Source organism: Nicotiana sylvestris, chromosome 9 (genome assembly GCF_000393655.2).
Source record: "Nicotiana sylvestris chromosome 9, ASM39365v2, whole genome shotgun sequence".
Classification (NCBI taxonomy): Eukaryota; Viridiplantae; Streptophyta; class Magnoliopsida; order Solanales; family Solanaceae; genus Nicotiana; species Nicotiana sylvestris.
Window position 1 is genome coordinate 64,569,533 of NC_091065.1, and position 72,027 is coordinate 64,641,559.

Below are 72,027 nucleotides of genomic sequence, written 5' to 3' on the forward strand. Positions count from 1 at the left end.
TTCGCGAACCATAACATCACAACCCAATGCGATCGCGTCCTCACCTCTGCGATCGCATAGAACAAAGCTTACCTCCGCCCAAATAAGCCTATGAGATCGCGAACACCTCTACGTGATCACGAAGAACAAAAAGGCCTGCATTAGAATACCAGAAACCTGCTATCTCCTCAAGTCCAAAAATGCCCCGTTGAGCATCCAAAACATACCGGAGGCCCTCGGGGACCTCAACCAAACATGCCAACATATCCCATAACATCATTCAAACTTGGTCGAGCCTTCGAATCACTCAAAACAACAATAAAACACCAAATCAACCTCGGATTCAAGCCTAAGAACTTCTAAATTTCCAAATTCACAAACAATGCTGAAACCTATCAAACCTTGTCCGAATGACCTGGAATTTTGCACACACTTCACAAATGACACTAAGAGCCTACTCCAACTTATGGAATTCCATTCCGACCCCGATATCAAGATTTCCACTGCCGACCGGAAACTCCAAATTTCCAATTTCCCCAATTCAAGTCTAAATCTACCACGAACTTCCAAATCATATTCCGGACGCGATCCCAAGTCAAAATCACTTAACGGAGCTAACCAAATCATAAAAATCCAAATCCGAGATCGAATACTAAAAAGTCAAAACTTGGTCAAACCTTTCAAATTTAAAGCTTCAAGCTGAGAATTGTTCTTCCAAATCTATTCCGATTATCCTGAAAATCAAAACCGACGATTTACATAAGTCTTAATACATCATACGGGGATAGTCATGCCCGAGAAATGGCGAGAGAAGTGCATATGCTCTAAGCGACCGGTCGGGTCGTTACAATACTAATACCAAAAAAAATTCTGGATACATATTATTACAAAACAAATTGAATACATACTGTCAATGCCTTCAAAATAATTTGATGAAGGCTTGCTTAATGAAATTGTTAATGTAAGTTTTCTGTATTTGAATATGATTAGTTTTTTATTTGTTTATTTTGCTTAAGAGACTTTTCTATTTTATGGTTTTTGATTCAGAGGTTATCGCCGAAGTTGAAAAACGATTTGCAGGTAGAATTTGTTAGAATTCATCAAAAAATAACTTTATCAGAAAAAAATTCAAAAAGACATCAAGGTAACATGAAAATAACTTTTTACTTTTGGTTGCATTGCATCATGAACATTTTACTGCTAATTCTGAATTATAGACTAAGTGTCCTAAATTTCTAAGTTGCTAATTATGAATTGAGGACTAAATGTCTTGAATTTTGAGCTTCTAATTTAAAATTCAGGACTAAGTATCATAAATTTTTGAGCTTCTAACATTAAATTTAGGACTAATTGTCCTCCATTTTAGAGCATCTAACTTTAAGTGAAGAATAAATATCCTGAACTTATAATGTCACGACTCGCATTTCCCACAGTCGGGACCGTAATGACGCCTAATATTGCAATCGCTAGGCAAGCCAATGTTACAGAATTTTACACCTTTTTCCTTTGTTCATTTATAATTTAGGTCTAATAAAACTAAATCAGCATAAATAAAAGTGAAAGTGCATGATTTAACTAATTACTCTTATACTATTAACGAAAATAGAAGTAAATACCACCCAAAAACGGGTGTCACAACTCATGAACAGTCTACGAATACTACAAGTAATGGTCTGAAAGAAATACATCTGTCTCGGAGAAAGTAAAACAGAAATAAAGTAAAGATAGGAGGGGATGTCAGGGCCTGTGGATGCCTGCATGACTACCTTGGGTCTCCTAAATGCAGTAACAGCAACCAACCTCTCGATCAACCACTAGCTTCGAAATCTGCACAGGAAGTGCAGAGTGCAGTATCAGTACAACCGACCCCATGTACTGGTAAGTGCCGAGCCTAACCTCGACGAGGTAGTGATGAGGCTACTGCGGAGAATAACAACATATATAACCTGCAACAGTTGATACTAAAATAGAAAGGAAATACATAATGAAATATAACAGTAACTTGTATTAAATAAATATGGAACCCAGTCTTCTACCAATACTCAGCTATAGCCAATCCTTAAGGGAGTTTCAACACTACAATAATGATTTTTATCAGAAAAAGGATACATAAATAACACTTGATGTGGTGCACATCCCGATCCCACCATATAATCAATAACAATAGCAACATTCACCCTTATTGCTCCTTGTTATGGCGTGCAACCCGATACCACCATTCCACCCTTATTACTCCTCAATATATCACCCTTATTCCTCCTGTTGCGGCGTGTAACCTGATCCCACCTGTCCAACCTTATTACTCCTTGTTGTGGTGCGCAACCCGATCCCACTAGACAAACACATTCACCCTTATTCCTTCTATTGCGGCGTGCAACCCGAGCCCAATATATCAGTACCAATCACAACACAAGAATAGGTGTTTCACAATTTAACTTAAAACCTTTCACAACATTTATACCTCAAATCATAACAACGGGAGGTCTATGCCATTATGAAACTTCAATAGTTAATACTACACAGCGAGACCAACCAAAGTGTACCATGAAGCACCAACAACCAACTTCAACCAACAAGGAAATAAAAGTGAAACTATGAAACAATTAATACTTCAATAAAGGACACAACAGTTAATATGAAGCAATTAGACATGGAAACATTTATGATCAAGTATCAATTAAGACAAGAAATAATATACTAGAAAATGGGGAAGGGAACAGGCAAAAATGATAATTTGGTGGCGCATAGGTACTTGTCACCACACCTATACATCACACACATGGAATTTCATATAGAAAATAAGTAGATTCCTAATTCCTTAAGTCAAGGTTAGACCAAATACTTACCTCAAGCCAACGGGTATTTCAAGGCTCAATCACCGCTTTACCTCTCAATTCCACCACAATTCACTTTTATCTAGCCATAGTTAACTTAATAACATCAATAAATGTTAAAAAATCAATTCCAATGCATAACTAAGGTTTTCCAACATATTTCCCAAAAGGTCAAAATCCGACCCCGGTCACGCTTGGTCCAAACTCGAAATTCGGACCAAAACTCGATTACCCATTCACCCCCGAGCCCGGATATACAATTGGTTTTGGAATCCGACCCCAAATCGAGGTCTAAATCCCCAATTTATAAAAATCCCTAATTCTACCCAATTCCACCATAAAAACACTAGATTCTAGGATGAAATCTTGTAAAAACTTAAAATAGATTGAAAGAAAAAAGTTAAGAATCATTTACCTATGATTTGGGGAGAACTTACCCTAGGAAAATCGCCTCTTGAAGTTTAGGTTTTGAAAAATGGGAGAATGAATGAAAAATCCCGTCTAAGTTATGTTTTAAACAGTTGCAGATGTCGCACTTGCGACTTGAGCTTCGCAATGCGAGACTGGCATCGCAAATGCAAACCTATCGCATTTCTGCTACTATCGCAAATGCGAACCTTTGGTCTCAATTGCGATGATTCCCCCTTCCCTGACTACTTCGCAAATGCAAAGATATGTTCGCAATTGCGAACTCTGCTGGCCCTGGTTTTCTTCACAATTGCGATAAAGACCTCGCAATTGCCATAACTCTTAAGCTCGCATTTGCGAAGCCTGATCTCGCAATTGTGAGATCAGAGGCATGCTACAGGTATCAGATGCAACAACAGATTTCTAAGTTCCAAACTCACTCTGTAGCCTAACCAAAACTCACCGAACCCTTGGGACTCCAAACCAAACATGCATACAAGTCTTATAACATCATATGAACTTGCTCGCGCGATCAAACTACCAAAATGACATCTAGAACTATGAATTCAACACTAAAACTCATGAAATTTTCAAGACAATTCAAAACTCCTATTTTCTAAACCAAAGGTCTGAATCACATCAAATCACTTCTGTTTTTCACCAAATTTCACAAATAAGGCTTAAATATCATAACAGGCCTGTACCGGACTCCAGAACCAAAATATGGGCCCGATACCAACAAGATCAAATCTTTTAAATTATTACATTTTCAATCTTATCAATATCTTTCAAAAACTCATTTCTTGGTCTAGGGACCTCGGAATTCGATTCCAAGCATACGCCTAAGTCCCATATTTTACTACGGATCCTCTAGAACCATCAGAACTCGGGTCTGGATCCGTTTAACCAAAATGTTGACCAAAGTCAACAAAATTATCTTTTTAAGCCAAAAATCATCATTTCTTAAATTTTTCACATAAAGGCTTTCCGACATCGCGCCCGGACTGTGTACTCAAATCGAGGAGCCTCAAAATATGGATTCGACTTCTAAAATAAGAGATGACCTTTTGGGTCATCACATTCTCCACCTCTAAAACAACCGTTCATCCTCGAACGGACATAGAAAAGTACCTGAGTCAGTGAAATGATGGGGGTATCTACTCCACATATCGGACTCGGACTCCCAGGTAGTTGCCTCAATATGCTGACCTCTCCACTGCACACAAACCGATGGATAACTCTTCGATCTCAACTGTCGAACTTGCCGGTCTAGAATAGATACTGACTCCTCCTCGTAGGTCAAATCGTTGTCCGACTGGACAGTGATGAAATATAACACATGGGATGGATCGCCGTGATACTTTCGAAGTATGGACTCATGAAATACTGGATGCTCAACTGATAAACCTGGAGGCAACGCAAGTCTGTAAGCCACCTCTCCCACTCAATCAAAGATATCAAAAGGCCCGATGAATCTAGGGATTAGCTTGCCCTTCTTCCCAAATCTCATCATGCCCTTCATGGGCGACACTCGAAGCAACACTCGCTCTCCGACCATGAATTCTATATCACGAACCTTATGGTCGGCATAACTCTTTTGCCTGGACTGAGCTGTACGAAGCCTATCCTGAATAATCTTAACCTTATCCAAGGCATCCTGTACTAAATTTGTACCCAACAACCGAGTCTCCCCTGACTCAAACCACCCAACCGGCGATCGACACCGTCCACCATATAATGCCTCATAAGGAGCAATTTGGATGCTCGACTGGTAACTATTATTGTAGGCAAACTCTGCTAATGGCAAGAACTGATCCAAAGAACCTCCAAAGTCAATAACACAGGCGCATAGCATATCCTCCAAAATCTGAATAGTATGCTCGGACTGTCCGTCTGTCTGAGGATGAAATGTTGTGCTCAACTCAACCCGTATACCCAATGCACGCTGTACTGCTCTCTAGAAATGTGAGGTAAACTACGTACCTCGATCAGTAATGATAGACACGGGCACACCATGAAGGCGAACGATCTTACGGATATAGATCTTTGCCAACCGCTCTGAAGAATAGGAAACTGCCACTGGAATGCAATGCGCTGACTTAGTCAACCTATCCACAATAACCCACACTATATCGAACTTCCTCTAAGTCCGTGGGAGTCCAACAACGAAATCCATAGTGATACGCTCCCACTTACACTTCGGAATCTCAATCTTTTGAAGAAAACCACCAGGTCTCTAATGCTCGTACTTTACCTGCTGACAATTCAAACATCAAGCTATATATGCAACAATATCCTTCTTCATCCTCCTCTAATAGTAATGTTGCCGCAAGTCCTGATACAGCTTAGCGGCGCCCGGATGAATAGAATACCGAGAACTATGGGCCTTTTCTAGAATCAACTCACGAAGCCCATCCACATTAGGCACACAAACACGACCTTGCATCCTCAAAACTCCATCATCTCCAACTGTAACCTGTTTGGTACACCATGCCGCACTGTGTCCTTAAGGACAAGCAAATAAGGGTCATCATACTGCCGATCTCTGATGCGCTCAAATAATGAAGACCGAGCGACTGTACAAGCTAGAACATAGTTGGGCTCAGAAACATCCAGCCTCACGAACTGATTGGCCAAAGTCTAAACATCTAAAGCAAGCGGTCTCTCACCAACTAGAATATACGCAAGGCTACCCATACTCGCTGACTTCCTATTCAAAGCATCGGCCACCACATTGGCCTTCTCGGGATGACACAAGATGGTGATATCATAGTCTTTCAATAGCTCCAACCACCTTCTATGCCTCAAATTTTGCTTCTTCTGCTTGAACAAGTACTGCAAACTCTTATGATCCGTGAACACCTCACACAACACGCCATATAGATAGTGCCTCCAAATCTTCAGCACATGAATAATGGCTGCTAGCTCCAAGTCATGAACTGAATAATTCTTCTCGTGAATCTTCAACTGTCGCAAATAATATGCAATAACCTTTCAATTCTGCATCAACATCGCACCAAGTCAAACACAAGATGTATCACAATATACTGTATATGGCCCTAAACCTGTGGGCAACACCAACACCAACGTCGTAGTCAAAGCTGTCTTGAGTTTCTGAAAGCTCACCTCACACTCGTCCGACCACCTGAGAGGGGCACCTTTCTAGGTCAATCTTCATCGGGGCTGCTATAAATGAAAACCCCTCCACAAACCGACGATAATAACCCGCCAAACCTAAGAAACTCCGGATCTCTGTAGCTGATATGGGCCTAGGCCAGTCCTTGACTGCCTCAATCTTCTTAGGATCCACCTGAATACCCTCTGCTGATACAACGTGACCCAGGAAAGTAACTAAACTCAACCAAAATTCACATTTCAAAAAATTAGCATATAACTGGCTATCTCTCAAAGTCTGAAGAACGACCCAAAGATGTTGTTCATGCTCCTATAACGACCCTGCTAGTCATTTCATGAGTTACAATTCTGTTTCCCCATTTATGCTTCTTCATATGTTGTTCAGCTATATTTCAACATATTGTGTTGGTTGTTCTATGTTCTAAGTGGCCATGGAGTGAAATGAGACATTTAGTCTCTTATTTAGAAGCTTAAGTTGAAAAAGTCAACCGGATGTTGACTTATGAGTAGAAGGTCTCGGATATGAATTCTGATGGTTCGGATAGCTTTGTTAGGTGATTTTGGACGTCGAAGTGTGTTCGGAATGTAATTTGGAGGTCCGTGGTAGATTTAGGCTTGAATTGACAAAATTGGAAATTTGGGTTTTTCATGTTGGTAGTGGAAATCTTGATATTGGGGTTGGAATGGAATTATAGAAATTGGAGTAGGTTGGTTGCGTCATTTGTGACATGTGTGCAAAAGTTTAGGTCATTCGGATGAGGTTTGATAGGTTTTTGCATCGTTTGCGGAATTCGGAAGTTTGGAAATCCTTAGGCTTGAATCGGAGGGTGATTTGGTGTTTTGATGTTGTTTTGAGTGTTGCGAAGGTTTTAATAAGTTTGAATAGTGGTATATGACTTGTTGGTAGGTTTAGTTGAGGTCCAGAGGGCCTCAGGATGATTTCGACAGGTTATCGGAGAGTTGAAAAAATTGGAGTTGCAGCTGAAGCTGCTATTTTCTGTCATAACCGCACCTGCGGATTGGGGACCACAGGTGCGAGCCGTAGAAGTGGAAAGTATACTACAGAAGCGGCATTGGTCATAGGAGCGGAGGGCTCGACTGCATCTGCGAGCCTGCAGGTGCGAGACCTGGGGCGCAGGTACGACGTCTGAGGACTTAAGTGACTTCCACAGGTGCGGATTTTTGGGCGCAGAAGCAGCCCACAGGTTCGAGATATTGTCTGTAGATGCGGAAATAGCTGGGCAAAAAGTATAAAATGCCCTCTTCATGAATTTCAGCCATTTCTTCACCAGTTTTGGATGAGTTGGAGCTTGGGGGCTGTGATTTCAAGAGGGAATTAAGTGTTTTCAGTGAGGCAAGCTACTTGGACCTTGTATCTTGTGTTTATGGCGATTATTCCATTGTTTAATCATGATATTAGTGGGAAAATTAGAGAAGAAATTGGGAGATTATGGCTTGAAATTGGAGAGTTTAAATTGGGAATTTGAGGGGCCATTTGAGGTCCGATTTTGATGATTTTGGTATGTATAGACTCAGGAGTGAAAGGAAATTCTAGTTTTGCGATTTTTGTTGGATTTCAAGACGTGGGAAGGGGGCCGAGTTTGAGCAAATTCGGATTTTTGGTCTAATTTGATAATTTTCGTATGGGTTTTGTTCCTTTGGCATGTATTGATGGTATGATTCTTATTTTGGATAGATCTAGGGCGATTGGAGGCCGAGTCGAGAGGCAAGAGCATTGCAGAGTAGATCTTCGTCGGGTTCGAGGTAAATAACGATTGTAAATCTGGGTCTGAGGGTATGAAACCCCAAAATTTCATACTATTTTTGATAAATGAGGTGACACACATGCTAGGTGACGGGCGTGTGGGCGTGCACCGGTAGAGATTGTGACTTGGTCCGTCCTATAGCAACTGTAGAGTTGTATATTTTGATAAACTCTATATGAAATCTATGTGTTTATTGTTTAGAAATGGACTGAATGCCATCTTTGGGGCCTTGTTCCGTACCCTTTGGACCTTCAGGGGTATTTTACTACTATCCTCACACTGTTTTGATTCGAAAGCATATCCTCAGTCATGATTTTTACATGTTTATTGTTTGATTCAGTTTCATTACTCTACTTTCAAATATATGAAAACTGTTTGGGCTGAGTTACCTGGTTTTTCACTGAAATGCCCGAGTGGGAGTTGATGACTGAGAGAGGTCGAGGGCTTGATGGTAAGGATTATATATTTATAGATCGGGCTGCACGCCACAGCGATATGTTGGATCAGGCTGCACGCCGCAACGATATAGCGTTTGGGCTATAGGAGCCCCTCCGGAGTTTGCACACCCCCAGTGAGCGCAATCGACTATATATTTATGGATCGAGTTGTACGTCGCAACGGTTATTATGAGATATCTATTGAGCAGGAGTGCTGAGGGTGAGTGCTAATTGATGAGAGTTGAGTCACGAATGACTAAGAGGCTTGCCCGAGGGGCTATATATATAAGTGATACTTTGCCCGAGGGGCTTGTTTTATGAAATTGTTGTTTTCACTCTTCTTTTACACTGAGCCTCTATTGAAAAAAAAATGTTGAACAAATGTTTTAAACAACTTTCATTGAAACTGGACTTTTTATGAGATGTTTAGAAATTGAATTACTAATTTGACTTTGTTATTTCCATTGAGATTCTATGTTATGAGATGTATATGATTTTAAATGCTCGTCACTGAACTCATCCTTTATTTATAATTATTACTTATTGAGTTGGCATACTCACGTTACTCCCTGCACCTTGTGTGCAGATCCAGGTGCCAGGGTATCTGAGTGAGAGTTGTTCCTTACCTTCAGAGCATTTTCAGAGTTAGCAAGGTAGCTGCACGGCGTCCGCAACCTTGCCTTTCTCCTTCCTATCTAGTAGTATTTGTTTTTTTTATCAGACTCGTCTTGTATTGATTAGACAGTATCAGATTGTATTTTAGTGGCTCATGACTAGTGACACCGAGATCGAGCAGTGGTTGATGTTTTGCATATTTGTTTCCGCTTGTTTTGAAATGTTTAAACGAAAGATTGGTGATAATATCTGATTAGTAAATGAATTAAGAAAAGACCTGTTTATGTTGTAAATGTCCAATCGGCTAGACTAGTACTGCGATAGGCGCCATCCCGACTGGGGTGGTTTAGGGTCGTGATAGCTCCTCTCGGCTGCGTAAGTAGATCAAGATATCATCAATGAAAACAATCACAAAGGAATCCAAATAAGGACTAAACACTCAGTTCATCAAATCCATAAATGCTACTGGGGCATTTGTCAACCCAAATGACATCACTAAGAACTCATAATGCTCTTACCGAGTCCGAAAAGCTGTCTTAGGGACATCAGATGCCCTAATCCTCAACTGATGGTAGTTAGATCTCTAATCAATCTTCGAAAATACTTTGGCACCCTGAAGCTGATCAAATAAATCATCAATCCTCGGCAATGGATACTTGTTCTTGATGGTGACTTTGTTCAACTGCCGATAATCTATGCACATCCTCATCGATCCATCCTTGTTCTTAACAAACAACACTGGCGCGCCCCAAGGCGAGACACTGGGACTAATAAAGCCCTTATCAAGCAAGTCTTGCAACTGCTCCTTCAATTCCTTCAACTCTAGTGGGGCCATACAGTACAGATAGAAATGGGCTAAGTGCCCGGAGCCAAATCACTGCAAAAGTCAATATCTCAGTTGAGTAGCATCCCCGGTAAGTCTGCAGGAAACACCTTAGGAAACCCCCGAACAACTGGCACAAAATCCATAGAAGGAACCTCAGTACTAGAATCACTAAAGTAAGCCAAATAAGCCAAACACCCCTTCTCGACCATACACCGAACCTTCATATAAAAGATAACTCTACTGGTAGTATGACCAGGAGTCCCCCTCCACTCCAATCTGGGCAATCCCGGCAAAGCTAAGGTCACGGTCTTAGCGTGACAATCCAATATGGCATGATAAGGTGACAGTCAATCCATCCCCAAAATGACATCGAAATCCTCCATATCTAGAAGTAAGAGATCTACACTAGTCTCAAGACCCCAATAACAACCACACACGAATGATAGACACGATCTAACACAATAGAATCCCCCACCAGCGTGGACATATATACGGGATCACTCAAAGAATCACATGGCATAACTAAATATGAAGTAAAATAAGAAGACACATAGGAGTATGTAGACCCTGGATCAAACAGAACTGAAGCATCTCTACTACAAACCAGAACAGTACCTGTAATAACTGCATCGGAGGACTAAGCCTCAGGCCTGGTTGGGAAAACATAACATCGGGGCTAGGCCCCACTACTCTGAACTATATCTTTGGGACGGCCTCCTGCTGGCTGGCCTCCACCTCTAGCTTCCTGGCCTCCACCTATAATGACCTGACCTGCACCTCTAGCGGGCTGATCCCTACCTCTGGCTCCCTGACCCCTACCTCTAGATGGCTAGGCAGGTGGTGCCAGAATTATGGCACAAGAACTCTGCTGCTATGAATGAACACCCACTAACCTTGGACAGGTCCTCCGGACATGCCCATACTCACCACACTCAAAACAACCATCTGAATACTACAGCTGAGGAAACTAAGACTGAACTTGACAGGCCAGCTGACCGCGATAACAACTCTGAAGAGGAGGTGCTCTAATGGGAGTTGGTAGTGCACTATAAGCTGGCTACCATGAAGGAGGTATATAAAGACCATGACCACATGAAGCTCCATGGGATATCTGAAGTGCTAAATGAAATGACCTGGGATGATGGCCTTTACCAAAAGTACCTCGACCTCCAGATGAGACCCCACTAAATCCACTAGAGTGACGAGGCCTTTTGTCAGACCCCTAACCACTCCCCTGAGCTAAAACCATCTCCACTCACCTGGCCACATTGGCTGCATCCTGGAAAGAAATCTCGCTCCTTGTCTCCTTAGTCATCTACAATCTGATAGGCTGAGCGAGTCCCTCAATAAACCTCCTCACACACACACACTCTCTCTCTCTCTCGGTAGGAAGTATAAGAAGAGCATGATGGGCCAAATCAACAAATCTGGTCTCGTACTGAGTGACGGTCATAGAACCCTACTGAAGGCGCTCAAACTACCTCTGATAGTCCTCTCTCTAAGTAATAGGAAGATACTTCTCCAAGAATAGCTGCGAGAACTGGTCCCAAGTGAGAGCTGGTGACCCAGCTAGTCTGGCCAAACAATAATCTCTCCACCATTTCTTGGCGGAACCTGATAGACGAAAAGCAGCAAAGACGACTCCATTGGTCTCTACTATCCCCATGTTCCGTAGAACATCGTGACAACTGTCCAAATAGTCCTAGGGATCCTCTGAAGATGTACCACCATAGGTAGTAGTGAAAAGCTTGGTAAACCTGTCCAATCTCCACAAGGCATCAGAAGACATAGTTGATCCATCACCGGTCTATGCTATAACACCCAGCGAAACTAACTCAACTGGCTGTGCTGCTGGAGTCTGAAACTGGGGAGCCATCTGCTCCGGAGTGTGAGTAGGGGGAGTCTGTACTCCTTCCCCAGCCCGAGAGACGACTGGTGTTACAAGAAGTTTGTCGGCCTGAGTAACACTCTCCATAAGGCCCACTACATGGCCAAATCATACTGAAGTACCGGGGTAGCTATGAACCCCTCTGGAACTTGAGCTGGGCCTGCTAGAACGGTCTGGGCTGAAACCTCATCATCAAACTCTACTTGAGGCTTCGCCGCTGGTGCTGCTGCTCAAGCTCTAGGCTGTGCCATGCCCCTGCCTCAGCCTCTAGCACGGCCTTAGCCTTGTCCTCTGCCCCTTGTAGGAGCTGCCACTAGGGGCTCGGGTTGCTGATTAGCTGATGAAGCGGTACGTGTTCTTGTCATCTACGAAAGAACAAAGTAGAGAGTTCAATTAGCATTAAGAGATCAAAGCACATGATAAAGATTAATAGAAGGGAAATTGTTCCTAGCTCTGTAGCCTCTGGGGGATAAGCACAGACATCTCCATATCGATCCCTCAGACTCTACCAAGCTTGTCCGTGAATTGTGAGATCTAGTCAACTTAGTTCTCTGATGCCAACTTATTACAACCCGAATTTCCCACCGTCGGGACCGTGATGGCACATAACATTGCACTCACTAGGCAAGCCAACGTTACAAAATTTTACACCTTTTTCCTTTGTTCATTTATAATTAAGGTCTAATAAAACTAAATCAGCGGAAATAAAAGCGAGTTCAATTAGCATTGAGAGATCAAATTGCACGACAAAGATGAATAGAAGGGAAATTTTTCCTAACTCTGTAGCCTCTAGGGGATAAGCACATGCGTCTTCGTACTGATCCCTTAGACTCTACCATGCTTGTCCCTGAATTGTGAGACCTAGGCAACCTAGTGCTCTGATACCAACTTGTCACAACCCAAATTTCCCACCGTCGGGATCGTGATGATGCCTAACATTGCACACTCTAGGCACGCCAATGTTCAAGAATTTTACACTTTTTTCCTCCGTTCGTTTATAATTAAGGTCTAATAAAACTAAATCAACAGAAATAAAAGTGAAAGTGCATGATTTAACTAACTACTCTTATACTATTAACGAAAACAGAATTAAATACCACTCAGAAACTGGTGTCACAACTCACGAACAGTCTACGAATACTACAAGTAATGGTTTGAAAGAAAATACATCTGCCTCAGAGAAAGTAAAACAGAAATGAAGTAAAGATAGGAGGGGACGCTAGGGCCTAGGGACGCTTGTAGGAATACCTTGGGTCTCCTGAATGCAATAACAACAACCAACCTCTCGATCAGCCACTAGCTCCGAAATATGTATAGGAAGTACAGAGTGCAGTATCAGTACAGCCGACTCCATGTACTGGTAAGTGCCGAGCCTAACCTCGACAAGGTAGTGATGAGGCTACATCGGGATGATGAGTGGTGATTTTACCACTTATTATAGTCTCTTTTCTTTAGATTTTATGTCTTTTAACTATAATATGAGGTCGTTTATGGTGTGTATTGTTAGATTTGCAGGTAAATGATGCTATGAAGTTGTTTGAATTGAATTGAAGTGGAATTGAGCAAAAAAAGGTGAAAACAATGCAAAACTCTCTAGTGATTCCGCATCTGCGGAAGAGAGGTCGCAAAAGCGACCCCGCATCTGCGGGAGAGGAAATGCATCTGCGGAGCTGAGCCTTTTCCCAGGAATCGCATTAACGAGTATTTTTTCATTTTTGCGGTACCGCATCTGCGCTTTGGAGTCCTCATTTGCGTTGCCAGACATATTTCAAAGTTCCCCTTCTGTGATAATGTATCCGCATATGCGAAACTGCATTTACGAGAATTCATCCGCAGATGCGGTCAACGGGCACCAGACCTGGGCAATTTAGGCATTTCACATGTTCTTATTTTCAAACCCACAAATACTCAACCTAGAAGATCTTTGGAAAATCTTTGGCTTATTTTTCAGTTCTTAGGGCTTGAGAGAACAAGGTTGGAAGCTAGGGCTTTGCACACACACTTTGGTCTTGAAGATTTGAAGTTTTTGGTTGAGAATTTCTTACCCATTTATGTTGCTTTCTTCATTTCCTTGCTTTGTATTGTATATCTAAGTGTGTAGTACTTTATCCAACACTTGAATCTTGTTTATGAAAATATTCATGTTTAAAGTGTGGATTAAATATCTTGTTGTGCTTATATATTGAATGATTTTTATTCTTTTATGAAGTGAGTTATTGTTACTTTAATTATTCTTGTTCTTTAATGTTTCCAAAGGGATTAGCTAACCCTAGGACTTGCCCATTAACTCTGAATTAATTTTGGAAAAGATAATTTGGGGTTGGGAAAGATTAATTAACAAGAACTTGAGGCTTTAACCCTCATTTTATAGATTCTACCTATGGATAGGATTGAACTACTTGTAGCCATTCCGGGTATGCTTAATCTCTTAATTGTTTTAGGGATAATCCAATTAGGAAGTCTTGTTAGTCTTCGGAAGAAGCTAATTAAGAATTATTATCCGTGACTAATTAACATAAACTCGCTCATATTTGTAAAATCGTGAAATACATTGGATCGTTACTTGAGTGTAATTCCCGATGCATTCATCCTTGTAGCCATTGATCACTTTACTTTCTTTCTAGTTTAGTTTACATTTCTGCATTTAGATATAAAATATTTTCTAAATCAATTCTAAGTGTTTGGCATTGCACGATAAGTGATAATTCTCTTACATTCCTAATCGCCTACATATTGTTCTATGTGGGATTCGACCCCGCCTCATAGTTGGGTAAATTATATTGCATGCGACTGTGTCCATTTACTTTTTAGTAGTGGATTTGGATGTCATCAAAATTGGCGCCGTTGCCGGGGAACAATTTGGCGTAATTTAGGTTGTTTGAGAAATAAGCATAAGTGCTTTGGTCCAAACTTGTGAATATTTGTGTAATTAATTTTTTGTACCTTGGTCTATTTTTTTTGTTTGTTTCTTGTTTATTTTCTTATTTTTGAAAAATGGCATTATATAATGAAAATGGGTCGGATGGTAGTTGTTCATACTTTGATGACCCTTGTCCTTCTTGTGGAGGGCCACACTCGTGGTAAAATTATTTAAATTCTCCCGGGGGTGAATTGTGCACACAATCTCAAACCCATGAGTGGAGTATTTGTGATAAGTGTGGTTTTTAAAATGGTAATTGGGATGATTGTGCTTATTTGTCCTTCCCTTCCCCTAGCCCCCGCTATGATTATTCTACTTTTTGTGATGAAAATTATAGGGCCATGAAAGTGGAAGAAGTTGAGCATGGTCAAAATGGAGAGTTCAAGCTCATGTTAGAATGCCTACTTGAATGAGGAAACAAAGAACAAAGTGCCTTGGAGGAGCTTTTAGAAAATAGTCTCCAAAACGACTTGGCACTTGCAAGGTTGTACTCACAAATGGGAGAAATGCTTGAAGCTTTAGAGGACCAAAAATCCTCGGAAGTTAATGATAGCCAAGAATTTTTCTTAGATGTGGAAGCCGAAAATCCTTCCTTGGCACTTGATCAAAACCAAGAAGAACTCTCAAATGCTCAAGATGAGAAGATGATGCTCATGTTGGAGACCATTCTTGAAAATGAGGAGAAGCATAACTTTGCACTCGAGGACTTGAAACAAGGCTTGGTTCACAATGATGAACACATCCGCACTTTGGAAGAGCAAATGAAAATATTGGTTGAGGCTCATTATGCCCACCAACTTGAGAATGTGGAAGGAAGCCAAGAAGAGTTAATTTCGAGGAAGAAAGTGAGCTTTACTTTGAGGATTCAAGAATTGAACATCCGCCAACCAACTCCATGATTGTTAGCGATGCCAAGAAAAATATGGAATTAGAGTCAACCGGTGTAAATGAGAATTTGGTTGAGATTGACTCTAGTCCGGGGGAAGAAGAGGATGTCAAAATCCAAAAAAAACTGCAAGTTGGAGGTTTGAAGTCACATTCCAAGCATTTTTCAACATTGGAATTGTGTGGTGATATGAGAATTGAACTACACGAGTCAATGAGGGATTGCAAGGAGGAAAGGCAATAACCATACATCTTGCAATTTGAAGGAACAAGAAGGCAAAATGACATTCCTCACATGAGAGCGAAGAAGTGCAAAATAAAGAATTTAAAGCTTGGCTTTATCATCGACTTACCACCCCCCATCGCTCGTGGTTACAAGCTTGATTCCAAGCTAGGTGCCCAGTTCATATCATCCAAGTGGCGAGAAAAGTGGTAAAGTTGAGTTGCGTCGTGCCACGACGTTAAATGCGGCGCTTGGTGGGAGGCAACCCATTATTTTGTTTTTTAAAATATTTTAGTCATTTTTGAAATTTTCATTTTTAGAATAGCTTAGAATATTATTTGTGACTAATCTGCCAAGTTTTACATTTTTTGGAGCTGATTTCTACAGGTCAGAGTGATCCGAAGGGCAAAAAACCAGTAGCTGGAAAATTTGTGCATCAATCTTCTGGTGTAACCGCATCTGCGGATTTGTGACTGCAAATGCAGAAGCGGCTACATTACCGCAGAAGCGATCGTTTCCGCAGAAGCGAGCTACTGGCCGCATGTTCAGCGTCGTAGATGCGAGAAATTACCGCAGATGCAAAAATCGAGCAGTTTAAAAAAATAGAAGTCTGTATTCTCTGCATATTGCTCTTCTCACAGGTATATTCTACAATTTGCTCCCCCATTCCTAAACTCTCCCATCTCTAACATACTCCAAAACCTCCATTGCTTGTGAATTCTACTACACTCATACGAGACTCAGGTATTTTCTCTCAGTTCTCATATATTTCTCTCTCCTTTTGTCTTCTCTTTTCCCCTTCTTCTTTTCTTAGCCCTAACAGTGGCCATGTCCCCTATTTCCCCATTCCCTTCTGATTTGTGTGAAAATAGGGTGAGGAAAATTGGTTGAGAGTGCATTTGTGTGTGTTGTATATCATGAAACAAATTTATAGGAAATTTGAGTACCCAAATTGTGTAAATAAGAGGCCATTTTTAAACTGCTTGCAATGTGTTCAACAAAATGTTTAAAAGAAAATTTCTTGCTAAGTATCACAAAATTGGTCTCAATACAATTAGAATTTCATGTAGTGCACTAATTTAGAAGTCTTGAGTATAAATTAGGTGCCAAAATTGGGTTTAAGAGTAAAAAAAATAAAAGAATTCTAGGTTGTTGAACATCTTCACTAGTAGTGCAGATGCGGTCTCGCACCTGCGATGGTTACTCCGTAGGTGCGGCTTTGGCCAAGCTGAGAAAAACTGCAGATGCGGTTGAAATTCCGCAGTAGCGGAACCGCTCCTGCGGTTACTGTTCTGCAGATGCGAAAACTGGGCAGAATTGCCAATTCCAGTGGCTTTGCAACAGGGCCTTCCTGGGCTCGTTCAAGTTAATTCTTTAGCCTAATTGCAGTGTTTTAACTTGCTTTACATGATTCTATTTCCCAACTGACTTTGTTTTGATTTTATGAAGGTACTTGGAGCTAAAATGGACCCGAACATGAGCGAAAATGCCCCACAACAACATGAAATTGAGGAAGGGGTTGAGGAACCGTTTGATGAATCATGCTTCATGTTGGCTGACTGTCATCGCAGATATTATGACAACCTCGTCAACAAAAGGATAGTGCTTGAAAAGGGGATCAACGAAGAAAAATTGGCCGAGAAGCTCCCAGATTTATATGCCCGTCTCCATACATCTGGATGGTCATGCTTCATTCCCACTCCATGCAAAGCTAATGAGGAGTGGGTACACGAATTCTATGCCAACCTCAAGCACACAGACTTTGCCAACCCACAACTCATCATCAGAGGAAAATTGGTAAGGTTTGGGATAGAATAGATAAATAACACTCTTGGGATTCACAACTATCCAATAGAGCCGGTGCAAGAGAAAGATCAGTGTGACAATAGGGAATGGCTTGTCTCCAAACTCTACCCTCCAAGCATGAGATCCAAATGGGGAAATAAGAGAAAAGGCTTGAGGTCAATTGACTTCACAACTGAAGCAAAAATGTGGTTGTACATCCTATGCAAGAGGGCGTCTCTTTATGGAAGCATCTCACATGTCTCCTACACTAGGGCTTTGATTATTGCATGCCTCCTGGACAACATTCCTGTGAATGTCGGTTACTATACTCTGCGGGAGCTGAGGGAGTATTTGCGGGACAAGGATGCAGGGATGATGTTCCCTTCATTGATCACACAGCTATGCACGAGAGCAGAGGTTGAGGTGCGTAGCACCGATCGATGGCTACTAGCTGATAAACCTTTTCATCCACTGAGAGTGATAGGAGAGGGTAGTGCAGTCAAAAGTAAGAAAAGGAAGGTCACCACTACGACTGCTGGTTCAGAGTCATCTTCACAGGCAGCTGCACCTGAGGGACCATTTGGGGTGCTAAACTCCGAGCTTGCATCCATCCGGGAGTTGGTGTCACAGCTTCCAAGTGGGCCTTCATCCTCCCATCCTGGGCCCTCGTACTTCTCTAGGGACAAAACGAAGAGTTACTTAGATGCGCAAAAGAGTCAGAAAGATTCTCATGAGAAGATGGCAGCATCAGTGACCAGACTTGAGACAGCCTACGACAACTTGGCCAAGGCGCATGCAGATCTCTAGTCAGACTTCGAGAAGGAGAAGAAGAAGAACAAGAAGAAGAGCAAGTTCATGATAAAATGTGGAGAGGCATAAAGGCCATCTTCAAATGGGCAAACCCAGGCAAGAAGATACCAGTGGCGGACAAAGATGATAGCGAGGAGTATTCCTTCATGTCAGAAGCTGCTGGTGATGGTGGTGATGATGATGAGACCACAAGTTCAGCACAACATTGATCAGTCGTCCTCCCACGGTCTGCTAGTCTGATGCAGACCTCAGGGAGACCCTCAAACTATTTATGCTTTATTTTTGATATTGTGCAGTGAGGACACTGCAATGTTTTTAGTTGGGGGTGGCTGTAAGAGTATACTGTATTCATGTTATGATATTTTGTGCCCTTCATGTGCCATGTGTGTTAGTGTTTGTACAAATAAATCTTGTGTTTACTTTCATCATCTAGAACTTGCCCGGTTGGTCTTTCAACGCTAATGATAGTATGTTTGGTTGGAGGGATGATCTTAGGCATTCTTTGTGTTATTTGCAAAACCTCTTTAGCCTTTCAAGGCTACATTGCATAAATAATATCACTAGTACCCTATTTGAGCCTTTAACCTTTTCTTTGGTCACCTCACTACAAACCTTTCCTCTTTTGTAAAATAATTCCCTCTTTTGAACTCGTCCCTCCTTGAACATTGAGAATGAGGCTAAAAGCCTAAGTTGGGGGGTGTGATGTCAAAGTGTAAATTGGTAAGTTTGTACATTGAGTGTAGGAACATATACCTCAAAGTGTTCTTATTAAATTATTCAAGCTCCAAAAGAAACATATGTATATATAATTAAAAAAAGAGAGAGAAATATTTGTATATATATAAATTATGGAGCCTTGAAGAAAATTAGAGAGGTATTTAAGGTGGTTATATATTGGGAACTAGATGCCAATGAGGCTATGTGGTTTGAAAAGAAACAAAGTGCAAAAAGAATGACAAATGTGAGTAGTGGTCAAGGAGAATGAAGTCACTTGTATCCAAATACTTATCCTACCCTTCCCTAAACCTACATTACAAGCTTAAAAAGTCCTTATGGTACCTCCAACCGAACATTCTTGAATAGGCGATGAATTAAAATAAGGGCAAGCTTATGGTATGAGATGTTGTAACACTTGAAATTCTTTGTGAGAGTGAGTGTCTTCGTAAATTTGTCCCTTATGTTGTATTGTAAATATAGTGATTTTGGGACTTTCTTTCTTGTGAGGGCACATGAATTAGGAAGGATTGGTGAAATTGAGTAAGTTGAGCATATGTAGTGGACTAGTGCTTTTGAGTCACTTCTTGAGGCTTATTCTTGTCACTTGATTATTTTGAAACTCCCTTGCACATTCTTGAAGTTGTTTTTAAAAGAGGGAGTCATTCGGGAAAGATACACATACTTGAGCCTAATTATTAGTACCAACCAAATCCATAAGTATGGTGCTTAAATTAGAGAATGTGAAATGTAAATGATAACAATACAACTTGTGTTTTAAATGGTAAATCCCATTGAAACGTTGGTTATGACTTGCTTGAGGACAAGAAAAAGCTTTAAGTTGGGGATATTGATGAGCGGTGATTTTACCACTCATTATAGTCTCTTTTCTTTAGCTTTTATGTCCTTTAACTATAATATGAGGTCGTTTATGGTGTATATTGTTAGATTTTTAGGTAAATGATGCTATGAAGTCGTTTGAATTGAATTGAAGTGGAATTGAGAAAAAAAGGATGAGAACAATGCAAAACTCTCCAGTGATTCTGCATCTGCGGAAGAGAGGTCGCAGAAGCGACCCCGCATCTGTGGGAGAGGAAACGCATCTGCAGAGCTAAGCCTTTTGCCAGGAATCGCATCTGCGAGTATTTTTCCGCTTCTGCGGTAGCGCATCTGCGCTTTGGAGTCCGCATCTGCGGTGTCAGACATATTTCAAAGTTCCGCATCTGCGAAACCGCATCTGCGAGAATTCATCTGCAGATGCGGTCAATGGGCATCAGACCTGGGTAATTTAGGCATTTCACATGTTCTCATTTCCAAACCCACAAATACTCGACCTAGCAGATCTTTGGAAAATCTTTGGCTTATTTTTCAATTCTTAGGGCTTGAGAGAATAAGGTTGGAAGCTAGGGCTTTGCACACACACTTTGGTCTTGAAGATTTGAAGCTTTTGGTTGAGAATTTCTTACCCATTTATGTTACTTTCTTCATTTTCTTGCTTTGTATTGTATATCTAAGTGTGTAGTATTTTATCCAACACTTGAATCTTGTTTATGAAAATATTCATGTTTAAAGTGGAGATTAAATATCTTGTTGTGCTTATGTATTGAATGATTTTTATTCTTTTATGAAGTGAGTTATTGTTACTTTAATTATTCTTGTTCTTTAATGTTTCCAAAGGGATTAGCTAACCCTAGGACTCGCCCATTAACTCCGAATTAATTTTAGAAAAGATAATTTGGGGTTGGGAAAGATTAATTAACAAGAACTTGAGGATTTAACCCTCATTTTATAGATTCTACCTAGGGATAGGATTGAACTACTTGTAGCTATTCCGGGTGTGCTTAATCTCTTAATTGTTTTAGGGATAATCCAATTAGGAAGTCTTGTTAGTCTTCGGAAGAAGCTAATTAAGAATTATTATCCGTGGCTAATTAACATAAACTCGCTCATATTTGTAAAATCGTGAAATACATGGGATCGTTACTTGAGTGTAATTCCCGATAGATCCATCCTTGTAGCCATTGATAATTTTACTTACTTTCTAGGTTAGTTTACATTTCTGCATTTAAATATAAACATTTTCTAAACCAATTCTAAGTGTTTGGCATTGCGCGATAAGTGATAATTCTCTTACATTCCTAATCGCCTACATATTGTTCTCTATGGGATTCGACCCTGACTGATAGTTGGGTAAATTATATTGCGTGCGACCGTGTCCATTTACTTTTTAGTAGTGGATTTGGACGTCATCACGGGGCATAACAACATATATAACCTGCAACAGTTGTTACAAAAACAGAAAAGAAATACATAATGAAATATAACAGTAACTTGCATTAAATAAATATGGAACCCAATCTTCTACCAATACTCAGCTATAGTGTAATGACCCCGCCTATCGTTTTGAGATTTATAGCCCCATTTCCTCCTATCTATGCTTATTTATGTATTGTTCAGCTGTATTGAGTTGTATCAAGTTGGTAAGTTTGGGTTTGGAGTAGTTTTAGAGTGAAATGAACACTTAGTCTCTTAGTTAGAAAGCTAAGTTAGAAAAGTCAATTAGAAGTTGACTTATGAGTAAATGAATTCGGATTTGGATTTTTATGATTCGATTAGCTTCGTTGGGTGATTTAGACTTAGGAGTGTGTTTGGAATATAATTTTGAGGTCCGTGGTAGAATTAAGCTTGAATTGGCGAAAGTTGGAAGTTTTGAAATTCTTAGGCTTGAATTCGAGGTTGATTTGGTGTTTTGGTGTTATTTTGGGTGTTACGGAGGTTCGACTAAGTTTGGGTAGTGATATATGACTAGCTAGAATTATTGGTGAGGTCCTGAGGGCCTCGGGTAAGTTTCAGATAGGTTTGGGTTGTGTTGCGCTCGTTTTTTTATGTTTCGACGTCGTTTCTTCAAGCATAAATGATATCATATTGAACAAATGAGCTCTGAATTCTTTTTTGATTGAAGCATTAGATCTGTATCGTAATTACAGACCCGTAGCAAAAAGAATCATCGAATATGAACATCGTATGAGGCTTTTAGGGTCATTTTACTAAGAATTAAGTTGCCAGATTTTTCAGATTAATTACGAAATTACCACTAGCAGCGTATTTAAAAATCTGCACTTTGCAAATATTAAAACCTACATACCTCATTCATTATAGGGTTAAATTGAGTGATTCAAAGGCCTAACTTGACTAGAATTTCACAAGGAATCCATTGGAGGCATAGCAAGCGAGTTTCGGAATCATTTAGCATGAGAAACGAGGCAGAATAGCTGACAGAAAAATATATAAAATAAGGGTTTGTTCATTCGATCATATTTTGAGTTGGGGAACTCGGATTTGGGCTATTTTGGAGGCGATTTTCACCATATGGATTGGGGTAAGTGTTCTCTACTCGGTTTTGGTTATATTTCATGAATTCATCATCGTTTTTAAGATTTGATTGATGATTTCAAAGCAAAATTGAGGGAGTTAGGGTTTGAGTTTTGGAGAGTTTTAAGTGAGGATTTGAGGAACCAAACGGAGTTCGATTTTGATAAATTTTATATGGTTAGACTCGAGAGAGAACGAGGTTTATGATTCTGCCATTTTTGACTAATTCTGAGATGTGGGCCCGGGGGCTGGGTTTTGGCCAATTTCGAATTTTTGGCATATTTATAGTTTTTATTGTGGAATTTGATTCTTTAGCACATATTGATGGTATTAATCTGATTATGGTTAGATTTAGAGCTTTTGGAGACCGAGTCCAGAGACGAGGGCATCCCAGAGTAGGATTTTATGCGGTTAAGGTAAGTAACAGTTTTAACTCTGTCTTTGAGGGTATAAACCCGGAGAATTTAATATCGTGTGATTGTTTTGAGGTGAAACCCATGCTAAGTGACGGGCGTGTGGGTGTATACCTCGAGGGATGGAGACTTGGTCCGTCCCGTGAGGCCTCATGGTCATCATCTGTGTTTATGTAGTTACTTATTGTTGAACTTGTCTACCTTCATGTTAGAGATCATGCTTAGGCTTTATTCATGCTCACATTATTTGTACTCAGTCATAGAAGTTATTGTACATGTTAACCTCAGTCTCTATTATTTTCTAATATGTTGTGATACTTGATGTGGGTTGTGTCCCCTTATTTATTGATGATGGTAAGGCTAGTGAAGTACATGATTGAGTGAGGAAAGGGCCTGGTTGTAAGGATATTGATACCATAACACGTGAGTTGTCTGCATAGCACGTGAGTTGACCGTGCAGGTACAGGTATTGATACCATAGCGTGTGAGTTGTTTGCGTAGCAAGTGAGTTGACCGTGCGGATCTAGGTATTGATATGGTAGCACGTGAGTTGTCTGTGCTTAGCGCTTGGGCTTTGGGAGCCCCTCCGAAGTCTGTACACACCCCCAATGAGCGCAGAGTGTTGAGTGTATTGAGTGTTGAGTGTTAAGTGCTTAGTGCGAGTGGTGAGTGGTGAGTGATGGAGTGACATTGCTGTGAAGTTGCATTTACTTTTGTTGTTGCTGCATTTATCTGTTAAATTTCTTTGTGGTATTTACTGAGTTATGGAATTTACTTGTTTATTCATGTTTATTTTTTTAAATTGTGAAAATAAATAATTGGACTGTTCTACTTAGCTCGTCACTACTGCTCAGTTCCTTAGTTATTTCTATTACTACTAAGGTGGTTGTACCTGCACTTTATGTGCAGATACAGGTGAGTTCAAGCCGGCTATCTGTGGAGATTGCAAGGTAGTCGCTAGTGTCCGCAGGACCTTGTTACTCCTTTTGTCATTTCTTCCTTTGGACAGTTAGACAATTTATATATCTTAGTTCATAGTTTTAGACGCTCGTGACTTGGTGACACCCCAATGTTTGGGACTCGTTTTCGTATTTTATATTATTTATATTTAGAGTTGGTTTAGTTTATCAGAAATTAAATTATTGGAAATATTTTATTAGATTCTTAAAATTAATCAAATAAGTAGTAATATTTTGGGAATAGTCTTGCCTTGTAACACGATAGGCGCTATCACGACCATGGTTAGATTTTGGATCGTGACAAGTTGGTATCAGAGCCTAGGTTACATAGGTCTCACGAGTCATGAGCGGGTTTAGAAGAGTTTTGCGGATCGGTACGGAGACGTCTGTACTTATCTTCGAGAGGCTGCAGAACCTTTAGGAAAACTTCACCTTCTTGAATTCTTATAGTGCGGTATTGATTCTGGAGGTTGTGCATCGACGGATTTTGTGATTCCTTGGATGAGGTGCGAGATATGATTTCTGTGTGTTGATGTTGGGCTAGTCTGGAGGATTTGAGGCCGGGTTTTGACTGTAGATTGAGCACTAAGGTGCTGATTGTGTGAGCGCGTGCTTGTGGACTTATATGTTCGGTAGTGTCCCTATTAGTGAAAATAGTGGATGGATAGATACGTGATGAGTATGATGTGACCGCGAGATGAGTTCATATGATTTGAATGTGATGAGAAGGTATTGCTGATGGTTTCACCTATTTGAGACTCCAGGTATGCTTTTAGACTCATTCGAGGAGGAGCGTTTGTTTAAGAGGGGGAAGATGTAACGATGCGGCCTGTCGTTTTGAGAGTTATAGCCCCATTTCCCCCATCTATGCTTCTTTATGTATTGTTCAGCTGTGTTGAGTTGTATCAAGTTGGAAGGTTTGGGTTCGGAGTAGTTTTGGAGTGAAATGAACACTTAGTCTCTTAGTTAGAAAAGTCAATCGGAAGTTCACTTATGAGTAAACGAATTCGAATTTGTATTTTTATGATTCGATTAGATTTGTTGGGTGATTTTAGACTTAGGAGTGTGTCCGGAATATAATTTGGAGGTCCGTGGTAGAATTAGGCTTGAATTGGCGAAAGTTGGAAGTTTAGATATTCTTATGCTTGAATTTGAGGTTGATTTAGTGTATTGGTATTGTTTTGGGTGTTACGGAGGTTCGACTAAGTTTGGGTAGTGATATATGACTAGTTGGAATTATTTATTGAGGTCCCGAGGACCTCGGGTGAGTTTTGGATAAGTTTGGGTTGTGTTGCGCTCGTTTTTCTTATGTTTCGACGACGTTTCTTCAAGCATAAATGATATCATATTGAACAAATGAGCTCCGAATTCTTTTTTGATTGAAGCATTAGATCTGTATCATAATTACGGACCCGTATCAAAAATAATCATCGAATTTGGACATCGTATGAGGATTTTAGGGTCATTTTACTAAGAATTAGGTTGCTAGATTTTTCAGATTAATTACAATATTGTCACTAGCAACGTATTTAAAAATCTACATTATTTGCAAATATTAAAACCTACATATCTCATTCATTATAAGGTCAAATTGAGTGATTCAAATGCCTAACTTGACTAGAATTTCACAAGGAATCCATTGGAGGCATAGAAAACAAGTTTCAAGATCATTTGGCATGAGAAACGAGGCCGAATAGCTGGCAGAAAAATATATAAAATAAGGGTTTGTTCATTCGATCATATTTTGAGTTGGGGAGCTCGGATTTGGGCGATTTTCACCATATAGATTGGGGTAAGTGTTCTCTACTCGATTTTTGGTTATATTTCATGAATCCATCATCGTTTTTAGGATTTGATTGATGATTTCAAAGCGAAATTAAAGGAGTTAGGGTTTGAGTTTTGGAGAGTTTTAAGTGAGGATTTGAGGGACCACCCGGAGTCTGTACACACCCCCAGTGAGTGCAGAATGTTGAGTGTATAGAGTGTTGAGTGTATTGAGTGTTGAGTGTTGAGTGCGGGTGCGAGTGCTGACTGATGAAGTGACATTGCTGTGAAGTTGCATTTACTTTTGTTATTGCTGCATTTATCTATTAAATTTCTTTGTAGTATTTGTTGAGTTATGGAATTTACCTGTTTATTCATATTTATTTTTTTAAATTGTGAAAATAAATAATTGGACTATTTTACTTAGCTCTTCACTACTGCTCAGTTCCTTAGTTATTTCTGTTACTACTGAGGTGGTTGTACTCATACTACACCCTGCACTTTATGTGCAGATACAGGTGAGTTAGAGCACGGCGATCGTTGAGTTTAGGCCGGCTATCTTTGGAGATTTCAAGGTAGCTGCTAGTGTCCGGACCTTGTTACTCCTTTTGTCATTTCTTCCTTTGGACAGTTAGACAGTTTATATATCTTAGTTCATAATTTTAGACGCTCGTGACTTGGTGACACCCCAATGTTTGGGACTCATTTCCGTATTTTATATTATTTATATTTAGAGTTGGTTTAGTTTATTAAAAATTAAATTATTGGAAATATTTTATTAAATTCTTAAAATTAATCAAATAAGTAGTAATATTTTGGGAATATGCTTGCCTTGTAACACGATAGGCGCTATCACGACCATGGTTAGATTTTGGATCGTGACATATAGCCAATACTTAAGGGAGTTTCAACACTACAATAATGAATTTCAGCAGAAAAGAATACATAAATAACATTTGATGCAGCGCTCATCCCGATCCCACCATTCCACCCTTATTACTCCTCAATATATCACCCTTATTCCTCCTGTTGCGGCGTGCAACCCGATCCCACTTGTCCACCCTTATTACTCCTTGTTGCGGCGCACAACCCGATCCAACCAGACAAACACATTCACCTTTATTCCTTCTATTGCGGCGTGCAACCCAATCCCAACATATCAGTACCAATCACAACACAAGAACAGGTGTTTCACAATTTAACTTAAAACCTTTCACAACGTTTATACCTCAAATCATAACATCGGGAGGTCTATGCCATTATGAAACTTCAATAGTTAATACTACACAGCGAGACCAACCAAAGTGTACCATGAGGCACCAACAAACCAACTTCAACCAACAAGGAAATAAAAATGAAACTATGAAATAATTAATACTTCAATAGAGGACACAACAGTTAATATGAAGCAATTAGACATGGAAACATTTATGAGCAAGTAGCAATTAAGACAAGAAACAACATATTTAGAAACGGGGAAGGGAACATGCAAAAATGATAATTTGGTGGCACATAGGTACTCGTCACCACATCTATACGCCACACACATGGAATTTCACATAGCAAATATGTCGGGGATTCCTAATCCATCAAGTCAAGGTTAGACCAAACACTTACCTTAAACCAACGGGTATTTCAAGGCTTAGTCACCACTTTATTTCTCGATTCCACCACCAATTCACTCGTATCTAGCAATAATTAACTTAATAACATCAATAAATGCTAAAGAAATCAATTCCAATGCATAACTATAGGTTTTCCAAAATATTTTCCCCAAAAAGTCAAAACCCGACCTCGGACCTGCTTGGTCCAAACTCGAAATTCAGACCAAAACCCGATTACCCATTCACCTCTGAGCCCAGATACATAATTGGTTTTGGAATTCTCCCCAAATCGAGGTCTAAATCCCCAATTTATAAAAATTCCTAATTCTACCCAAATCCCCAATTCCACCATGAAAACCCCTAGATTCTAGGATGAAATCTTGTAAAAAGATGAAATAGATTGAAAGAAATAAGTTAAGAATCATTTACCTATGATTTGGGGAAGAACTTGCCCTAGAAAAATCGCCTCTTGAAGTTTAGGTTTTGAAAAATGGGAGAATGAACGAAAAATCCCGTCTAAGTTTATGTTTTGAACAGTTGCAGATGTCGCATTTGCGACCTGAGCTTTGCAAATGCGAGACTGGCATCACAAATACGAACCTATCGCATTTCTGCTACTGTCGCAAATGCGAACCTTTGGTTGCAATTGCGATGATTCCCCCTTCCCTGACTACTTCGCAAATGCGAAGATATATTCGCAATTGCGAACTGGCCCAGATCCTCTTCTCAATTGCAATAAAGACTTCGCAATTGCCATAACTATTAAGCTCGCATTTGCAAAGTTTGATCTCGCAATTGCGAGATTAGAGGCCTGCTACAGGTATCAGATGCAACAGCAGATTTCTAAGTTCCAAACTCATCCCATAGCCTATCCAAAACTAACCCGAGCCCACGGGGCACCAAACCAAACATGCACACAAATCTTAAAACATCATATGAACTTGCTCGCGCGATCAAATCACCAAAATGATATTTAGAACTATGAATTCAACACCAAAACTCATGAAATTTTCAAGATAGTTCAAAACTCCTATTTTCTCAACCAAAGGTCCTAATCACATCAAATCACTTTCGTTTTTCACCAAATTTCACAGATAGGGCTTAAATATCATAACGGACTTGTATCGGGCTTCGGAACCAAAATACGAGCCCGATAGCAACAAGATCAAATTTTTTAAATTATTACATTTTCAGTCTTATCAATTTCTTTCAAAAATTTATTTCTCGGGCTAGGGACCTCAGATTTCGATTCCGGGCATACGCCTAGGTCCCATGTTTTACTACGGACCTTTCGAAACCGTCAGAACATGAGTCCGGGTTCGTTTATCTAAAACATTGACCGAAGTCAACAAAAATCATCTCTTTAAGCCAAAAATCATCATTTCTTAAATTTTTCACATAAGGCTTTCCGGCATCGCGCCCGGACTGCGCATGCAAATCGAGGAGAGATAAAAGGAGGTTTTCAAGGCCTCGGAACATGAATTTGACTTCTAAAATAAGAGATGACCTTTTGGATCATCACATAAGCAACTAATATTACTAATTTTAATTTTAAATACTATCTCACAAGCTTTAAAGATAAACTTAGAGTCGAAGGTTGATACGTTATTTGAGCTTCTTGAGAAACCACATGAAATGAACAAAGAGAGAGAACCTTCCATTAATTAGCAAAGATGCAGTTGATGATCAATGTGATGATAATGAAGATCATTATGAAAGTTTTTATACACATATGCATTTAGAAGATGAAACTGATATGGGCATCGAAAATTTAAAGGTGATAACTTTCCGGAATTGCTTGGTCAAATGTTGATAAAAAAAACTCATGTCGACTACTTTCAAGAACAATGATGATGTGACGCATTTTCTTTTGGGGGTATTGGACTTGAATGAGAAAAAAATTAATGTGTATGACTCCATATATAGTGAACCATATGAGACTGGATTGAAATAATTTGAAATGTATGCACACATGATCCCCTACCTGCTTAAGTTCTCACAGTTTGAGAAACATCATAAGTCTTTTGGAAATGCATTCAATAAATTTGATACTCAGTGGCAAAGAACACCGAAACTAACTGGATCGTAAGTATTGTCATTTGCTATATAATTTATATGTACTTTAAATTTATTTATTAAAGATATTATCTAATTGATTCCCTATCTTAAATTTTTTTTAGGACTGATTGTGGTGCATTCCTAATCAAATATGTTGAGTTGTTGATGATGGGGAAGAATGTGGATAAATTCCAACCTGAGGGCATATCAAACATCAGAAAAAGAACTTACATCAAACCTTTGAGCACATAGAGAGTGAAAAAGAAGTTCTGGTTATAAAACGCTACCAAAGAAGGTCAGTGACGATTATGATAGTGAAAACGAAACTTCTTGCCCCAATGAGCTGTAATATAATAGTATAGAAAGTCAACTAACTGTTCAGATTGTAATAGGATGTCAATGACAATTAGAATATTGCAGGAAGTAATTTTGTCTTGAATTCAGACCCATGAGTCTAGAAATTCATTGTCTTAGTTCAAATTTTTATTACAGTGTCTTGAATTTCAATAGCTATGTTGAATTTTAATTTATATATCCCTATAAATGTGCATCTACAAGATGATATGTTAGTTAATGACAATTCAAGCTTTTTGTCTTTTTATAATTTTAGTATGATTTTTTTTTCTATTAGATTGTTGTAGAACTTCGGGACAAATATTTTAAAATGTCCTTATTTATTGAAGGATAAAACTGTTATTTGGGACATATATTTCTGAATGTTCCGAACTTCTGAAAATCAAAGACACTCAACTTTATTTTTAATGATTCACCAATATATGGACCTGGTTAATTATGCTTGTACACCAAATCTTAGTTTACTAAACGGCTGCAGTGTTGGTTTTGTGGTTAATTATTGTCAAAGTACATTACTCTACTTTCATGATTTGAAACAAACAATTCATTAATTAAGGGTTTGTGAGATTTTAAGAAGTTAAGGACATTTTAGAAAATTATGTCCTTAATATTAGATTCATACTTCAAACTTTCAAGATGTTTGATTCAAATTTTGAGAAGTTTACTTGTTTTGGTATTATTTACTTTGAGCGTACATGCAATTTTTTGAGCTTCATCCACGTTTTGAGTATATCATATCGATCATGACTTACATATTTGGGTACATTATAAAAAGTGATGACATAAAATTAACATAGCATATCTCCAATCTACAGGTTAAAAGCCAACTTTAATAAAATGTTTGCAATTTTCAGAAGTTAAGGACATTTCAGAAAATGTTGTCCTCAATATTAGATTCATACTTCAATCTTTCAGAATGTTTCAAAAATCATGTCCGGAAAATTACTTGTTTCGTTTTTATATGCTTTGAGAGTACATGTAAATTTTGTAATGTTATACGTTAACCATAATGCTGAGACAAATAGTGTGACCACACGAAGGAAATGGACAAAACCAAAAGCATTTGATGCGCAAAACCTTGGCCAAAAAACTAGAACCAAACTGCCGAATTTAACATGTACAACATCTTAAAAATGGAAAAGAAATAGTTGTCTAATCATATCCTTCAGTTCCAATCAATTGCACCTACAGTTTTCGGATAACTTGACTGCCAAATCAAACTTATGCTGAGACAAATAGTATGATCACACGAAGCAAAGGGACAAAAATAAAAGCTCCAAATCAAGCAATATCATCACATCAGGACATTTCAAATGATTATGTCCTGAATATTAATTGTGTACTTTGAAAATTCAGGACATTTTCCAAGTAACCATCTGCTAAAGCTTACTTGCTGAAATAAAAACAATTTAAAGGAATATAATTTATAGCAAAAATTTAAAAGACTAGTAAAGGATACGTGGATATATCTATAATTCTCTATGCTTCAATAAAAATAGGTGGACTGCCGGAGAATATATACAAGATATTCTATTATGACTAATTCTCCTGCAACAACCACATTTCAGCATTATTTTTGACGATTCAGTAGTTGGAATATTCTTTTTCTTTTGCCTTCTACCTAGCAAAACCTTGAAATCTAGAGGTTTAATAATTTGTGTCTTAAAACTCTTAGGTACAATCCAATAACTCGTATGTCCTACGAGCTATATTTGTCTTTCATATGTTTTCAGCCAAGATTCTTTTAAGTACGACTCCGAGCAGAGGTTGGACTTCTTGATGTTTCTCTTTTCGATTGCTGCAATTGCATGTATACATGTTAATTCATCAAATTGAAACAAAAAATAATCACACGTTCTTTTGTTTAAGTCCATGCATTGTGATACCCAATGTCTAGTCCATGAAATTTTGGCATTTCCGCTATGACAAAGGCTGGTGCAACTTCAAACCTAGGGTCTCGAAGATTGTCAATAATATAACCACTTATCAACTTTGAAGTTACATGCCTTTGATTAGCTTTCACAGTGTTAACTTAGCAGTCATGATTTTTTTCAACCTTTATTATCTTGAATAGTGTTGAATCTTTAATTCTGAAAGCACTCACACACCACCACACTTTTCATCATTGCATTTCAAAGAATATCTTATTAAACTTGATCTAACAACCTTGAGTTCAAAATGTCCCTCAATTGCTATATTTGAAAAGCAATTAATTATACTCTTCTTTTTGTCAAATATTGATCCTACTTTTATTTCATCCAAAGAAGCATTTTCTCTCAATATTGTAGTTGGGGATTTTTGTTTCGTCTTTGACCTTCACCTAATTAGTCGAGTAGATGATTATTCAGCAACTTCTTCAATTACTGTTGCACTCTCTAAGACTTGTATACCCAAAGCTTGTTGGTTGTCAATCTCTATAATGTTTTGTCCTTCCATTTGAATATAATTGAATGTTTGAAGTACTTCATCAATTATTGGTTCATGTTCGACCATATTTATTTTCATTATCTTCTAGTATTTGTCTTGTTTATATTGTTGAGTTTCTATGTTGACTTGTTCAAAGGTGCTTGCAGAGCCAAAAACTCTTTCCGAAACATCAACAATGAAACGACAATCCTTGAAGAGTGAATGGTTTTTTAGTAACTCTATACGTGTTCGAAGTTTGGTTACAAGCATTCCCTTGCTTGTTCCCGGATTGATATCAAATCATATCATTGCTTCAAACTTGTCTCTATCCAATTCAAAAACTTCAAAGACCTGGTTGACAAAATCTTCAAATCGAATTAACTCAGGTACAAGAACAAGCTTTCTTTGATGATCCAGATACTTATAGTGTGGGTCCACTTTCCATTGAAAATAATAATAATACATATTGTATCCATCCTACAAGTCAAGAAAAGGGAAAATTCAGGACACTTTCTCCTTAATATTTACACTACACATATGAAGTTAAGGACATGATGTTCTAAAGTTTATCAATAGAAGGTACAAATTCAGGATACTTTGTCCTTAATATTTACACAACACACATGAAGTTAAGGACATGATGTCCTAAAAGTTTATAAATAGAAGGTGCAAATTAAGGACACTTTATCCTTAATATTTACACAATACACATGAAGTTAAGGACACGATGTCTTGAAGTTTATCAATAGAAGGTGCAAATTCGGGACACTTTGTCCTTAATATTTACACAACAGTCATGAAGTTAAGGACACGATGTCCTAAAGTTTATCAATAGAAGTTGGTAATTCAAGACACACTTTCAACTTAGTATTTAAACAACACTCACGAACTTAAGGACACGATGTCCTAAACTTTATCAATTGAAGATACTAATTCAGGACACACTTTGAAACTAATATTACATAATAAAGTTTTAAGTTTGTTCTATCATCAAATTAACAAATACTAATAGCCAAAAAAAAATTCGAATACATATTATTACCAAAAAAAATAAAATTGAATACATACTGTCAAGGAGAAATCGACCCAAACACAAAAAAACATGTAGAGATATCTGATAGTTTATGCACACAATTGATTAAAAGCTAAAAAATGAACTTACTATTTTTGTGGATAATCTTTAGTGATTTTATGGTGAAATAGGAGGAGAAAGCTGAACTTTCCAATTTGAAATAGGAGGAGAAAGCAGGTTGACAAAGGTTGGAACAAAACTGAACGTAGATTGACGAACAAAGGTTTATGGAGCGAAGCTTGACTTATAATAAGTCTAGCACAAGGGTATTTTCATCCTGTCAGGTAAAATTTTATTAAATTACTGATTAAATATTAAATATATTTTAAACAGTGACTTAAAGAATAAATACAACTCTAAATAGTCGCTAACCGTGTGCTTCCCCTTCTTTCCATTGTGAAGAAAACCGCCACCACACACGTGCTACTGATCAGTCGTCCATATTGTCACAAAATTCTTCCTATTAAAGAAGGGATATAAACATTAAGTTATAAAATAGTAATTGGTAAAATAATGAGACGCCATCTGCTGGTGGAGTAGTCAGTCAAGAGCCTTTGGGATATACACAAGGATCAGAAAGAAATAATTGAGCTTTATCCTTCCAGATATCGTCTATATCATACTATATTATAAATAATGAGAACACTTTAAGTTAAAGTTGAATTACAAATTTACCATAAAAAACTAAGTAACGATTTTGCCCTTACAATCAAATACTATTCCAACAACATTGGTGTACAAATAGGTAAATAAACAATATAATGAACATTAAAAAAAAAGTTAAATTAGAAAACTTTCATAAGTATAATGAATATAGCAGTTATAATTAAAATGATATTCATAGTTGATCACACCCAACTATGCCTTATAAAAAGGACAATGCGGTCGTTGCAAATATAATCCGGTTTACAAGTCCGGAGTCGAATCCCACAGAGAACTAAGGTTTGGCTACAGCTGTTCACTATCACCAAGAAGACAAGCTTGAACAATTCCTAACTTATAGATATTTAGATTCTTGTGTTTAACTAATTGATTAACAAATTAAAATAATAAATTAACAACTAAAGATACTAAGAGTTAGAGACAAGATTAAGGAGGTCTAGAGTTATGATTTTCCCAATTGTCGGAATCCTTCCCACTATGTCTTCTATAATTTCGCCTAAGTATTCTCTACCGATCATGAGCACTCTTATTACCGTAAATCTCTCCCGAGTAATCACGACAATTTACTAGACGCACTCTCCCGAGCTACGCTAGCTGGCTTTTGATACAGCTCACTTCAGATCGCACCCAAGGCTTCGTTATCCCTAATCCCGCCTTTAAACCCTCGGTTATTGATCCCTCATATACTCTGGGAGTGGTGTTGTTCAACAATTACCTAAATATGCACTCTCTCCCGAGTTATGCACACTAAATAGGCACAGCTAATTGAGAGCTCTTCAATTAACTACAATAAGAACGTAGTTGAACAAATAGAGATTATACTACGGCTCAATTATATAAAAACATAACAAGAATTTATCCTACAAAAGGTTCTATCAAAACTCTAGATAACAACTTAGCTATTCATAATAGTATGTAAAACTACAATACTAAAAGTCATAACTAACAATGAAATATAGGAAGAGGAAGGAAAAAACTCGTAGAAGAATTCCCAAGCCTTGCTCCTATTGTGTCTCTGCCTCCTTAGGTCAAATCTATGTCAAAAATATGTCCTCCCCAATTCTTGGTCGGCTTCCTTGGTTTAATATAGGGTTTAGGGCTTAAAATCCCGTGTTTTGCACTTTGGTCCCTGAAATTTACGCATCCTGCCGCGGTTCCACCGCGGTCGCGCCGGAACCGCGGCCAAACACCCTCTCAGATTCTTCAGTTGTCCGCGACTGCCCTCTGCCGCGGTTCTGCTGCGGTCGCGGTTTTTGACCCTGTTTCATTTGGAATTTGGAAAAACATAAAACATGAAAGTTGTAGGCCTTTGAGTTATATTTCCAACCATATATTGTGGAACTCAAATGGAGTTCTGAGTAAAATGTTATATCTATTTTACTAGACAATGCGCAATATGCCTCTTCGAGTTTTCGTTTTGTTGTTTTATCATCCGTTGATCCCCGAACGCGATCCCGACTTAATTCCTTGAGCTATTACTCAGACTTCAAAGCTCCAAACCACTTAAATTCATTACATAACATCTATATAGCTCGGAATCACACCTACAAGGCATAAAACACACTTTAGTGCAAAACACTAGCGATTAAAGCGCAAACTCAACTAAAGTGCAGTAAATTAGAGTGTAATAATCGACTAAAATACGTAATTATAGCCTATCATCAATAGTTAATGGGCGTGAGAAAGAAATTTTCATCTTCTACATTAATGTTAGCCTTTCTCTTCTTTTTCATTTTTTGGCCGTTATATAAGAAGTGGAAGGGGCGCCATATTTATGACTGTACGAGTGTTATCATTACACTACCTTAATTTGTGACCATAATTATTATTATCTCGAAGTAGTGCAATGTTGAAACGGTGCAAAATAACTAATGAAGAAGATTTATTAGCCTTTAACAGATGAACACTATTATGAAATCATCTAAATTAAAGAAAATATTTCAACCCATTTTGGAATAATACTTTCTGATTGAAAAAAAAAAAAGAAGGAATAGAGGAAATCATTTGTCTATGGAAGTACAGTCCTCTATTTGATTATTGATATTATAGCATATGACTCTGAATATCATCAAATTCTAAGTATAATTTTTTTTCCTGCATCAAATATATTCTTCACTACTAATTTTGTTTTCTAATTTTTTCTCTGGATTATCTATGGCTACAAAAGCAAAGAAGTCTGTTGACAAGAAGCCAGAAGAGGACAAGTGCCAAAGTTCAAAAGAAGAAGAAGAGAAGAGCTCTTGCAACAAAAGTGTTAATATTTAGCAATCAAATCAGGTCAATCAAATTATTCTTTGGTAATCCATTTCACTAATTAATTCTCTTCTTTACTAGAATTAAGCAGATGCACTGTTACTTCGAGAAAAGTTTGGTTTTACTCACTATGTAATTAATTTTTCTTTTTCATACTTGGGGTTAGATGTAGTGGACCCGGAAAGCTATGCAACCCATATTTTAAAAGTAATTCTTGTATCATTTTAGCATAGTTGTGTTTACTTTCTTTTGTTTTTGATTCTTTTTGTGTGTGTGTGTGTGTGTGTTTTTTAATTCTTATCTACTGTTTTATACGTAATAGAGAAATACTAGATTTAGTTTAATGGCTATCTGACGAGTAGTTCATTTTATATTAAGCTTGAAAATATTCCTAAAGAAGAGCATTCTTTATTTAGCATTGGTGAGTTCCTGGCTATAGTATTGCGAGGGTTTAAATGTTCGTCGTGATGATAACTTTCATTTTTGGGCATTTTGACTATTTTTCCCCAAGTCCCTTTTTGTGTCTTTTTTATTGCTACTGAATTATAAATCATGCCAATAACGTTACTAACATTTGCACGCATAGTAGCTAAATTTCATTTTTATTGCTAAATTTCATTTTGCTTAGGTTTTAGTAACATAAATCAGCTAAGATTGGTTAAGTCTGTTATGTGATATATTGGTTTTTGTATTACAAGATTATTCTATACATGGATTCATGTTTACCTTTTACCCTTACTTATACAATGGTGTCATTCTTAAATTCTGTTGCTCCCGATCGAGCTCTAACATGTCATGCTATTTGATTTAAGGGTAATAAGTAAAGTACAAGATCAAACAATTCCAATATGGGTTGTATGTTCCTCAACAAATTTTCTCACACTGACAATTATATACTCATTGTATTTTCACGAGGGATATCACCGCCGACACTAAGATTATCATCATGACAAATAATTGAAATGTTGTAATAGAACATACTCCAAGAATAACATTTATAAAAAAACTTTGGGTATGCTATATCATATTACATATTTGTATCTCATAAAATTAATAAGAAAATACATCTACATATCCAATTATTTTAAGTTCAACACTATATTGCGTGTGCAATTCATCATTTTTAGCTAGTACTTTTTCGCTTTATTTTAGCTCCTTTAAAAAATTTGTAACAAGGGATAGACATACACGTGCAATGTACGTGTCCAAAAACTAGTTGGATTATATTGAGGTACTCAAAAATTTGGTCATTTGATAAGTATCATTTATGCGGTAAAACTTGCCGGATAAAAAGAGTTGATTCCTCATAAGGTTCTGAACTAATGAAAATTGGTTATTAAAGTAGTTTTGTTGTAACTTAAAAGATCACTCAATTTAACCTTTTGTAACTAGGATATTTGGCATTTTCATTTCGCCTAATTATTTAAACAATTAAAAGTGTCCACTAAAACCATTTACCAACCCGTTTCATGACTCCACATGCTTTGTTTTGTACTGAACTAATGAAAGTTAATTAGGAAAGTCACTTTACTAAATATATAATCAATTTTCATCAATTTATCGTAGTTTTAGTATGTGTAATTATAATTCAGGTCATCAAACTGATAGGAGTTATACAATCACGATTTATAAGTCAGGCCATCAAACTAATATGATGTATATAATAATGATTATCGTCTACGATGTCTAAGTTTATATATTCATGTAGTTCTCCTTAATTACAGCATTTACAAAAGCATGAATTGGCAGTGTGAGCTTATTTTACACTAACACTTTCTTAAATCTTACATTAACATATCCATACAGAATCTTAAGTTTTTGGAATTGTAATCATTGAAGATTTTAAACCCTTTCTAGAGTCTCAAGAGTCCCATAATTATCAACTAAGATTATTATTTAAAATCCAAAGTTACAGAGATTTTTAACCGAAAAATAGAATTTGCTTGTGGTGTAAGATTTTCTAAATTGAAAAAGATTATACTCCCCCCCCCCCCCCCCCCACCCCAAAAAAAAAAAAAAAAAAAGAGAAGAAGAAGGGGAAAAAAGCAAGGGTGACAATTTCTCCCTAGCTTTCATAGGTATCAATAAAATCAGTTTTCGAAAACAATATTCTCAAATTACATTTAAAAATTGAGACTTGGAGCCAAATCGTGTGAATAATTGTTGTAGAAATTCCTGCAGCAGAATTTGCATATGATTATATGTGTTAGTAACATACTAATCAACAAAGCAGTAAAACGCGTAACGTGAAATAGGTGAAAAACGTGCTAAATGCCAGGATATTCAAATGCTTAAATGTCAGACTACAATTCTTACCCTGTTACCTTCCTAGTCCTACCCAAGAAAACAAGTGGACAACTCTTCATTTTTTGTTATTCCAACCTGTAGATATATGCCAAAATCAAATTTGTTTTCTTTGGTAACCAACGGAGCATATCACCCCAAACACACATGTTAAAAAGCAACCAGTCTTGACCTTTTCCAGCTAAAATAATAATTGAGCAAAATCTGATATTTTTGCTGGAAACTTTCATTCTCCACCACTTCTTTTTTTTCTTCTTCTTCAATTCCAACACTATTGTAATATCTTCCATTTATTATGTCAAAATATCTTCTTTCTATATAAAGAGTCATTTCTTCACCAGCAAGATTATTGGTCCAGAGGATTTTCAAGAATACTCATTTTAGGTAAATCTAGCTTTGTTCTTCTGCTATTGATTTTTCCTTTTGGTATTTGTCAGTTTATGCCTAAAATCTTTTCTCTTCTCTACAGGAACTTTATAATCACGTAAATAAAGATTGAATCTTTGTTTTACACTCAAACAAGAAAAGAAAAAATGATGTTAAGGAGTTCATCAACACCACTTCTTCGATCCTTACTCTCAGAAAGTCCAAGCAATCACACACCCAATTCCATTCACCATAGTTACACCAAACTCTCATGTAACCATGGTGGATATCAGAATTACACCAAGATTTCTAACTCTCCCATCTCTCCTTCAGTTTCTGAGCTTAGCAATGGCAGACAATTAGCATCTCATGGTTTTAGAAGAGCTCAATCTGAAGGGAACTTGGAAGGATTGGCAAAAGCCTCAACTGAAGAAGTTGATGAATTTAGCCTCTCAAAACTACCGAAGAGGCTTGTACGTAAACCCCACAAAGCATTCTTGGAAACCATTCCATCTTTCAACATTCACAATTCAAGGGAGTTTCATTCGGACGACGACAGCTATGATGAGGAAGATGAAGATGATGACTTTGGTTACATTAGTAAGCAGTACAGTTTGGGAACTAATGGTCTAAAAGAGGAAATGAGTTATGTGAGTCAAAATTTAAAGTTAGAAATTGTTGAAGGCAGAGAAGAAATGTACCTAGCCAGAGGAATTGGGGTTGCTGATATTGGTTGTTTTGATGATGGTGGCCCCTATGGAGGCTGGGGCAACGGAGGAGGAGGAGGAGGAGGCGGTTATCGGCCCGTAGCCTTTGATAGGGAAGGTGGTGGCGACAGCCCGGGGCTCCACATAGAAGAGTATTACAAGAGGATGTTGGAAGAGAATCCTGGCAATTCTCTATTCTTGAGGAATTATGCCAACTTTTTATACCAAGTGAGTCTTTATGCTTCCTTAATTAAGCTACTGTTGTTTAATAGCATCTTGGGAGTCCAGAATAGCTACCTATGCTTTTGCTAATTATCTTCTTTCATGTTGGAGCAGATAAAGAAAGATCTTAAAGAGGCAGAGGAATACTACTCAAGAGCTATTTTAGCAGATCCAAGTGATGGTGAAATTCTTTCACAGTACGCTAAACTAATATGGGAGCTTCACTGCGATGAAGATAGAGCCACGAGCTATTTTGAAAGAGCAGTTCAAGCTGCCTCTAGTGACAGGTTCGCTTCTCATACTCTACTGAGAATAAGCTTTATTATAGAAATACAATTCAAGAACAAGTTGTTATTTATTCAAGAACTGACCTCTTCATCTTTGATGTGTTGACAGCCACATACATGCAGCTTATGCTAATTTCCTCTGGGAGATAGAAGATGAGAACGATGATATACAAGCACCAGCAATGCTGCATACTGTAGCTACAGCCTCTATAACTGCTTGACTTGAAAGAAAATCATTGTTCATTCAAATATTTAACAGCAGTATTAGCTGAAGCTTAGTGAGCAATTAGGAAGAACCTGTAATTAAGCCTCTAAGGTAGTAATAAAACTGATGCACAGTACTTCTGTATTTCTTCTGCTGTCGTGGTTGATTGACTACCCCTGTGAATGGTGAAACAGAAGTACTTGTCAAACTCCAATTGTGCTAAGCGTTTATATTGACAATTTCCTCACGACTTTCATTGCTTGCAAAGCTTACATGTTTAATACCATATTACAATCAGGAGAGTTGGGGGACATGGATTATGAAGAAGCAGCTTGATGTCACCACCATACCATTTAGCTTTGCTCAAGACATTCTGACAAGCTGCATTGAACAATAAAAATAACAGTATTTCATCTTGGATTGTAGTACCATCATCGTAGGGAGGAATTAGCATTAACTGTGACTAGGGCATTAGTCCAAATGAAACAGGAAATCTCCATACACAGTCTAACTAAAGAACGTGGAGATTAAAAGTCATGACCAAGAGATTATATCCTGCATACAAGGATAATGTTAATTGATTCTACCAAAGAACTACTCAAGCAAGCAAAAGATAGAACAAATCTCTAAGAAAAGCATAAAGAGATATAAGTACCACAATGTGAAATTGAAATTAATTTTAAGCTACAGACTATCTCCACGAGAAACACTACAGCTGATTGATCTACTTTCCTCAATGTAAACTTGCCTTCCAGTCAATGGTACGGGTAATGCCTAAGAACAGGGAAGAGAAAGCATCATATACTAGGTATACAAGGGATGAGATAACAAAGTAATGTATGAATATGAGATTGTGGCAATAATTCGTGGACGTACACCTTCCACTTACAACTATTACTCAAGACAACTAACTGCATCATATTGCTTCAGAAAATGTTTTATCTACTGAATGCAAGTTCCACAACCATTAAATAAAAGATCATCGATCTATGTGATCAGAAATATTTCAAGCACGGACCTTACTAATGCGATTTAGTACTAGAAAGCTAGCTAAAATTAAGATTTGAGTGAACAATCTGCTAGGAATCTTACAGGACAGAAGGTTAAAAAAAAAAAGTTAAGAGCAGCTTTTACCAACAACTAGAAATGCAACTCAAATCCTCCACGAAAACACACACCAAATCAATGAATCATGATTTCAAATTTCATACCTTAATTGCATTTTGGAAACCCTGAGGTATTCAAACTCAACAAAGGTATAGCAAATGCTGATATTCTATCCATCAATTGCAATCGAAATATTAGAGCATGTAAGACAATTGAAGCATATAATATTGACAACGGGAAAAAACTACTTTGCGCTTTTCCAAGAATGCTCCATTCTGCTTATTCTTCCCAAAGTTCTTAAACTCTTGCAAAAAATCTAGACTAGTACATTGGATATGGCAAATTCCTCAGGTAGACAGATTTTGATTCCCCTGGAGAAAAGCATATAGAGTCAAATCTAGCTAAACTCGGTAATATAATGAACTAGAAGCTAGAATGCAGCTACTCAAAGAGTAGCGACATTGATTGCGAATATGCATTCATCTTACCTTCTTGACATAAACCTTCATCTGCCTGGGACATTGAGTTTGACTCAGAAGCAGGTTTCCACTCTGTAGCAGGCACAGCACTCTTTGTATAAGTTGGCTGGACGGTAACTGATGATACAGGTTTTCTATTTGGAGCTCTTAGCTTTCAATTCCATGCCATCATAGATAGACCATGGTTGAAGATAAACATTACATACCAATTCCAACAGCCACATAAGTATGTCTCTATAATTTGATATCAATGTTGACTATAAGCAGAATACTGATTGTACTTTAGAGCTCTCATATACGGACACCTCAAAATATTGTGTCCTCGCATGAAATAAAGAAATGTTGCAACTACCTTCAAGGCGTTTTAACTCAGATTGAAGCACTGAATGGCTTTGACTATAAGCTTCAATTGCATCAGCCCATTCTTTGTGTTTGAAATAAAGAACATCAATCACTTAACGGAGATAATTAGCCTCCTCTTTCATCGTAGCATCAACCTTCCTTAAAAGAATGATAGCATCTGAAAATTTAAATGATGGCAAATAATCAGTTTTGACCTGATTCAAGCACTACATCTGTACATAGTAAAAAATAAATCCCGAAGACAACTAAAACTTGCAAAGTAGTCACAGAATAAAGAGTAAAAAGTAGGACCAACTCAAGGTCTTTCCAGGTTACTACCTTGTGCTGATTCTCCTTCCAAAACAAGAGAAAAAATTTCTGTTTTAATTCGCTGAGCATCAATAGCATCTTCCAAGATAAAGATTGACACAGATCAGCATCTTCCAAGATAACGGTATTTCTTTCGAGCTCTCTCTGATGGTTCATGGGTTCCCTATTTGATCTAGTAAGGAGGACATTAACATTCCCTTTGCACACAAAGAAAATGCTCCCAGGCACGCTTCCCGAGGCGCCTGAGAACCATGAATCCTAGGATTTCACCGCCATCATCCGAGAGCCAACCCTACCGCGACACTACCCAGAAAAAATCCCCGGAATCCGACTCCACGCACCGCCATGCGTGGCAGAGCTCCGGCGACTCTAACCCACGCGCTGGCGCGTAAGGCCTTTCCAGGCTAGATCTGAACTTCTTTTCTTCAGATAGCCTCTTCGCGAGGCTGTTCCGACCCTACCCATCCACCAACCTCCAGATTCCGACCACTTTTACTATTTTCTGGCGACGGAGGTGGCTTTTTCCAGCCAGATTTCACTTCTTCTTCTTCTTCATTCAGCTCCCTAGCAAGGCTTTTGGTTTAGTTATGATGGACTCTACAGAGAGAAACTCTACTTCTCCCTAGAATCTAAAAAATTGGAAAACATGTCTTTTATCAAAGCTGCCTCTTGGCCAGCCCTAGAACCTGGGGTAAGATGCCATCAAAAGCTTGACGTAGGGCAGGAGCCGCACTTCTCGCTGTCTGAGGAGTACACTCTCAGGCGTAAGGGTTTCTTGGAATCTTGTTTGATTAGGTCTTTCTCCAAACGGGTTGGTTCTCCAGAGGCTATTAGGAACTGGACAGCAGAGACATGGAACGTCAAGGACGGACTGAAAATATCGCAACTGAGGGATATGCAATATCTCTTTCGATTTGTTGATGAGTCTCAAGCTTCAGAAATTCTTGTAAGAGGAAACAGGTGGTTTGGTGGGAACCTAAAACTAGACAGATGGGTGGAGCACGATGGGTGTCTCGACCCTCTTTTCATTGGCAAAACATTGGTGGTCAACATGGTAGGTCTCCCGGTGCATCTTTGGTGTCTTGACCTATTCAAGAAGATTAGGGGAATCTGTAGGGGTTTTATTGATGTCACTTGCAACTTACACGATCTCTCGCGAGTGAGGATTGTGGTGAGGAAAAGGGGCAGAATCCCAGTCTCCACTGTGGTGGAGGATGGCTACTTGAGTTATAGGGTTTGGTTGAGCCCTGAATTTCGCCCTATCTTTATGCCTATGATGGTGGCGGAAGAAAAGGGAAGGTCAAATAGAAGGAAGGGGAGGGGGAATTAGTCTCTGAGAGGAGAGGAGGGCTCACCGGATTACTGGACTAAGCCAAAATCAGGCGTTAGATCAAGAAGAGATGAGAGGTTTGAATTTTGAGAGGAAGACAAAATTTCAACAGGAGGAAAAGACGTGAATGGGTTAGTGATGCGGGCCGGAAAGGCAGAATGAGCCAGTCCTCTTCTAATTATCATAGGGCCGGGCAAGTTTTCAGCAAGTTATGCCTGACCTCCTCACATAGGACCAACAACTTTTTCCAATTCTATTAGAATTGATCCTAAGGGGCCCAAATTATTTCAAGGTACGCCTGATAAGGCTCCTAAGCATATGGGAACAGGCGCTCCTCCTTCTTTTGCCAATGGTGCTTCTCACAGTGGCATTTCTTCACCGAGCTCTAGTGACCTGCGCCCCTCTTCGATGGTCGCTGCTTCAGGTGCTGTTATTCAACGGCCTCCCACCTTTGATGGACCCAGCTCCATCGCCCCCTCACCTGAGGTTACACTTCAAGCTTCTTCTTCTTCTGGGGAGATTGTTGAGCATGCTCCAATTGATGTTAGTGTCGAACCAGTATCTCCAGTTAATATGCCGTCAAGGGTTCCATGCTCTCTTCCTTCCTGCTACCGTATTGGCGTTTCTGGTCATTCCTATAGTAGCGGGGTGTTAATTTCAGAGATTGCTGCCCCTCAAGGAAATGGTGAGATCCTTTCGGCAACTAAAGTTCCTATTGCGAGCAATGCTATGGTCTTGTATTCTTCTGGTAGGAGCAAGGAAAGGATACATATAGAAGACGCCTGCCCAATTTCGTCACGAATTGGAAGAGGGTATATGTCTTTCTGGATGGAGTATAAACTATTAAACTTTGGGAAGTTTCTAGGTGTTTCTTTTGAAGGAAAGGAAGATAGGGTGTTAGAACTGTTGAGGGAGATTGAGCAACAATCTCTTTATGATGGTACAGGGAGGGAGTTGGGTCAAGGTGTTAAGCAAAATAATTTAGGGGATATAGTGGTGTACCAGAGAAGGGGTCGGGTGTGTGACAAGGAGGAGGGGAGCTCGGCAGGGAGGGGGGAGAAGGGGGTATTGTTACTTATAGATGTTAAGATTCTTTCAAGGAATGTGAGGGGGATGAATGACCCAAACAAAAGGGACATCATCAAAGTGAGAGTTAGAGAGTAGGGTGCTAACCTAGTTTGTTTTCAGGAGACAAAAATGAAAGTTTTGTCGGATGTGATTGTGAGGAGTGTCTGGGGAGGTAATTGGGTAAAATATGACTGGGTTCCAGCTGTGGGAAGTTCCGGGAGCATTCTTCTAATGTGGGATGATAGAAGCTTGGAGGTAAAGGAGATTAAGAAGGGAGCTTTTTCTTTAGCAACTCTTGTCAAAGATAGAGTGAGTGGGGTAGAGTGGGGATTTGGGAGAGTGTACAGACCGGTAGGAGAAGGGTCCAAGGTGTCTTTCTGGGAGGAACTGGTCACTGTGATGGGGAATGGGACATTCTATGGGTTCTAGGGGAGACATTAACACTATTAGATTCCTGGAGGAGAGATTAGGGTGTAATCTGATTTCAAGGGCCATGGAGGAGTTTTCTGACTTCATCAATGATCACTTTCTCATTGACCTTCCTCTGTCAGGGGAAAGGTTTACTTGGGCTAGGGCGGAGGATTCCAACTCAAGGTCTAGACTTGATAGATTCCTGATATCGCCCTCATGGGATGAGCTGGTGCCGAATGTGCTGCAGATTCTTTTACCTAGGCTGACTTCGGATCATTTGCCTATTTTGCTAGATGGATGCAGAGGGAAGGGGTACGTGCTCCCTTCCGATTCGAGAACATGTGGTTGAAAGTGTCAGGAATCGGTAACAAGGTGAAAGAATGGTGGACAAGCTACAGGATATCATGGACGCCTTCATTCCGTCTTTTGAAAAAACTTAAATTGCTCAAGGGAGATATTATTAGGTGGAATAAGGAGGTTTTTGGAAGGGAAGAGGTTAAAATGAGGGAGCTTATGCATGAATTGGGGGAATTAGAAAGAGGTGAAGGGGCAAAGGAGTTACATGAATCTGAGAAAGCGAAATTGGGGGAGGTTAAAAGGGAAATAGTCGAGTTAGTAATAGCTCAGGAGGCTAGTTGGCGGCAAAAATTGAGGGCGCTCTGGTTAAACGAGGGGGATTCGAATACCAAGTTTTCCACAGGGTGGCAGTTGTAAATCGAAGGAGAAACTTCATAGAGTCCTTAGTTGTGGATGGCGTGAGGATTGAGAGAGAGTAGGAGGTAAAATGGGCGATAGTGGGATATTATAAGAACTTATACAAAGAGGAAGTTAGTTAGAGGCCGACTTTGCGGGGAATAGAGTTCAACCACATAGGGGAGGGAGACAGTGAGTGTCTAGAAAGGGCTTTTGAGGAGGAGAAGGTGCAAGGAGCTGTGTCGAGTTGTGCTGGTGATATGGCCCCGGGGCCTGATGGTTTCTCTTTGGCCTTCTTCTAGCTCTATTGGGACACCATCAAGGGGGAGTTGATGGAAGTCATTGAATACTTCCATGTGAATGGTGTTTTTGAGAGAAGTATCAATGCTTTTTTTTATTACTATTGTGCCTAAGAAAGAAGGTGCATCTTGTAGCAGAGACTATATGCCTATTAGTCTCGTGGGGAGCATCTACAAGATCATTTCCAAAGTGCTTTCCAACATATTTAAGAAGATTCTTGACGTGACTGTTCGTCCTCCCAGAATGCGTTTGTGGAAGGTAGGCAGATCCTGGATGCTACTTTGGTGGCAAATGAACTTGTAGACTCCAGAAGGAAAAATAGAGAACCCGGCTTACTATGCAAGTTAGACCTTGAGAAGGCTTTCGACCATGTCAATTGGGAGTTCCTGAATTTCATTATGATGCGGATGATGTTTGGGGCAAGATGGAGGGGATGGATCAAGTTCTGCCTAAGAAAGATTCTCTGTCTTGGTTAATGGCAGCACGTGTGGTTTCTTTGGCAGCTCCAGGGGTCTCAGGCAAGGTGACCCCCTATCCCCCAAGCTATTCATTCTAGTGATGGATGCTCTAAGAAATGATGGATCGTGCGGCAGGCGGAGGCTTCTTGAGAGGATTCGCAACTCTAATCGAGGTGCTCAGTGCCCGAAGAGTCTCTCATTTGCTCTTTGCGGTGACACCCTGGTTTTCTGTGATGCCGATATGGATCAGTTGACCTACCTAAAGCAGGTCCAGCAGTGGTTTCAGATAGTTTTAGGACTCAAAATCAATTTCGGCAAGTGTGAGATTTTCCCGGTGGGTGAGGTTGCTAATATTGATGCTTTGTCTTATGTTCTCAGATGTAAGGTGGGCTCCCTCCCCACTACTTACCTGGGTCTCCCATTGGGCTCGTCGCATAAGGAATTACGGTTTGGAATCCAGTGATCGAAAGGGTTGAAAAAAGATTAGTAGGCTGGCAGAAACGGTATTTGTCAAAAGGCGGTAAGGAAGTGCTTATTAAAAGCACTTTATCCAGTATGCCCACCTATTACTTGTCCCTGTTGCAAGCTCCGGTGAGCATCACAGAAAAACTATAGCGGCTTCAAAGGAATTTTCTTTGGGATGCGGCGGATGGAACTAGAAAGTTTCATCTAGTGAATTGGCAGACAGTCACTTCCCCAAAGAAGTGGGGTGGACTTGGAGTAAAAGATCTTAGGGTATTCAACAGAGCTTTATTGGGGAAGTGGCTGTAGAGATTCGGGGTAGAAGAGCATGCCCTATGGAGGGAGGTCATAGTAGAAAAAGTACGATTCCACAGGAGGGGGTTGGAGGACCAAAGCAATCACAACACCTTTTGGGTGTGGCATGTGGAGGAGCATCATGAAGAATTGGGAAGCATTCAGTGGAAACATCACTTACAAGGTGGGAGATGGGAGGAGAATCAGCTTTTGGAATCATAGGTGGTGTGGAGAGGATACTCTGTGGGTCTCCTTCCCTCGCGTCTTCAGAGCTTCAAACCAGAAGGAATTGATGGTCCAACAGATTCGTAAGGAGCATGGGGGGGGGGGGTAGTATGAGACCTCTCATTTAGAAGGAACATACAATATTAGGATATTGCGGAGCTCCTAAATTTGTTTACATTGCTATATGGGCAAGACAGGCCTCGGCCATCTTGTGATTCTTGGAGATGGGGTTTTTGTGGCGATGGTTTGTTCACCGTAAAGTCCTTTTATCAGAGTATGTTCGTGAGAGAGGGGGCCACTTTTCCATACTCCTCGATCTGGATTCCTAAGGCACCCACAAAGGTGTGCTTTTTTGCATGGCTAGCGGCGAGGGGAGTGATCTTGACTGCTGAAAATCTTCAAAAGAGAGGAATTACACTTGTTAGTTGGTGCTAAATGTATAAAAGCTCAGGGGAAGAAGTTGATCATCTTTTATTGCATTGCCCTGTGTCCTCAGCTTTGTGGAGGGCAATCCTGAATCTTTTTGGTATTCAATGCGTGATGCCAAGAACGGTAAAGGAGATGTTATATAGCTGGACCGATTTCCGTAGAAGAAGAAAGCAAAAGGCGTGGAAGTTCGCCCGATAGCTCTCATGTGGATAGTTTAGGGGGGGAGAGGAGAAATAGGAAAGCTTTTGAGGGGATTGAGTCTCCTTTTTCACATTTTAAGAATAGTCTTTTATCTTTGATCGCTTTTTGGTGCACTCATATAGCCCCTACTTGTATAGAAGATTGGGCGTCTTTTGTAGAGAATCATGTTCTGATGTAATTCTCTACTTTTTGGTATACTTCCTATATACGGGAGTTTTCTCTCTTTTGATTAATACAATTTACCTTATTAAAAAAAATCAAGAGCTTCTCTGATATTCAGGATAGATTTGGCATTGGAATTGCCAAACATTGGTTTTCAACAGCCTACATAGGAATATCTCCTCCGTGGGACATCATAGAATTGAACCTAAATGACTTTAGAAATCAATAAATTATTCTCACAACAATGCACAACAGCTTGTCCTTTCTACATTGAAGTTTCAGGATAATACATAGAGTGGCGAAGCCACATGGTCACAAGGGTAGTCAGTTGACCACCCTTCGTCGCAAAATTGCACTATGTATATAGGTATAATATTACGTTTTTAGAGGTATATAACACATATTGAACACCTTTTGTCGGGAATATTTTTTCATTTCTTTCAAATTTGAATACCCTTAGGAAAATTCCTAGCTTCGCCACTGAATACATAAAACCCAAATTCACATATACTTCTAACAACCAACCTCCGGAATAATCCAGATGATCCCAGATTTGCAAAGCAAATTGATCTGCCACACTGCATGCTCCAAGAAGAATCAGATCACTTAGAAGACCATCAAAACGACGCAAATCACAAGTTAGGTTATTTAAGCCATTCAGACACCAGACTATTAGGATGAGTAAAGAAGTTAGCTGATTCCAGATCCGATTTAATCAAGAAGTAATCATAAGAAGCTTCACTGTCCCATAATTCTTTCCTTTTGCCTTCAAGATCATGCAATTTATGTTTCTGGCATCTAACTGTTGAACTAGTTATTGATTTTGATACTGGAGATTGTGGAGACATGCACCATCAGCCTACCAAAGAAAGAAACAAAAATTATCATCCTTTTTCAGTAAGTTCTATACATTCATGGAACCCATCATATAACTTCAATTCATCCATGTCTAACAAAGACAATGCAATTTTGCAAGCACATCCTTTGCAAATTCAAATATCATGTAACTTGTGCATCAACAACAACAACATACCCAATATTATCCCACACCATGGGGTCTGATAACTTGTGCGTCAATATTATTTTATTTTCTTAAGCGGAAGCAAGAGGAAAACATTGCACATCAGGTTAGACAAAGAAAACAAAAAATAAGATGCAATTTCACAAAGCCAAACGCAACCACTGATACAGATTACTTATCTGCAACAGTTAGTCTTTACTTTTCAAGATATGCTTCTTTACCTTTATCATATTGAGTTACCATTTCTCAATAGGAACATATGTTGAGCAGTAGCGATAAATGCAAAAGTATGAATGTCTCTTTCTGCATTACATAAACACACATATGACGCATATCTATGCACTCTCGTATTTTTGCAATAGATGCATCAAAAAGTAAATTGAATCTACGCAAGATTTTACCATTAAAATTGTTGCTATTTGTCATGACCCGCCACATCATCATGCCACGTAGGTGTCACTTGGCATATATTTTTGTCATATGGAAGGGTTACATAAGTTAGGGACTAGATCTTAGTGGAATATTCTAGAACTATAGAGAATTTTCTTGGGAAAGCTCTAGATATTTATGCACTTGTAGGAAGGTTCTAGAAAAATATAGAGGTTTCATTAGGAAGACTCTAGAACCCTATGGAATTACTAGGAAAGTCCTTGGAAGATTCTAGCTATATAGAAGATTCTAGAGAGTGTACTTATTTGTAAATATGGAAGAACTTGTGGAACAATTATTATTTACGCACTAGCCCTTAGGTGATTAGTATAAATAGGGGGCATTCATTTGTAAACTCACCAAGCAAGACAATCAAGTTCTCTCTAATACAAAAGCTTCATTTGGCGATTCTTTTGTGTTCTAACATTCCTTAGCGATCTTGAGTGAAGTAAGCTGACTTGGCATAGCAAGAACGTGAGCAAATTGTGCAAGATCGTAAGTGAGTTGTCAAGTGCCGCACGTGTACTTAGTTCAAGACTAAGGACGTGACATATTTCTGTATTTTCTTTTTAAAAAATTACAAGAGAGTTACTGACAAACTTTTCTAGGAGGACAGTTTACAAGATAACCACGATTCGTCAGGTTATTGTCGCTATCATCACAAGATAGAGTAAGTTTTTGTGCCAATAAGGAATTGAGATATGCCCCTTCAAAATATTAAGTAAAGGATGAGGTGTTCATATTACTGAGAAAAGGTATTCAGATAATTAGTGACACAGTTAGCAGGACAATCCCCAAAATCCAAATATTCCATAAGTTACAGGAACTAGTTGAACCTACGCAGAAGCAGTTAAAGGGAAGATAAGGGAAACAGGAAACAAGAAACAAGTTTTTTTGGTCCAAAGGTTTCACTCTACCTCTTATCAGCTCCAGGCGAATTAGAAAGTGTAAACTTGCTCAGTGGGTCTTCTAGCCAAATGAAAGAGGTAATCCTTCAAGTGCTACGAATAATCACCACATGAACAAGAACCGTCCTTAAAATGGTAGAATAGGTTAATACTATAATAATGATCTCTCTAGAGACAATTTTACAAATGAATTTGAAACAAGCTGTATGGCAGTCCAAACATATCCGGAGGTTCTTCTTCACTCTAATAGGAGCACCAGGAGGTGTAACAATCAGCCCAAATGCAACAGCTAGTTTCTCACTATGGTGGGAGAAAAGGATCTCTTTTTGTCTCTTTTCCACATCATGGAGATCAATCTCTACCATTGGAACATAACCAGCTTTAGTCATTAACTGTCCCAACTCCTCCAATTTGGCATATATATTTTCACTTCTAGAGTGGCTTCCGCCTCCCACTATAAATGTATAAACACTATCTTTGACCTCAATCCAACTCCAGGTTCCTTTTTCACTTTACTGTCTTTCATCAGTCTTCTTACTTTTGCAACATTTTCCCACAACCCAATTGATGCATAAATGTTTGCAAGAAGAACATGAGTGCCAGATTTATCTGGTTCAAGATAAAAAAGCATCTCAGCAGCACATTGCGGTACCTCTAAAATCAAATGGAATCCTGCAGCACCCAGAAGAGCACCCCAGACAGTTGAATTAGCTTCAAAAGGCATCTTTATGAGAATAATAGCGTCATCTAGTTTTCCTGCCCGCCCAAGGACATTGATCATGCAGGCATAATGCTCTTGAGTTGGTTCAGTCCCAAATCAATGAATCTGTCATTGTGTCAAAATACTTCTTGGCTTCTGCAACTAAGCCAACATGGTTACATGCACAGAGGACACTAACCAATGTTATGTGATTGGGAAATACGCCATCATTCAGCATCTCGCCAAATAAATGAAGCGCCCCTTTTGCATGTCCATGTTGGGCAAGTCCTCCAATCATTGCCGACCATGAAACAATACCTTTCTTAGGAACCTCAACGAAAGCACGGTTAGCATCCTCTATACTTCCACATTTGGCATACATGTTCACTAGGGAGTTACCAGCAAATACATCTGACATGAGCACATATTTTAATACAATGGCATAAGCAAGAATTTTTGTAAGCTGTGTCAACATTTGAAAAAGTGAACAAATAAATAAATCACTATAAGGATATGCAGTGTCATTTTTTATATTTATATCAAGTATTATGTATTTTTCGTATTATCTATACATACATATTGACGAAATTTTTTGATGAAGGGTGCATGTGCCCCTGTTTCAATACATGAGCATGTATTTGTTTCCCCTGTTCATATGCTGATAGATTTGCACATGCATTTAGGAGAGAACTGTAAACAAATGAATCTGGCTTGAGTCCCATATCTTGCAACTTCAGGTAGAGTTTCATAGCATCTTCACCCTGGCCATATAGAGCATAAGCGGTTATAAGAGAGGTAAAAGATGGAAAATCCGGTATAGGGAACTCGTCAAAATTTGTAGTTGCGTCATCCAGCAGGCTACATTTTCCATAAGAATCAACAAGACTGTTTACGGCAAATGTGTCACACTGAAATCCTGACTTCATAAAAGTGCATGTGCTTGTTTGCAAACATAAGCAGCCTGCAAGAAGCAGCACACTTGAGGACGGCAAGTAAACTCGTCTGATCAGATCTAATTCCTTGATTGTACATCTGAACAAAAAGGTCTAGATATTCCTCGTCTTCCTCTTTCTGTGTGTAACCAGAGATAATAGCATTCAATGCAATTAAATCCTTCTCGGGCATCAGATCATAGATCAACCTCGCATCCTTGGTCAAATCACACTTGCAATACATATCAATAAGACCAACACTCATGAATGGATCCAATATGATATCTTTCTTTATCAAAAGAGAATGTAACCCTTTACCATATTCTGGAAGCTCCAATGCAGCACAGGCCTTGAGAGCACTTGATAAAGTGAACATATTAGGGAAAATTCCAGACCTCCTCAGCTGATTCAACATGTCTAAAGCCTGCGGGTGACATTCATGAAGAAAACAACCAGCTATAATAGCATTCCATGTAACAATGTCAGGCTATTGCATTACCTCAAAAACTGTAATTGCATCCTTAATATCTCCCCCTTTGGCATACATGTCGACAAGTAGCATTAGACGAGAAAGGATCAGAATCATAACCAAGCTTTACCAAAATCCATGAATTTTCTTCCCTTGAACAATGTCTCCTAAACCAGTACAAGCATTCAGTATATTGGATAAACTATACTCACCAGGCATCACCTCTCTATCAATCATGTCAAGAAACATACACATAGCCTCACTGAAAAAAGCATTTTGTGGGTAACAAGAAAACAAAGCATTCCAAGAAATAACATTTTTCTCCGGAATTTCCTCAAACAACAACCTAGAATCAAAAAGCTCGCCACATTTTGCATACATAACAACCAAAGTATTCGCTATGAAAACATCAAACTCAAACCCTGTCACCACAACAATCCCATGAAGCTGCTTTCTTAATAGAAGTTCCTTCTCAGTAGAACATGCCTTAAGCACATTAGGAAAAGTGAAGTCATTACATTTAAGACCCAAAGAATGCTTTTTGAAGAAAGCCCAGATAGAATCGTTACTAAAACTATTCTGGGTATATCCAGATATCAAAGATGACCAAGAAACCAAATTGGTTCAGGACTTTCATCGATCAGTTTTCATGCATAGTCAAAAGTACCACATTTTAAATAAAAACTAATTAAGTGGTTTCTTATGTTTGCTATCATTTGATAATCCAATTTTGGTTAAATGAGCTTGGATTCGAAGACCCGGGTTCAAAGACTTTGTTTGGGAAAGCTGTGAAAGGAGCTTTGTGTAGGAAATATAACAGCTTCCGTGAAGCTTGAAAATAGATTGCTGTGATTCGCTGGGAAATCTTGAAGTTGACAGTAATTTTAGGAATGGAGAAGAATGTTTGAATTGTACGCAAATACGTTGATGAAGAAGTTTTCTTCCACTGGGATAAAGGCGCCAAAGGTTTTGTCATACTTGATTCGAAAACCATTGTCCAAGTAAACGCGCACCAACATATAACAGGAGCATTATTATTTGTTTGGACATCGGGTTATATTTTTTCCAAAAATAAAATAAAATAGTAGTACGTGAAATTTCTTATAAATAGTAATTTATTTATATTGAATGTCTATGTTTAGATTTTAGAGTTTGTTAGTTTGGTGCTAAATTATTTTTTTCCTATAAATAAATGTGTTCTATTCCATTGTAAATTAATCCTAAACTAATAACAATTTTATCTCTACTTTTCTATTCATTACTCTTTTTCTCCTTTTATTGTTTTATAATACGTGCACACGACTCTAACCAATTGAGTTAAGGACGTATGGAGTACTGACCACACTGAGGGAGAGGCCCTGAAGCGAATGACGGGAACGAGCGGAATCAATGTGTTCCAATTTCTGGCCTTGCAGAGGGCCGTCTCAGACCAGTGAAGATCGGAATTGAGCTGCTTAGAACAATCTTGTGTCATAATAAAGATATTATCCAAATCGATTTTTTTTTTTTTTGATTGGCTTCATCCCGAACGTCCCATCCCATTACTGAGGTTGTTTTAATTTCTAGATATACTATTAATTAGTTGTCTAATGTTTGAAAATTTAAACCACCCGTGGAGATAAGATATAGTAATTTGCGTGAATGCATTGATTTTCTTACACTAGGCATATGCTTTGGTCATCAGATTTGGGATACGTGTACGATGCTTAATTTGTAATAATATTGGGCATAATGATTGTCAATTGTTCCATAAATGTTCTTCAGGAATAAATTATGGATTAAAGGTAGGTATTTCACCTTATTTTTCTCTTTTAAATTCTTGAAATTCTATAATTTAATTTTAAATACAAGCAAAGACAATAAATTTTGATTTCAACTATAATAGAGCTGTAAGAAATTATTACCACCAGATGTGAGCACAAGAAATTCATGTATGATTGTGAGCACAAGAAGTGGAAACTCGTCCCATTGAATTTGCTTTATTCTCGTTCCCTTAAGAGAATATGGTAGCAATATATGATAAGTTTGAAAGAAGATAAAATTACCGTAAAAATATCAATGAATGTGGACTTGACAATGTAATTATTAAATGACAACAATAATGCAAGAAACAGATCTTGCATATAATTTTAACCATTACCATAATGGTATAACTTTCTCTTTGAAAGAGATATTCACCATAGGGATATTGATGAATATATGGTAGTACAAAATTAGAGAGCTCTAGAAGAGCAAATTATATAGTCAAACCTTTCTATAACAACCTCGTTTGTTCCGAATATTTTTGTATATTATAGCGAAGTATTGTTATATAGAACATATATTATAACATGAAATTTGGTTTACGGAAAAACTTGGCTTTTATAGTGAAGTGTTATTATATAAGGATGTTGTTATAGAGAGGTCTGACTGTACTGTTTTGGAGAAATAAAATTGATTATCAATAAGGTATTGTATCGTAGTAAGTCTCAAAAAAACTTGTTGAGTTTCTAAAGTGTTCGCGAAAGTGGTTGGTTATATTGAGACTATAAATAAAGAAAATATATAATATCTTTTATTATTACAACTTGTAGCAGGGTAATATGTATGTGAAAAGCTATCCGCTTTATTCTTCAGCTTGTACCACACAAAAAAAAGAATGTCACAATAAAGTAGAAATTTATTGATATAAAACCTCATATTATAATAAACTTGGATTTTATTGATATTGCATACGTCATGGTGTAAACCTGAAATTTATCGATGTTGATAATTTATTCAGTTGACATAATTGGTTAAGCCATATTAATTTAAATATGATGTGCAAAAATAAACGAAAATTCACATGGGTAAATATCAAAAATCTAGAAAGTTCTTTACGAATCTCTTATGTTGCTTGTTCTCATTGTTGACAACCAATTTTGACCCTTCCTTTAAATATTAATTTAATTATACTTACTGATTTCCAATAAATATGTTGAAAATATTTTTTAATTAATAATACCTATTTTTATATAAAATTAAGTAATTAATGGTGTTAATTAATAAGTTAGTATTATATATATATACTAGTCTTATTATTTTTGTAGTAATTAAAATAACTCTCATATTCATTACATAGGTTTATAGTTAATTTAATAGGGTTATTTCTTAATTTTGGTAAAAATAACCCATTATTTCAAAATAAGCTCGAAATTAGTATCACAAATAGAAAATGAGATATTTAATAATTAATTAACTAAATACAGTAATTAATAGTGTATTTGATGATTATAATTTTTATTACATTTTATTGAAATTAATTAAGTTTGTTTAAATTAATTTTTAAAAGGTTAAAGACTAAATGGCTACAATTGCACAATTAAATACAATGTGGCTATTTGTTAAACTAATTTCTGCCCAGAAAACACTGCCCCAAGACCAAAAGTCGGTCCAGGTTCACCCCTCCCATTCCACTTTGGCAATCGGGGCAATTTATGTTGAGCCAATGAGCTCATGCCACGTCACCCATCTCCAACACTTACAAAATAAACACATCCAATCTAAGACGTCCATCCTTTAGATCAACGACCCATGTTTTATCTCATTTTCCCTTTTAATTTTAATATTCCATCAGACTCAATCTCAACCGTCCAAATTCAAATATCTAATGGTTGTCATATTTTCTCGTTTTAATTATTTAACTGCTGAATTATCAGGGCCGTTGATCTAAAGATTCAATGGCTCAGATCCCGTCTTTGAGTTTAAACTCACGAGATGATCCCAACTATCCCCAAACCCTAATCATTTCCCCTTGACCCAGTCGCCTCATTTCCCCTTTCCTCTCTATTCTCTCAAAGCTCACCGGCACAAATCAGGCACAGACCTTGCACAAATTTGTGCAAGGTCACAAATCAAACGCAGAATCATCTCCTTTGTCTTCCCTATCCATGATTCTCGCCGATTCCTTGCCCGTTTCATCACTTAAAATTCAAACGCCCAAATCTGAAGCCCTAGATTCAGCGGTGCAATGTCAAATCGTTAGATATTCTTCTATGCCCTATTAAATCGGTGGCATGCATGGCCATCTCCTAGTGTTATCATGATTATTCTCGATCGAGAGGTCAAGTATACCATTAACCCAAAACTAAGGGGTAATTTTCCCCACACAAAATTAGGCAAGATACTTACCTCAATTGGGCCAAATCAATACTCAAAATAGCTTTTCCTTTAAAATTGACCTCCGCCTGACTCAAATCTAGCAAAAAATAACTTAATAATATCAAACAATGCAAGAGAAACCAATTCCAATTAATAAAGCTATGATCCTTATACAATTTCCAAAAAGTCAACCCCGAGACCACCGGTCAAAATACGAGTCGAAGGGTTAGTCTCGACTACCCATAGCCCCACGAGTTCAGATATATATTTGGTTTTCAGATCCGAGTCCAATTCGGCTCTCAAATCTCAATTTTTATTTTTCAAAACATAGACAAATAATCCAAAAATTTCTCTTAGATTCTCATGGAGTTGATGCTAAATCTTGTATAAAATCATGAATATAATAGAAAACTGATTAGAATCACTTACCCAATAGTTTGGTATGAAAATCTCTTCATAAAATTCCTTCTACTGAGTCTAGGGTTAAAAATATGATAAAATGAAGCTAAGTCCTGCAATACTCAGCTATAAATAAGCTGCAGACGTCGCATTTGCGACCAGGGGTTCGCAATGCGAACCCCACAATTGCGAAAACTTGATCGCAAAAAGCGACCACTGACCAACTCTGTATACATCGCAAATATGACATAAAATCTCGCAAATGCGAAGCTGGGCACCTCGCAAAAGCAACATAAGGGTCGCAAATGCGAAAAAAGCCCATGCCCAGGTGCCATTGCTAATGCGATCAACTTGTTCGTAAATGTAAGCTCAACAGTGACACCCTAACCTCGCAAATGCATAACCCTCCTCGCAAATGCGAGGTTCGTAGACACAAACAAAATCTCGCATTTGTGAGACCTGATGCACCAGACCAAACCCAACAAAACTGAAACTCTTCAAAACACTCTAAAATGCGTCTAAAACCCACCCGAGCCCTCGAGCTCCACACCAAATATCTACACAAGTGCATAAATATCATACAAACTCACTCGCATGGTCAAAATACCAAAATAACATCTGAAAACAACGAATCAGATACCAAAACGCTCGAAAATCACATTGAACTTCAAGTATTTCTAGAATTGCAACCAAGCGAATGAACCACATCAAATCAACTTCAAATGACACCAAATTTTGCAGACAAGTTCCAAATGACGAAACGAACCTATTTCAAGCCCCGAAACTAAAATCCGAACTCGGTAGACATAAAGTCAAACCATGGTCAAACTTAGAAAAAATCCAAACCTTTAAATTGCCAATTTACGCCAATTATTGTCGAAACCTTCTAGAAACATCCAAATGCAAATCCGGGCATACTCCCAAGTCCAAAATTACCATCCGGACCTACCAAAACCATCAAAACTCTGATATAATATCATATACATAAAAGTCAAACTTGGTCAATTCTTTCAACTTCAAGCTTCTCAAGTGAGAGTCATCCTTCTAAATCAATTCCAAACCACTTGAAAATCAAAACTAACAATGCAAGCAAGTCAAAATACACCATGCGAATCTATTTGTGACCTCAAACTGTCGAATTGAATGCAAATACTCAAAATGACCGGTGGGGTCATTACATCCCCCCTCCCCCCACTTAAACATAAGTTCGTCCTCGAACGTGCCAATAGCCATTCCAAAGCTATCAAATTACTGCATGAGCTCACCATACCTGCAACCGAGGGTGATCCCACGACACCCCAATCCATATAAGCCTGACAACACAACTTAGCTAAAGATCTCACCTCTTCTTTAGTTCATAAACCTTAGAACCCAAATCTCAACATATGAAACTCATCATAAGACCTGAATCTCATATCAATACATTGTATAAGCCAAAACAAGCTTGATCAAGTAACAACCTCAACTAAAGGTATAATCATCTGATATTCTGCATAACCCAGATGCTTGTATCAATAACTTTCGACCACCATAGTTGCCCAATAACAATCTCGGTACCAGTAATACACTTCATCCCACTCATTTTGGACCTCCGCAACGATGCTAGTGATAAGAGAAACATACAGAAACTCATAAACACCTATGAAATCAACAACTTAAGAAACTCTCTCGTCCGACAAGGCTCATTGCCCAATTTTTTAGGGGAAATAGGTATCATTCTTCCAAACACTCCTCATTCCGACGCGATAGTGTGAATCTCAGGTCTAGAAACCTTATTTCAACCAATATAAGCAGCCCAACTAACAAATAACACCAAAATCACATGGATTCTCACACAACACGGTCCATACACCAATCAAGCAATAAATCAGAAAGAAAGTATCTAACAATAGAAAGAAAGCAAGGTATGAGGATTATCTAACAAGTACAATAAATATAACAAAAAAGGTATGATTTCATTAACTTGTCCCATGAAGGGAAAATAAAACACGCAATAAACACAAGGAAGGGTATCCCACATAACTCCGTTGCAACGTGCAACCCGATCCCAAATATATCAATCCATATAGAGATATCTATCGAGCCAAATTGCCCGGGCTCACTAATCATATATATGCCAACATCAAGCACGATAGGGTGCACAAATATAATTGTGGAAAGATGAATGGAAATAATACAACTCGGAGAAAAGCAAGCACAATTAAGGTGCAATAAGTAAATCACATCACGAGGGACATCTCTACCATATCGACATAAGTCCTGAACGAGATTACAACATACGTGTGAATAATCATACAACCTCACAACCTATCATAGCATAAGAGAGAAGCATATAACATAGACTGGGGCACGAATAACATCCATTCTGCCCAGTAATATACCCACGATAGAAATTGCGTAAGAGTACCAAACCTGATCTAATATAGAATACACATTCTTATTGGGCTTATAAATAGCCTCTAAACCAATTCCAATCATCCCCAAGTAGGTAAATAACCTTCCAAAAGCCCATAGCAATCTATCCATAACACATACCATCTGTTATCCAATACCCAACACTTCTTCACAATTTGAAATCAAGGAATAATCTGCCTATGATAACATCCAGCCCCTAAACCTTATGAATGCTAGAATCTCCATAGCCGATCTCAGCCCCGCTAAGGATTGGCTGATACATCACTCATACTCCATCATCTTACGAAAAAAAAAACACACATAGATCTTCCATGCTACATAGCAGGGTGTTCATGTCATAGCTTGACTCATTTGTCATTGTCTTCATTGATGGGCAGTGTATTTTTCTTCTTCACGTTCACGATGGTATTTTTGCAATTGCGATTCATTAATTCTTCCAGTGATTATAAGTACTCTATTTTGGGGGGTTCAGCCATTTTAACATATTTGGAGCTATGGTGCTCGGATTGAAGCAATTTTTGAGGCAATTTTCACCATATGAATTGTGGTAAGTATTCTCTACTCGATTTTGATTATATTTCAGGAGTCTATCCTCATTTTTGGCATTTGGTTGATGATTTCAAAAGAGAAATTGAGAGTTTTTATCTAAAATTTCATAAAGTGATTTTTTGAGTTTGAAGCATTCGGAGTCAGATTTGAGTGAAACTAGTATGGTTGGACTCATAATTGAATGGGTTGTTGGATTTTGTGAGTTTTGTCGGGTTCCGAGAAGCGGGGTCCGAGTTTGACTTTTTGGTTAAATTTGGGCTTTTGATTAAAGATTCTACCTTTATCAGTTGTGTTTGTTTTCTTTGGCATTATTTGATATTTTGAGTTACTTTTGGCTAGTTTCGAGCCGTTCGGAGGTTGATACGTCTGGGATGGAATTTCTAAAGTACTGTGTGTCTTGATTGGTATTCAATTTGGCTTGTTCGACATAAGTAACACTTCTAAACTTGGTGCTGAGGGTATGGATCCTAGAATGTACGTATTATGTGTTGGTGTTGAGGTGACACACATGCTAGGTGACTGGTATGTAGGCGTGCACCGTATGATTTATGACTCGATTGATTCTGTGGTAATGTGTGGTGACCTAATCTTGTTTCTATTCATGAAATTTCTACGGATTAGAGTAATTGAGCTGCGATCTATGTGAAAAACCATGTCTAGGTTATATGTTTATCCCGGTAGGACCTACTAAGGTCATTTCTGTTGTTGAGTTATTTGCTTACATTGCAATTACATACTCAGTCATACGCATTCATTGCATATCATATCTCAGTCTTTGTTACTATTTATTGATACATCATACCATCATTTTTGGGCTGATTTTCATGACATTATGAGCCCGAGAGAATGAAGAGATTGATGACTGAGTGAGGCCAAAGGCATGATTGTGAGGATGTTTATGGGATCAGGTTGCTCGTTGTGGTAGGCTTTATTGATTCACGTCATGATTGGCTTATATTAGCACTTGGGTAGGATCTGTCCCTTCGGAGTCTAACTTACCAAAAATGAGCGCAGGTACCTACTGAGTGCGAGTGTCGAGCGTGAGTGCTGAGTGACTGTGAGGACTAAGTGACTATGAGGACTAAGTGACTGTGAGGACTGAGTGACTGAGAGGACTGAGCGAATTGATACTCCGAGATATGCATATGATTTTATCACTATGTTGCATTACAATTGACATGCATACTTGGCTTGTAGGCGTTGAGATGCATTCCCTCGTGTTGTATGGTATAGTGACATTCATGACATTCACATGCACATTGACATATAGGCATAGAGATGTACTCTCCTCATGCCATATGATAATGAAACTTCTTATTTGTTGTTGAAAGGTTTTGGTAAAAATTACCATTTTCAGATTTACCCATATTTTGGTAATTTCGGTGAAAGATTTCGGTTTTACTATTATACTTGAAAAATATGCCTATTTTCCGGAACTGTGACCAAACCAAGCATCATATCTTTGAGTTATTACTTGTAGTACTTTAATTATATTATTACGAGTTGTTCCTGACTAATGGTGTTAGACTTTGACCGTTGTCCAAGATCGTCACAACTTTCAACCTATAGTTAGATTTGTTACTTATCAAGTACATGAGGTCGGTTGTACTCATACTACACTTCTGTACCTTGCGTGCAATTTTTGGATGCTAATGTTGATGTGTATGGCTAGAGATGGTATTGAAGATGTACCTGTATTCTGGTCATAACTGCCTCTTATTCTTGATTGCTTTAGAATTTTTAATTTGTTCATGTATATTTCAAATAAATGATGTATTTATTTCATACCAACTTTGTAAACTTTAAATCTTAGAACCTCATGATTTGTATTACCAGTCCTTGGAAATTCTTTGTATAAAAGTACAGTTATTTCTTTATTTATTTTCTCATTAAATCTCATTGAATCAGATTGTTGTTAATTGACTTACCTAGTGGGTTGGGTTTAGGTTCTATCACGACTAGTTGGATTTTGGATCATGACAATATAAGATTTGAAATTAACTTTTAAGGTATATCTAAATTGCATTTCCCCAATAGTTCTTACTTTTAGCCACTTTGTTTTTGAAAGATCAAATGCTTTAAACTTAACCCCATTATATTAGTAAGTTTTACAAACCTATTTTTTTTAAATACTCTTTCAATTGTATGGGCATCTTTAAAACCCTTTTTTTAAAATAAAACTTACGCTTTTCAAGGTATATATACACTCTTCTCTTTCAAATTTGATGAGTTTTAAAATGTAATATAAGGTCAGCCAAACACTTTTAAGCACTAAGTAACATATATACTTTTAAAATATGCCCTTGAAGTAAATCCCGTATTGTCAAGTTTCTATGATTATCAAAGAATCTTTCAAATGATCTCATGTAGGTGTCTTAACTTTAGACCTCTCTAATGTTCTATTGTAGTTCTCATGTATGTTATTCTAATTTGTCTTAATGTTATTGGTATGATTCAATTGATAAACTAATCTAAATGTATATGTACCCTTTAATGATAAAAATAGCACTGTCACTGTAGTCTGGGTATATCAGTTTATGATATTTAGATCAATTTTCCTTTCAAATGTGCTTATGTGATTATTGACTCTTTAAAGATCATTAGCCTTTTGTTAAACCTCATGACTATGTAATCATGTCTAGGATCCCATTATATACGAATGTTCTAAACTAACTGGACCCCGATACTCACCCTTTGTGTATTCTGAAGCTGCTCCACATTTAGTCTAAGTTATGGAACCTGGTTAATATGTAACTGTGGTGTTTGAGTTCCATCTGATGTGTTAAAGTGTAAAAATTAAGCTTCATCCTGATTAAGTTCCCATACTTAACTTGTATAACATATCTCCAATACAATGTTCCATTGTCTTTTTTGAAACTTATACATGGTAATATTGCTGGTTTGATCTTATGATATTCAACTTTGTTGTTCATGTTGTGATCCTATAAGAATGTCCTATGTATGTGTTTGAAAGCTATCTTTGGGATTTCTGCACTTACCTTGTTCTTAAACAACTTTGCTTGCCTCTCATGCTCATGTATACACCTTCATCATCCCTGAACTTCATCAATCTTACCCAAGTGAACTAGAATTGACCTGTGAACCTAAGATGGAATTTCTACTATTATCTGCTTTGCTTAAATACAATAATATCCTTTAACTCTTAATGAGACTAGTATGAGTACAAAAATTAAATGATGTAGAAGAAGATAATTATGTCATTTGCTTAGGATGAAATTGGTTTGCATCTCTGTTAACACCCTTTAGAGGTTTCAATTGAGGTTGTTAACTTGTATATCTCCCAAAAGTTAAAACTTATTCTAGGGATGAATCATTGATTAATTTTAAAAAAAGGCTATTAAAAGGATGTAGCCATGACCAGGGACTTCTGTAAGCTTGAACTGTGAGCCTTCCCCACTCTTTAATTTATATGATTTAATTGTTTGTGTTTCTAAAGTGATCTGTTGGTGCTCTTTTCCCTTATGTGTGCTTGTGACTGATTCCTTCGAGCACACCAGAACATGCTAAAACATTTACAGTGTATCATATACTTATGCTTGGATTGTGGCTTCAAAAATGTGATTAGCTGTTTTAAGACCAACATGATATTCTATAAAGTTGCTGTGAGAAATGTATATATCTTTGTATGTTGTATTAGAATTTACAATGAGTGCCTTATTAGCATATAAACCTGTAGGGAAGAGTAAACGTAAATAGTTAAGGGTATTTAGGAGTAGAGTTTAATTCTTAGTTGAGATGCTTTCCCTGACATAAGCACTGCTCGGGGTCCTTGAGGCCCTAATGAACTTTGAAGTACCGGAGATTCAAAGGGTGTCTCGATCGTGAATGAAATTTTACCTTAAGCCGTAGTTATTGACATTTGCTAATCTCTTTAGGATTAGTGTTAAATGAAAGAAAAGGCTTCATTATAAATTGCTTTACTCTGTTTGACTTTACGTTAATTTCATTGACATTCTTAATTAATACCTGTTATAAGTTCTAAGCCCTACATTGATGTTACTTGTGTTGTATTTATTAGGCCAATTTTCTAATGACTTTCTCTTTTTTTACACATGTGTTGAATTGGGCTTGCCAAGTTCTCAAAAGTACTCAATCCCAAATTCCTTGCCTGAATCTGGAGTCGTCGGAGCTGCTGCTACTTGTTTCGCTTGGCATAATTTCTTTCAGGCCCAAATCATGAGTCTTTTTCTTTTCCTCTATCATTTTATAAGCTTGTTGTTGTTCTTATATGTAGACAATACTGGCGATAATTGATTGAATACTTTTTTGTATTTCTTTAAGTTATATTAATAACTTAGGCAAGTCTTAAAGACGTAGGTAAAAATAAGAGTACTGCAACTTAGTGGTAAATAGTTCTAATTGATAATCACTTTTGTTATTCAATTTACATTCTTATCTTCACTAACAATTTTCATGAAGTTTTTTGAAATTAATATAGATTTGCAAAAGTCGATAGTCTGTCTCTAAAACAAGAAGAAAAAACGGAAAAAACTAGAAATAATTTCCAAAAATCAAACAAACATTGTTGCAGTCAAATATCTTCAAACAATTTCTTCAAATTTAAAATCAACTTTCAAGGTATTTTGAAACCACATCCCCAATAGTTCTTACTTTTAACCATTTTGTTTTCGAAAGGTCAAATGTTTTAAACTTAACCCCATTCTATTAGTAAGTAAGTGTTACAAATCTATTTTTTCAAAACACTCTTTCAATTGTATGGACATCTTTAAAAGCCTCTCTTTAAATAAAACCTAAGTTTCAAAATGTAGTATAAGGTAAGACATACACTTTTAAGCACTAACTAAGTAGGATTTTATTTTCCTGAACCTAGTCTAAATGGAGCTACCTTAGGTAGATTCTAGGGGGTGCCTAACACTTTTCTCTTAGAAGATGAAAAACCCTTACCCAAATCTCACTGTTTAGCAGACTAATAGGATAATGATTTTCATATTGAATAGGTACCCTAGTATACCTTTAAATATTAGATGGTGACTCTCTTTTATCATCAATAGAAAAATCACTAGTTGAATCTTGTTTTAACTTATGCAAAATAGGGTGCAACACTCATTAATTAATAGACCAACTAAAATTGGATTTGAATGTTATATGTGCGATTATTGTTAACCCACAACCTAGTGTTTGCGAGGTAACTTGTTCAATATTTTAATTTTAAACATAATTTTCATATTTTCTATTCAATATAGGTATCTTGATAAGTTGGTTTATATCACAGTTGGTTTAACAAATAATTTATTAAGTGCCTCCACTTAATAGCTAAACTATTGCTTATGAGAATAAAATTATCTATATCACTTTGATATACATTATATACGAAAGTATATTACATTCTTCCCTCACAAGCAGTTCATAGTCAAGAACCAAATAATTCCATATTATTATTATTGATGTGCGGTGTATATTTTAATTAATACCATAACGTACAAATGTGGGTTTCCAAAATTAGTATGCCAGACGCATTTGTTGACCCAAAGAAAGTAACTATATTCTCACTGCAAATGGTTCTATTAGAATAAGTTCTAGAAGGACAAAGTCTATGATACGCTTAAAGTGTATAGACAATCAATTTCAAATAAAGTTTTTGATAAAGAAGATGAACAAATGATTAAAATGATTATAAGAAGGTTGCAAGGTGATCTAGAAGATCACATGACATAACACTTAATAAAATCTCAAGAAAGGTTCAGGTACCTAAAAATATGAATGAAGAGAACTCGATGTTATATTTTTATAGAAAAAAAGGAGGTTGGAACCGATATTGTAATGACCCGGTTAGTCGTTTTGAGCAATTGTGTTCGGTTCAGCAGTTTGAGGTCATGAGTAGCTTCACATAGTATATTATGACTTGTGTGCATCATCAACTCTTATTTATGAGCGGTTCAAAAATGATTTTAAAGGGTGACTCTCATTTGAGAAGCTCGAAGTTGAAAGAATTGAGCAAGTTTGACTTTTTGGGTATTTGACCTTAGATCGGAGATTTGATGATTTCGGCAGGTCCGAATGGTGATTTTGGACTTGGGCGTATGCCCGAATTTGTATTTGGTTGTTCCTAGAAGGTTTCGGCAACATTTGGCGGAAGTTGGCAATTTAAAGGTTTGGAATTTTATTAAGTTGATCATGGTTTGACTTTAAGGCTATCGGGTTTGGATTTTGGTTTCAAGACTTGGAATAGGTCTGTTTCGTCATATGGAACTTGCCTGTAAAATTTGGTGTAATTTTGAGTTGGTTTGATATGGTTCGGACGCTTGGTTGAGAATCTAGAAGTTCTTGAAGGTCAGTGTGATTTTCCTGCATTTTGGCATCCGGTTCATGATTCTAGAGGTTATTTCGGTGTTTTGATAGTACAAGCAAGTTTGTGTTATGTTTTTAGACTTGTGTGAGTATTTGGTTTTGAGCCTCGGAGGCTTGGTGAGTTTTGGATTAGTTTCTGAGTGTATTGTTAAGAATTGTATGTACTGGTACTTGTGCCATCGCAAATGCAATGAGCAGGTCGCAAATGTGACCACCACATTTGCAAGTATTTTCTCGCTTTTGCGAACCAAGGGAGGATTGGAATTCAATCGCAAATGCAATACTGGAGTTGCATTTACGACTCTGGGTTGTCCGCTTTTGCGATGACAGTGTTCGCTTTTGCGGCTACTGTTGCATAGCATTTGCAAAGGTTTGATCGCAAATGCAATCTTCATATGGACTGCCAGGGGTCACTTTTGCGATGATTTCTCCACAATTGCGGAGGTCGTATTTGTGAACCCCATGTTGCAAATGCGACATTTGCAGCCTGCTATTAGCTGAGTATTCCAAGACATAGCTTCATTTTATCATATTATGAACCCTAGCCTCGATGGGGGGCAATTTTGTGGAGGGATTTTCATATCAAACCATTGGGTAAGTGACACTAATCAATTTTCAATTTTATTTCATGATTTTACATTATATTTAGCATCAAATTCATGAGAATCTAAGGGAAACATTTGGAGACTTTGTCAAAGTTTTAAAAAATAAAAATTTGGGAGTTGAGAGTCGAATTGGACTCGAATTTGGAAACAAAACACATATATGGACTCATTAGGTTATGGATAGTCACGACCCACCCTTGGACCCGAGTTTTGATCGGGCGAGTCTGGGGTTGACTTTTGTTGAACTTTTAGAAATTGTATAAAGATTATAGCTTTGTTAATTGAAATTATTTTCTCTTGTGTTGTTTGATGTATTTAAGTCGTCTTTGGCTAGATTGAGCCGAGTAGAGGTGAATTTGTAAAGGAAAAGCTAATTTGGATATTGATTTGGCCGAATTGAAGTAATTATCTTGCCTAACTTTGTGTGAGGGAAACTAACCCTTAGGATTTGGGTTAATTGTGCTATTTGTGCTATGTGAAAGTCGGGTATACTAGGTGACGAGTAGGCACACGGCCTATATGTGGTATTTGAATGGTTTAGATTATCTAGTCACTTTCCATGTATTTAATTGATTTGACATAACGTGTGATATCTTTCATTGATAATCTTCTCTCACATGCTCTATTTGACGTTGTTAGCACTTATTCTAGCTCTTGTTATTTCGCCCTTATATGCTTTGGTTGAAGTTACTGCCTTTCTTATCATTTTGTTACCTCTTAATTTTTGAGTCCCTTTTATGACTCCGTGCTTATTTGCTACTTGCGTTAACTATTATACTTGCACACCTTAATTGTCACGTGCTTCAATTGTCCGGTTGTTTTTATAATATTTGTGGCATTCCTTTATTTCACGTGGTTCCCTTGTTGTTGTGTACTCATAGCCTTTGGTTGTGGAACTTCTTGTAAATTGAGTTATTGAATTATTGTTGTTAATTTAAATTGTTTGTGGATCAGGTAGTACACCGCAACAAGTGAAATAAGGGAAGATTGGGATATTGATACATGATGACACAGTGGGATCGGGTTGTATGCCGCAATAGGTGAAATAAGGAAGGATTATGTTATTGATATATGATGATATGGTGGAATCGAGTTGCATGCCTCAACAGATGAAATAAGGGATAATTGTGATATTGATAAATGATGATACAGTGGGATCGGGTTGCACACTGGAAAAAATTATGTGTGTTGTATTGTATTAGCTTTCAGTATTCATCATATGAGATTCCGAGGACTGATATTTTTGGATATACTGATTTCGAGGATTGGGTTGTTTTCATTAGTTTACTACTTTGCCGTCATTTCCTGTTTTCCTTTCCTATTACTATTATTTTGGTGAATTGATTTTCAAGATGAAATTACTACTGTCACGACCCAAATACCTAACCCGTCGTGATGACTCCTATTATGGTACTAGGCAATCCGACATTTCCAAAACATTTGGATATTTCATAAAAAGATAAATTAAAGCTTTTTCACAACAGAAATTTTATAAAGACATGAGTTAAACTCAAAATAAAAATGCGGAAGATAGCCTGACATTGGGGTGTCACTAAGTCATGAGCATCTACAACAAGTCTAGAATTAGAGTTTACAATAATCTGCCAAATGCCAAAAACAAAAAGAAAAGATAACAAGGAAGGAGAGATAAGGACTGTGGACGCCGGCAGCTACCTCGTATGTCTCCGATAGTCGATTGTGCACGAACTCAATGACCTCCGTAACGGGTCTCACCTGAATCTGCACACAAGGTGCAGGGAGTAACGTGAGTACTTCCAACTCAATAAGTAATAGAAACAAATAAGGAACTGAGAAGTAGTGACGAGCTATGCAAATACAGTTTATTTCGATAACTTTTAATAAAGAATAGACATGCTTTCAAATCTAGCAGTTTAAGTCAACTCAATTCGTGCTCAAGTAAACCAGATATCAAGTCTTCTAGAAATTTGCACAACCAGGACAGATAGCAACCAAGTGCAACAAATAATTAAAAGCAAGTACAGCCCTTCAAGACAACAGTCACTTAACTCATTTGAACAACTCAATCACTCGGCTCTCAGCCCTCGATACTCACACTCAATAGGTACCTGCACTCACTAGGGGTGTATAGATTCCAGAGAGCTCCTTTAGCCCAAGCGCTATATCGTTCCAGCGTGCAACCCGATCCAATACATAAATAGCAATAAGGCTCATTGCGGCATGCAATCCGATCTAATATAGATAATTAGCCCGAAGGCTCGTTGCGGCGTGTACCCGATCCAATATATATCTATATAGCCCTGAGGCTCATTGCGGCATGCAACCCGATCCAATATACACTCACATAGGTCACAACTCGGCACTCAAGCACTATCTCAGTCACCAACCTCTCTAGTCCTTCGGGATCTCTGAAAATCATATAATTCAGTCCTAACAGAGATAATAAGATGTATAAATAATAAACAAGAAGGGACGAAGGTATGATACGCAAGTAATATCATGACTAAGAACAAAACAACAAGTAGTAGTTAATTCAACAAGTACACGACCTCAACGGGTCCCAACAGTGATATCATAAGACCTAAACATGATTTCTAACATGAATTGCAGTCAATTTCCATAAAAACAGAGGGAACATGTAGTTAACAGTAAGCTATTCAATTCTACAGTCTCACGGGATGGACCAAGTCACAATCCCTTCGGTGCATGCCCACGACTGTCACCTAGCATGTGTGTCACCTCCAAAATAGTCACACGACATAAAATCCGGGGTTTTATGCCCTCAGGAACAGATTTATAATTGTTACTTACCTCAACCCGAGCAAAACTCTACTCTAAAATGCCCTTGCCTCGCAAGTTGCCCTCCGAATGTCCTGAATCTAGACACAAGCAGTACAATACAATTAATATAGGCTAAAGGGATCAATTCCACAAGAAAACTACTAATTTAGACTCAAAAATCCGAAATTCGCTCAACCCGACTGATAACTAGGGATTATGATGCAATTTACACTCCTTCTTGCTTAAGTTTTGATTAGAAATGTGTACAAAATAGTCCCAAAGGCTCACATGTTGTACTTGATTGCAGGGTTTGGTCAAAAAGGTGACAATTTATCAAAAACCAGCTAAAAAGGAGTGAAACATGCACAAGTACAAGAACAAGGCCAAGCTCAGTCTAACAAGATCAGTGCGGCGCACACCATTCTGTGCGGTCCGCAAAGATGAAGTTCAGAGAACATGCAATTCAGGCAGCCAAGCACCGCAAAGTATTTTATGCGGACCACATTGACTTCATTGTGGCCGCACTCGACTTTGTGCGGTCCGCAAAACTCAAGTTCAGAGAGGTGCTAATTTGGAGGAACCTGGCCAATGAGGCCCGCAGTCCATTTTATGTGGACCACAATAGAAGCGGCCGCGGAGCATTTTGTGCGGTCCGCGGTGGGCAACTTCATAGAGCAAATTATTTAGCCAAGAGCCTTAGTGCGGTCGCACTCGATTTTGTGCGGTCCGCACTAGCCCCACAGGGGTATTTTTTCCACAATTTTAAGCCTAGTATAAATAGTTTCTTTTTTCATTTTTAGGGCATGAGTTATATTTTGAGACAGAGCTGCACTCGTGAACACTTCTTCTTTTCCATTTTGAGTAATTTTAGCTTAGTTTCATCATTGAATCTTTATGTTTTATCTAGTAATTAATTATTATGGGCTTTTCTTCATCTATTTTTTTGTTTTCTTTTATAATCATAAGTATCTAGACCCATTAGCTATGGTTGTGACTAACCCTAGTGTGGGTAATTGATGGGTCTGGTGTTTTAATGCTTGATTGTCTATAGGTGTTTGATATTTGGACTGATTTAGGGTTTTAATGTTGAATTAGTGGTTGCAAACTCTAGTTTATGCCTAGTTGACTTTGGCTCTTCTTGAGAAAGAGAGCCTAAGTCTATAAAATTGGCCCAACGAGGAATTGAGGCGTATTCAAGAGATTGATAGCCTCAGTTAAAGGGTTAAACCTAGAGATAGTAATACCCGACTTGAACCTCAATTGCTTGCTCAAATTATCATACCCAATTGGTCTTGAGAAAGTCAATTCGGAAAAAATCACTCGAACTAGCGAGAGGTATAGAGTGAGTAGAATCGTGCAATGGTTATATCATACTCTCCAAGTATGACAATCTAGCCTTAAACTCAAGAATCTGTCAATTAGCCACCTAGGAGCAAGTCACTACCCTAGTGACTTTTATCTATTTGAACAACTTCCAATAGTTTAATCCTAGCTTTACGTAGCCTAATTTAGCATCTTAGTAGTATAAAATTAGAAGTAAAATCAAAACCAACAATGTTTAGAAGTGCAATTAGGAACAATTACGCAATACCAATTTAGATAGAAACTCAACTCCAATCTCTAGCTCCCTATGGAAATCGATCCCGATCTTCTCGGGTAAAAGCTGCTTCGACCTCTCTTGCTACTTTGTAGTAGTACAGGGTTGGCCTCAATCACTTTTTGGCGCCGTTGCCGGGGAGCTAACGGTTTTGGCTATCTATCTAAATAGTTTTGTGTATTGTTCTTCTTTCCTTCTGTGTTACTAATTTGTGTGTGTCACAACTTCAGGTACAAAATGGCAACAAACTTAAACAACGCACCTCTTGG

General features: G+C 38.0%; 1 protein-coding gene and 2 long non-coding RNA genes across 5 annotated transcripts; 1 reads left to right on the forward strand and 2 right to left on the reverse strand.

The window, feature by feature from the left end:
• Nucleotides 1–38,208: 38,208 nt before the first annotated feature.
• LOC104220283 (uncharacterized) lies at nucleotides 38,209–40,202 on the reverse strand. The gene is made up of 3 exons (XR_709463.2): nucleotides 40,114–40,202; nucleotides 38,460–38,525; nucleotides 38,209–38,318 (listed from the first exon to the last, which is right to left on the reverse strand). It is a non-coding gene; the product is annotated as an uncharacterized lncRNA (long non-coding RNA).
• On the forward strand, nucleotides 38,602–40,484 carry LOC104220284 (uncharacterized). Its single transcript, XM_009771122.2, has 4 exons — nucleotides 38,602–38,831; nucleotides 38,917–39,748; nucleotides 39,857–40,029; nucleotides 40,139–40,484. Exons 2-4 carry the CDS (start codon nucleotides 38,981–38,983, stop codon nucleotides 40,248–40,250), a joined length of 1,053 nt encoding a protein of 350 aa, XP_009769424.1. The 5' UTR covers nucleotides 38,602–38,831; nucleotides 38,917–38,980; the 3' UTR covers nucleotides 40,251–40,484.
• On the reverse strand, nucleotides 40,327–53,993 carry LOC104220285 (uncharacterized). 3 transcript variants are annotated; one of them, XR_011402211.1, is made up of 5 exons: nucleotides 52,160–53,993; nucleotides 49,051–49,384; nucleotides 41,830–42,340; nucleotides 40,508–41,712; nucleotides 40,327–40,410 (listed from the first exon to the last, which is right to left on the reverse strand). It is a non-coding gene; the product is annotated as an uncharacterized lncRNA (long non-coding RNA). The 3 variants fall into 3 exon arrangements; XR_011402212.1 differs by lacking the exon at nucleotides 52,160–53,993 and adding an exon at nucleotides 51,536–51,623; XR_011402210.1 differs by lacking the exon at nucleotides 52,160–53,993 and adding an exon at nucleotides 50,893–50,982.
• Between the last annotated feature and the right edge of the window lie 18,034 nt (nucleotides 53,994–72,027).

Coding starts and splice junctions, on each gene's coding strand:
- LOC104220284 (XM_009771122.2), top strand. CDS start 38,981: ATGATGTTAAGGAGTTCATCAACACCACTTCTTCGATCCTTACTCTCA. Junction 39,749..39,856: donor ATGCCAACTTTTTATACCAA/GTGAGTCTTTAT, acceptor ATGTTGGAGCAG/ATAAAGAAAGATCTTAAAGA. Junction 40,030..40,138: donor CAAGCTGCCTCTAGTGACAG/GTTCGCTTCTCA, acceptor ATGTGTTGACAG/CCACATACATGCAGCTTATG.